Source organism: Salvelinus alpinus, chromosome 18 (genome assembly GCF_045679555.1).
Source record: "Salvelinus alpinus chromosome 18, SLU_Salpinus.1, whole genome shotgun sequence".
NCBI lineage: Eukaryota > Metazoa > Chordata > Actinopteri > Salmoniformes > Salmonidae > Salvelinus > Salvelinus alpinus.
This window is the reverse complement of record NC_092103.1, coordinates 2,751,072-2,823,160: the sequence shown is the minus strand read 5'-3', so window position 1 is coordinate 2,823,160 and position 72,089 is coordinate 2,751,072. Positions and strand designations below refer to the sequence as shown.

Below are 72,089 nucleotides of genomic sequence, written 5' to 3'. Positions count from 1 at the left end.
AGGTGGTTGGTTTTACTGAAACCTATTGATTGGGTCTTATTTGGAGAGATTTAAATGAGTCTCTGGTTTTTCCCAGGATGTGGACTGTGCTGGAGGTCCAAAATAGAACAATGTACTTGTATAAATTCTTATAGGGTTTTGGGCTAACAATGCTCAACAATGGTGACTGTTTTTCAGGACTCATTGGTTGGAGAGACTATCCTGATCACAGTTTAATTTTGTAACAACTGAGTGTTTATCTATGCCTGTGTGCGCATGCAGGCCTCGGCCCATCGATGCCTATTCCTTCTAAGTGTGTGATAGCATTTTTCTGCTTCCGTGTTTGTGTTTGTTTCTGTCTGAGTGGCTAGTGTTTGTGCATGTGTCTGTGTGTTTGTGTTGGGCTTTGAAGGATTCCTCCAGAGGACACATCGTAGTGAGACAGATTGTGCACACTGTAAACACAGGAGACAGGAGACACAGTGGAAATAAGGCCTATAACTCAGACCTCTTTGATGCTGATATGGAAATCCTTGTGATAGTGTAACTGCAGACATGGGTTCAACCTTCAATTTTTCAAATACTTAGAGCGTTTGCTTTAGACTGTCTAGAGTGTCAGCTGGGCGAGGCTTATAATGTTTGGTTATATTGCAAGAGGAAAGCCCAGTTTTTCTCAGTTTTACAATTCCTGACATTTAATCCCAGTAAAAAATCCCTGTTTTAGGTCAGTTAGGATCTCCACTTTATTTTAAGAATGTGAAATGTCAGTATAATAGTAGATGAATGTAGAATGATTTATTTCAGCTTTAATTTTTTTTGTCACATTCCCAGTGGGTCAGAAGTTTACATACACTCAATTAGTATTTGGTAGCATTGCCTTTAAATTGTTTTACTTGGGTCAAACTTTTTTTGACCCAAGTTTTGGGTAGCCTTCCACAAGCTTCCCACAATAAGTTGGGTGAATTTTGGCCCATTCCTCATGACAGAGCTGGTGTAACTGAGTCAGGTTTGTAGGCCCTCTTGCTCACACGCGCTTTTTCAGTTCTGCCCACACATTTTCTATAGGATTGAGGTCAGGGCTTTGTCATGGCCACTCCAATACCTTGACTTTGTTGTCCTTAAGCCATTTTGCCACAACTTTGGAAGTATGCTTGGGGTCATTGTCCATTTGGAAGACCCATTTGCGACCAAGCTTAACTTCCTGACTGATGTTTTGAGATGTTGCTTCAATATATCCACATAATTTTCCTGCCTCATGATGCCATCTATTTTGTGAAGTGCCTCCTGCAGCAAAGCACCCCCACAACATGATGCTGCCACCCCCGTGCTTCACGATTGGGATAGTGTTCTTCGGCTTGCAAGCCTCCCCCTTTTTCCTCCAAACATAGCGATGGTCATTATGGCCAAACAGTTCTAGATTTGTTTAATCAGATCAGAGGACATTTCTCCAAAAAGTACGATCTTTGTCCCCATGTGCAGTTGCAAACCATAGTCTGGCTTTTTTATGGCGGTTTTGGAGCAGTGGCTTCTTCCTTGCTGAGCGGCCTTTCAGATTATGTCGATACAGGACTCGTTTTACTGAGGATATAGATACTTTTGTACCTGTTTCCTCCAGCATCTTCACAAGGTCCTTTGCTGTTGCTCTGGGATTGATTTGCACTTTTTGCACCAAAGTACGTTCATCTCTAGGAGACAGAACGCGTCTCCTTCCTGAGCGGTATTACAGCTGTGTGGTCCCATGGTGTTTATACTTGCGTACTATTGTTTGTACAGATTAACGTGGTACCTCCAGGCATTTGGATATTACTCCCAAGGATGAACCAGACTTGTGGAGGTCTACACTTTTTTTCTGAGGTCTTGGCTGATTTATTTTGATTTTCCCATGATGTCAAGCAAAGAGGCACTGAGTTTGAAGGTAGGCCTTGAAATACATCCACAGGTACACCTCTAATTGACTCAAATTATGTCAATTAGCCTATCAGAAGCCATGACATAATTTTTTTGAATTTTCCAAGCTGTATAAATGCACAGTCAACTTAGTGTATGTAAACTTCTGACCCACTGGAATTGTGATACAGTGAATTATAAGTGAAATAATCTGTCTGTAAACAATTGTTGGAAAAATTACTTGTGTCATGCACAAAGTAGATGTCCTAACCAACTTGCCAAAACTATAGTTTGTCAACAACAAATGTGTGAAGTGGTTGAAAAAAGAGTTGCAATGACTCCAACCTAAGTGTATGTAAACTTCCGACTTCAACTGTATATAAAAGTATGTGGACACCCCTTCAAATTAGTCTATTTCAGCCACACCCGTTGATGACAGGTGAATTAAATCGAGCACACAGCCATGCAATCTGCATAGACAAACATTGGCAGTAGAATGGCCTTACTGAAGAGTTTAGTGACTTTCAATGTGGGACCGTCATAGGATGCCACCTTTCCAGCAAGTCACTTTGTCAAATGTCTCCCCTGCTTGAGCTGCCACGGTCAACTGTAAGTGCCGTTATTATGAAGTGGGAACGTCTATGAGCAACTACGGCTCAGCCGGGAAGTGGTAGGCCACACAAGTTTACAGAACGGGACCGCCGAGTGCTGAAGCGCGTAAAAATCATCTGTCCTCGGTTGTAACACTCACTACCGAGTTCCAAACTGCCTCTGAAAGCAACATCAGCAAAATTACTGTTCATCGGGAGCTTCATGAAATGGGTTTCCATGGTCGAGCAGCCACATACAAGCATACGATCACCATGCGCAATGCCAAGAGTTGCCTGGAGGGGTATAAAGCTTGCCGCCAATGGACTCTGGAGCAGTGGAAACGCGTTCTCTGGAGTAATGAATCACGCTTCACCGTCTGTCAGTCCAATGGACGAATCTGAGTTTGGCGGATGCCAGGAGAACGCTACCTGCCCCAATGCATAGTGCCAACTGTAAAGTTTGGTGGAGGAATAATAATAATCTGGGGCTGTTTCTCAGGGTTCGGGCTATGCCCCTTAGTTCCAATGAAGGGAAATCTTAACTCTACAGCATACAATGACAATCTAGATGACTCTGCGCTTCCAACTTTGTGGCAACAGTTTGGGGAAGGCCCTTTGCTGTTTCAGCATGACAATGACCCCGTGTACAAAGCGAGGTCCATACAGAAATGGTTTTGAGATCAGTGTGGAAAACCTTGACTGGCCTGCACAGAGCCCTGACCTCAACATCATCAAACACCTTTGGGATGAATTGGAACGCCGACTGCGAGCCATGCCTAATCGCCCAACATCAGTGCCCGACCTCACTAATGCTATTGTGGCTGAATGGAAGCAAGTCCCGGCCGCAATGTTCCAACATCTAGTGAAATACCTTCCCATAACAGCGGAGGCTGTTATAGCAGCAAAGTGGGGACCAACTCCATAATAATGCCCATTATTGTGGAATGCGATGTTTGACGAGCAGGAGTCCACATACGTTAGGTCATGTAATGTATTTAAGTGCCTTTGAACAGGGTATGGTAGTAGGTGCCAGGCGCACCTGTTTGAGTGTGTCAAGAACTGCAACATTTTCCCTTGTGTATCAAGAATGGTCCACCAACCAAAGGACATCCAGCCAACTTAACAAAACTGTAGGAAGCATTGGAGTGAACATGGGCCAGCATCCTTGTGGAATGCTTTCGACATCTTGGAGATTCCATTCCCCGACTAATTGAGGCTGTTCTGAGGGCAAAGGGGGGTGAAATTCAATATTAGGAAGGTGTTCCTAATTTTTTGTCCACTCAGTGTATAAAAACGATTCTAGCATATTACTAAATACCAACAATCTCCATAATTTCTTTCTTTGCCCTCCATATATTTCCACTTTTGCAAGTGAAATGCATTTTTGCAAGTCAGTGGACCTAGATCTGGCCATGTGTGATATCCATGTAGGTGTTCATTTAGCCTACATTGTAAGACCCAGAGAGCAGCACATGTCCACTGATGGGTGGTGCGGTTAAGCATGCCGCCATGGTCTGTCAGCTCACTAGCTAATGTAGGACAGAGAGTGAGAAAATAGCATCCTTGTTGTCAGCCCCTTAAACCAGTTGTCTTTGCAGCCACTTGAAGGAACATTACCATTAAAGTAGATTGAAGAGGTCGGAGCAAACTTGAGACCTGTTACAATGGGAAAAATAAATCTGAGCCGGAGAGACTGAGAAACAGCTTCTACCTGCAGATCATCAGACTGTTAAACAGTCACCACTAGCCGGCCTCCACCCCTGCACTGAACCTTAGCCACTGTTCTAGCCGGCCTCCACCCAGGACCCTGCACTGAACCTTAGTCACTGTTCTAGCCGGCCTCCACCCAGGACCCTGCACTGAACCTTAGTCACTGTTCTAGCCGGCCTCCACCCAGGACCCTGCACTGAACCTTAGTCACTGTTCTAGCCGGCCTCCACCCAGGACCCTGCACTGAACCTTAGTCACTGTTCTAGCAGGCCTCCACCCAGGACCCTGCACTGAACCTTAGTCACTGTTCTAGCCGGCCTCCACCCAGGACCCTGCACTGAACCTTAGTCACTGTTCTAGCCGGCCTCCACCCAGGACCCTGCACTGAACCTTAGTCACTGTTCTAGCCGGCCTCCACCCAGGACCCTGCACTGAACCTTAGTCACTGTTCTAGCCGGCCTCCACCCAGGACCCTGCACTGAACCTTAGTCACTGTTCTAGCCGACCTCCACCCAGGACCCTGCACTGAACCTTAGTCACTGTTCTAGCCGGCCTCCACCCAGGACCCTGCACTGAACCTTAGTCACTGTTCTAGCCGGCCTCCACCCAGGACCCTGCACTGAACCTTAGTCACTGTTCTAGCCGGCCTCCACCCAGGACCCTGCACTGAACCTTAGTCACTGTTCTAGCCGGCCTCCACCCAGGACCCTGCACTGAACCTTAGCCACTGTTCTAGCCGGCCTCCACCCAGGACCCTGCACTGAACCTTAGTCACTGTTCTAGCCGGCCTCCACCCAGGACCCTGCACTGAACCTTAGCCACTGTTCTAGCCGGCCTCCACCCAGTACTCTACCGTGCACCTTAGAGACTGCTGCCCTATGTACACAGAGTCATTGAACACTGGTCACCTTAATAATGTTTACATACTCTTTCACCCACTTTATATGTACAGTGCATTCGGAAAGTATTCAGACACCTTGACTTTTTCCACATTCTGTTATGTTACAACTTTATTCTAAAATTGATTAAATAAAACAAATCCATCAATCTACACACAATACCCCATAATGACAAAGCGAAAACAAGTTTTTAGAAATGTTTGTACATTTATAAAAAATATTAAACAGAAATGCCTTACTTACATAAGCATTCAGACCCTTTGCTATGAGACTCGATGGTGAATTAAATTGATTGGACATGATTTGGAAAGGCACACACCTGTCTATATAAAAGGTCACACCTTTATATAGACAAAAACCAAGCCATGAGGTCTAAGGAACTTTCCGTAGAGCTCCAAGACACGATTGTGTCGAGGTACAGATCTGGGGAAGTGTACCAAAACAATTCTGCCGCATTGAAGGTCCCCAAGAACACAGTGGCCTCCATCATTCTTAAATGGAAGACGTTTGGAACCACCAAGACTCTTCCTAGAGCTGGCCGCCCAGCCCAAACTGAGCAATCGGAGGAGAAGGACCATGGTCAAGGATGTGATCAAGAACCTGATGGTCACTCAGACAGAGCTCCAGAGTTCCTCTATGGTGATGGGAGAACATTCCAGAAGAACAACCACCTGTGCAGCGCTCCACCAATCAGGCCTTTTTGATAGAGTGGCCAGACGGAAGCCACTCCTCAGTGAAAGGCACATGACAGCCCGCTTGGAGTTTGCCAAAAGGCACCTAAAGGACTCAGACAATGAGAAACAAGATTCTCTGGTCCGATGAAACCAAGATTGAACTTGGATGAAACCTGGCACCATCCCTATGGTAAAGCATGGTGGTGGCATCATCATGCTGTGGGGATGTTTTTCAGCAGCAGGGACTAGGAACCCAGCTAGCAATGAGGAATCGGCGCAGAAGTGGCCCTCTTTTGGGGGGACGGAACTGATTGAATCCGCCCGGAATCAGGTGTCGGACTCGGCCCAGAATCAAAATGATTGACTGCACAGAATCAGCCCAAGTACATTGGCCCGTTTCCGTCTACCGGAATTTTACCAGAATCCACGCAGAAGTGGCCCGATGCAAACTTAAATAAATGTACACAAAATTACCCGATTTAGTCATTTTAAATATTACTATTATACATTTTATACATACAAATTATACCCATCCACAAAGTTTTAATGATGATCAATTGCCTTCAACAAAGTATCAAAACACCAAAATACTACTTAAACATGAAAGATTCATATAATTTTATTAATGAATTAAGATTTCTTTCTATTTAAGCTATGGTAGTCATTCAGTTTTCTCCATCACTCCTCCACGGTCTGGTCACTTCTCACTCGCTCTCTACTTTTTCTCCCTCCATCTCTGTCAGTGGCTAGCTGCATCCATCATTTTATTTATTTTTCTATCTTCACATCAGGAACTTCAGAATGGCTGCGATGCACAGCACCTTTGTAATATTAGATAGAGAGAAAATAGAACACTTATTGAAATATTGCCAGAAATGACTCATAGTTTATGCAACTCCCCTATCCCTACAACACTGTTCTATCAATGGCTTTTTGTAAAATATTTCGAGTTCATTATATTCTTCCTGCCTTAAACTATGTTGTAATAATGAACTTCCCAGCTGACAATGAAATTGACATGCTGGCCTGTTTTATTTAATGAATCACTTGATTCCTCTCTGCCCCATGCAATGGCCTTGAAAGCAAACTTACCGATAACAACACTTTTTAAGGCAAGAGGTTCAAAAGCCTGTTTCCCATTGGCCCCTCTCCAATTCATTTTCATGGCCAGGCCATTTGTAAGGAGTTTTGAGAGGATTCTCCACACATTCTCCTTGGTGTTCATCCCTCCAGACAGTCCCAAATATATGGTCTGAAAAACAAAAATGCATATATGATGAATATAATACTAATTTGAAGTAAGCTGGAATGGTACTCTTGGTCAGATTGTGGCTTGGTTGATTACTTTTCAGCTATACATGTAATGATAATGATATCTTGTCATACGAGGTTATTTTTTAAGTCTTGATCTGAAAGTTGACCCTCAACTCTCCTCATGTCTTCCAGCGAGGACATTGGAAGTCGAAGGTCTGTCAAATCTGGAACCTCATCCAGTGTTGATCTGTTCGCCTGAAGCTTTTGAAGCTGCAACACAATCAGCTTTTTCTGTTGCTCAATCATTTCTATGGAGGTTAAGATCTCGCGAAGAATTGCTACAAAAATACAAAACAGAACACAGTTGTGTTTTATCCCTCATATTCTTTCAGTAGTTAAAGTTATAAAGGATAATAAAGATAAATATATACAACATAATCAACGCAATCACATTATAGATCAGGGGTGGGCAACTTTGATGTTGATGGTGGCCACAATATGTACCTTACATGTAACACTTACGATCACACACTGGCTGCTGCTGTTGTTGAATGTTTGGCTCAAGCCTTGTTGGCCGATCAGAATTCCCAGGTGTCTCTCTTCTGTCCACTGGAGGTCTGATAACTGGTGCAGGTGGCAAACCCATAGAGGTGTTTGACTGGCCCTTGAGTGAAAACTTTTCCATTGGCTCCAGAGAGAGAATACAGTAGACGGCACGCGTCAAACGTTTGATTTATGACCCTATGTCCGGATGACGTGTGCATGCCCAAATATGGGCATCCGGTCAGGACATCCTGGCTGGAAGTTATCACGTGATTATGCCCATATAAGTGCATCCTGTTCCTGTTGTCATGTGTTAGAGTGTGTGTTAATTTATGCATATATTGCATCTATTCCTTTGAAGTTGTCATGATGATTGATGTGTAGGGACCTCGTTGAGGGGGGGATGTGTTTGAACATTTCAAAGAGGATGGCCCCACACCCCCTATTTTATTGCCCTTAGGGCTGTTGTCTATGAAGCAGGAATGTCCTGGGGGTATTGGGTTGGGGGAAGACACATTATAAATAAGAACCAGAACAACACAAGCGACCACGATAAACCACTAAAGAAATTAAACATGGATTTTGTGATCAGCAGTAAAGCAGCGATGACCGTAACAACGGAAGCAGGACCTCGGTTGAAACATAGAGAAAGGTCCGTGTATAAAGCAGCAATATACGATTGGCCAAAAATGCGGTTTCCAAATGTGTATAGAACCCAAATACCGCCTGCAACGGCGCTGAAAGATCAAGTGATGATGTCTAATGGACAGCAATGGGGTTATCAGTTTGATTACCAGGCCTGTAGAGTGAAGCTCTATACCGTAGCTGAAGGAGAAGAATATACAGACCAGACTTTAGGAGTGGACTACGGGCTTGAAGACTGGCAGGTTTTTCGCAAGGTGGTGTGTCCCGAACTGAGAGTTATCACAAAGGGGTATAGCGTGTTCACGGGCTACGAGACCCGTTGGGAAGGTGCCCCTGGCTCCTCAGGAAGAGTATTTCACACGGTGAAAATACAAAGAAAGAATGGACTTCCATGTGGATGCGTGGAGTTCTATATCAGCAACGAGGAAACCCACAACCAAAAGATTCGTGATGGTGGCCTGACTGGGGATTTTAGGTTGCGCATGCTTATTCCTTTTAAAAGTTGGGATCTAATGGAATTGAAAATGTTAGAGTTGTTGGATGCTCTTTTTGTACATAGCCAACAGCGGCAGAGCATTGTTCGGCTAAGGAAGTGCACAATACACTGCGCAAAAAAATAAAGGGAACACTAAAATAACACATCCTAGATCTGAATGAATGAAATATTCTTATTAAATACTTTTTTCTTTACATAGTTGAATGTGCTGACAACAAAATCACACAAAAATTATCAATGGAACGTGCCTGTATGACCTCCCTACAACGCCTGGGCATGCTCCTGATGAGGTGGCGGATGGTCTCCTGAGGGATCTCCTCCCAGACCTGGACTAAAGCATCCGCCAACTCCTGGACAGTCTGTGGTGCAACGTGGCGTTGGTGGATGGAGCGAGACATGATGTCCCAGATGTGCTCAATTGGATTCAGGTCTGGGGAACGGGCGGGCCAGTCCATAGCATCAATGCCTTCCTCTTGCAGGAACTGCTGACACACTCCAGCCACATGAGGTCTAGCATTGTCTTGCATTAGGAGGAACCCAGGTGCAACCGCACCAGCATATGGTCTCACAAGGGGTCTGAGGATCTCATCTCGGTACCTAATGGCAGTCAGGCTACCTCTGGCGAGCACATGGAGGGCTGTGCGGCCCCCCAAAGAAATGCCACCCCACACCATGACTGACCCACCGCCAAACCGGTCATGCTGGAGGATGTTGCAGGCAGCAGAACGTTCTCCACGGCGTCTCCAGACTCTGTCACATCTGTCACATGTGCTCAGTGTGAACCTGCTTTCATCTGTGAAGAGCACAGGGCGCCAGTGGCGAATTTGCCAATCTTGGTGTTCTCTGGCAAATGCCAAACGTCCTGCACGGTGTTGGGCTGTAAGCACAACCCCCACCTGTGGACGTCGAGCCCTCATACCACCCTCATGGAGTCTGTTTCTGACCGTTTGAGCAGACACATGCACATTTGTGGCCTGCTGGAGGTCATTTTGCAGGGCTCTGGCAGTGCTCCTCCTGCTCCTCCTTGCACAAAAGCGGAGGTAGCGGTCCTGCTGCTGGGTTGTTGCCCTCCTACAGCCTCCTCCACGTCTCCTGATGTACTGGCCTGTCTCCTGGTAGTGCCTCCATGCTCTGGACACTACGCTGACAGACACAGCAAACCTTCTTGCCACAGCTCGCATTGATGTGCCATCCTGGATGAGCTGCACTACCTGAGCCACTTGTGTGGGTTGTAGACTCCGTCTCATGCTACCACTAGAGTGAAAGCACTGCCAGCATTCAAAAGTGACCAAATCATCAGCCAGGAAGCAAAGGAACTGAGAAGTGGTCTGTGGTCACCACCTGCAGAACCACTCCTTTATTGGGGGTGTCTTGCTAATTGCCTATAATTTCCATCTGTTTTCTATTCCATTTGCACAAAAGCATGTGAAATTTATTGTCAATCAGTGTTGCTTCCTAAGTGGACAGTTTGATTTCACAGAAGTGTGATTGACTTGGAGTTACATTGTGTTGTTTAAGTGTTCCCTTTATTTTTTTGAGCAGTGTATATACGAATCCTGAGGATTATGATTCAAAGGAACCCCAAGAAGGGACATCCTCAGAAGGGTCAGCCCCCGAAGAAAACTAAGTACGTGGCTGCGTTAACCACGCCCTGATACCACGCCCCGATACCACGCCCTGATACCACGCCCTGATACCAAAGGACTGGTTCAATAATAAAAGGAGTGCCCATAAAGTCTCCGGTTCTTAATTTCAGCATATACCATGGATATTCATACAACATACCACGACTCCGATACGTCATGGGTGCCAGAACCTAAGGACTCTATGCCTCGAAGCCCACCATTCTACTCCCCCCTGGCAAGACCCCCGACACCACCTACATGTACACAGCCTGAGGATGTGTTTGATGGGGTGGTCAGTACTATTTTTGTGGACACCATCAAGGCCTCTGTAGCCACTTTTAGACATGGTGATTGGAGAGAATATAAGAGAAAATGCATAGGTTGTGAGATCAATCACCCCAGCCAGCGCCGTCATCTGTGTTTATACGAGCCCCCAAGATACTACTTCTTCAACCATTTTGAGGAGCTGGTGAAAAGACTGTGGTCCTGCAGGTTTATACCTTCGCTGGTCAGAGCCCTGGAGTCTATGGGTCTTGTGCCGTCTATTCCCAGAGTTTACGGGGTAACCGAGGCTTTCCTACATGAACTGAAGGAGGGGATCTACATCCACAAGAAACTCAAAGAAATCCGACACACCCTGGTGGACGACAACATATACAGGGAAGCTGTGGTGGCTGTGTCACGCCCTGACCTTAGTTATCTTTGTTTTCTTTATTATTTGGTTAGGTTAGGGTGTGACAAGGGTGGTTTGTTTAGTTTTTGTATTGTCTTGGGGTTTTTGTATGTCATGGGGTTTTTCTAGTCTAGGTACTTATATGTCTATGGTTGCCTAGATTGGTTCTCAATCAGAGGCAGCTGTTTATTGTTGTCTCTGATTGGGGACCATATTTAGGTAGCCATATTCCTTGGGTATTTTGTGGGTTGTATGTCTATGTGTAGTTGCCTGTCAGCACTCATTTTTGTATAGCTTCACGGTTCGTTTGCTATTTTGTTAGTTTGTTTAGTGTTTAGTGTTAACTTTCACTGCTATGCGGATGACACACAGCTGTACATTTCAATGAAACATGGTGAAGCCCCAAAATTGCCCTCGCTAGAAGCCTGTGTTTCAGACATAAGGAAGTGGATGGCTGAAAACGTTCTACTTTTAAACTCGGACAAAACAGAGATGCTTGTTCTAGGTCCCAAGAAACAAAGAGATATTCTGTTAAATCTGACAATTAATCTTGATGGTTGTAAAGTCGTCTCAAATAAAACTGTGAAGGACCTCGGCGTTACTCTGGACCCTGATCTCTCTTTTGACGAACATATCAAGACTGTTTCAAGGACAGCTTTTTTCCATCTACGTAACATTGCAAAAATCAGAAGTTTTCTGTCCTAAATGATGCAGAAAAATTAATCCATGCTTTTGTTACTTCTAGGTTAGACTACTGCAATGCTCTACTTTCCGGCTACCCGGATAAAGCACTAAATAAACTTCAGTTAGTGCTAAGTACGGCTGCTAGAATCCTGACTAGAACCAAGAAATTTGATCATATTACTCCAGTGCTAGCTTCCCTACACTGGCTTCCTGTTAAGGCAAGGGCTGATTTCAAGGTTTTACTGTTAACCTATAAAGCGTTACATGGGCTTGCTCCTACCTATCTTTCCGAGTTGGTTCTGCCGTACATACCTACAAGTACGCTACGGTCACAAGACGCAGGCCTCCTAATTGTCCCTAGAATTTCTAAGCAAACAGCTGGAGGCAGGGCTTTCTCCTATAGATCTCCATTTTTATGGAATAGTCTGCCTACCCATGTGAGAGACGCAGACTCGGTCTCAACCTTTAAGTCTTTACTGAAGACTTATCTCTACAGTAGGTCCTATGATTGAGTGTAGTCTGGCCCAGGAGTGTGAAGGTGAACGGAAAGGCTCTGGAGCAACGAACCGCCCTTGCTGTCTCTGCCTGGCCGGTTCCCCTCTCTCCACTGGGATTCTCTGCCTCTAACCCTATTACAGGGGCTGAGTCACTGGCTTACTGGTGCTCTTTCATGCCGTCCCTAGGAGGGGTGCGTCACTTGAGTGGTTTGAGTTACTGACGTGATCTTCCTGTCTGGGTTGCCCCCCCCCCCCTTGGTTTGTGCTGTGGTGGAGATCTTTGTGGGCTATACTCGGCCTTGTCTCAGGATGGTAAGTTGGTGGTTGAAGATATCCCTCTAGTGGTGTGGGGGCTGTGCTTTGGCAAAGTTGGTGGGGTTATATCCTTCCTGTTTGGCCCTGTCCGGGGGTATCATCGGATGGGGCCACAGTGTCTCCTGACCCCTCCTGTCTCAGCCTCCAGTATTTATGCTGCAGTAGTTTATGTGTCGGGGGGCTAGGTTATATCTGGAGTACTTCTCCTGTCTTATCCGGTGTCCTGTGTGAATTTAAGTATGCTCTCTCTAATTCTCTCCTTCTCTCTTTCTTTCTCTCTCTCGGAGGACCTGAGCCCTAGGACCATGCGTCAGGACTACCGGGCATGATGATGATGACTCCTTGCTGTCCCCAGTCCACCTGGCCTTGCTGCTCTTCCAGTTTCAACTGTTTTGCCTGCGGCTATGGAACCCTGACCTGTTCACCGGACGTGCTACCTGTCCCAGACCTGCTGTTTTCAACTCTCTAGAGACAGCAGGAGCGGTAGAGATACTCTCAATGATCGGCTATGAAAAGCCAACTGACACTTACTCCTGAGGTGCTGACTTGTTGCACCCTCGACAACTACTGTGATTATTATTATTTGACCATGCTGGTCATTTATGAACATTTGAACATCTTGGCCATGCTCTGTTATAATCTCCACCCGGCACAGCCAGAAGAGGACTGGCCACCCCTCATAGCCTGGTTCCTCTCTAGGTTTCTTCCTAGGTTTTTGCCTTTCTAGGGAGTTTTTCATAGCCACTGTGCTTCTACACCTGCATTGCTTGCTGTTTGGGGTTTTAGGCTGGGTTTCTGTACAGCACTTTGAGATATCAGCTGATGTAAGAAGGGCTATATATATATATTTGATTTGATTTGAACAACATTTCCTCAGCGGCCTTATTGGACATATAAAATGTCTGAGGAACTGCTCTTGTTGGATAGATGTCAGAAATCTTGACGTGTTTGCAGTACACCTTCGCCGGATGCTTGAAGTCACACTATACTCTGAATACTTCTCAGTCATTTCTGTCTGAATTTGAGGGCCGGAGCTCTAAAACACACATTGATGAACTGAATTACCAAAGGGCAGCAACTTGCATTAATATTAATTCTTAGGAACCGTAATCACCTTTGTTGGCTGAATAGCTGGCAGGATGCAGGAGGAAGAGCTGGGACTACTACTGGAGTTAACTGGCAGGCTAAAGAGACAGAGTAGAGATTTTTAGGTGTCAAAGTGAAGGCATTAACATTCAAAAACTTGTCATTTTCAGGGAATACTCACATTGATTGATTAATTAGAAGAGGTTGGTTAGCCGTTGCTGTAAGTTAACATCACAATCTGATTGCTGATTATGAAACTGGCAACTTAAGCGGCAGTAAAATAACTTACAGTTGAAGTCGGATGTTTACATACACCTTAGCCAAATACATTTAAACTCAGTTTTTCACAATTCCTGAAATTTAATCCTAGTAAAATATCCCTGTCTTATATCAGTTAGGATCACCACTTTATTTTAAGAAAGTGAAATGTCAGAATAATAGTAGAGAGAATGATTTATTTCAGCTTTTATTTCTTTCATCACATTCCCAGTGGGTCAGACGTTTACATATACTCAATTAGTATTTGGTAGCATTGCCTTTAAATTGTTTAACTTGGGTCAAACATTTTGGGCAGCCTTCCACAAGCTTCCCACAATAAGTTGGGTGAATATTGACCCATTCCTCCTGACAGAGCTGGTGTAACTGAGTCAGGTTTGTAGGCCTCCTTGCTCGCACACACTTTTTCAGTTCTGCCCACAAATTTTCTATAGGATTGAGGTCAGGGCTTTGTGATGGCCACTCCAATACCTTGACTTTGTTGTCCTTAAGCCATTTTGCCACAACTTTGGAAGTGTGCTTGGGGTCATTGTCCATTTGGAAGACCCATTTGCGACCAAGCTTTAACTTCCTGACTTCTTGAGATGTTGCTTCAATATATGCACATAATTTTCCTGCCTCATGATGCCATCTATTTTGTGAAGTGCACCAGTCCCTCCTGCAGCAAAGCACCCCCAGAACATGATGCTGCCACCCACGTGCTTCACGGTTGGGATGGTGTTCTTCGGCTTGCAAGCCACCCACTTTTTCCTCCAAACATAACAATGGTCATTATGGCCAAACAGTTCTATTGTTTCATCAGACCAGAGGACATTGCTCCAAAAAGTATGATCTTTATCCCCATGTGCAGTTGCAAACCGTAGTCTGGCTTTTTTATGGTGGTTTTTCTAGCAGTGGCTTCTTCCTTGCTGAGCGGCCTTTCAGGTTATGTTGATATTGGACTCGTTTTACTGTGGATATATGTCACGTTCGTTTGTAGAGACGGACCAAAACGCAGCGCGATATGAGTTCCACATACTTTATTATTAGGGAAACTTAACAAAACAAAAAACAATAAACGAACAAACCGTGACTACAGAGGTGCTATGTGCACTATCTCAAAACAATATCCCATAACACACAGGTGGAAAAATGCTACTTAAGTATGATCCCCAATTAAAGACAACGATAGCCAGCTGCCTCTAATTGGGAATCATACCAAAACACCAACATAGAAAAAACTAACTAGAACCCCACATAGAAAATATAAACTAGACTAAACCCCTAGTCACGCCCTGACCTACTCTACCATCGAAAATAAAGTATTTCTATGGTCAGGACGTGACAGTACCCTGCTCCCCCAAAGGTGCGGACTCCGACCGCAAAACCTGAAACAAAAAGGGAGGGTTAGGGGAGATGTCTAGTGTCAGTGGCGGCTCTGGTGTGGGGTGAAGTACCCACTCATCCCGCGGACCTGCCAGCATCGGGGGCAGCTCTGGTGCGGGACGAAGAACCCGCTCAGCTCTCGGTTCCACCATCTTTGGTGGTGGCTCTGGTGCAGGCCGAAGAACCCGCTCATCCCGCGGATCCAGCCATGGACCCAGGCTGAACACTGTACCTGGACTGGACCTCGGTGCAGAAGAAGGCTCCTGCCTTGGAGCTGGACTGGACGCCATGCTCAGAGTGGGCATCGGCGCAGGGGAAAGCTCCAGCCACGGAGCTGGAGGTTCCGGACCGTTGACCATCGCAGGAGGTTCCGGACCGTTGACGGTAGCAGGAGGTTCCGGACCCTGGACCTTCTCAGGAGGTTCCGGACCGTGGACCGTCTCAGGAGGTTCCGGACCGTGGACCGTCTCAGGAGGTTCCGGACCGTGGACCGTCTCAGGAGGTTCCGGACAGTGGACCGTCTCAGGAGGTTCCGGACAGTGGACCGTCTCAGGAGGTTCCGGACAGTGTGGGGACCGTCGCCTGAAGATCTGGACTGGGGAGGCGCACCGGAGGCCTAATGCGTGGGGCCGGCACAGGTGGCCCTGAACTGGTGACACGCACCTCAGGGCGAGTGCGAGGAGCAGGCACAGGACGTACCGGACTGGGAAGGCGCACTTGAGGGAGAGTGCGTGGAGCAGGCACAGGACGTACTGGGCTGTGGAGGCGTACTGGAGACCTGGTGCGTATAGCCGGCATCAATGCTACCGGAACTTTAACACACTTCGCATGGCAAGTGCGAGGAGCTGGCACAGGACGTACTGGGCTGTGAAGGCGCACTGGAGACCTGGTGCGTAGAGCTGGCACATATGGTGCCGGGCTGAGAAAGCACTTTTCAACGCGTCTGCACTGCAGCATACTCCTTTCCACAACCTCTCTCCAGTATCTCTCATTACCTTCCTCCATCGACTCCCACACAGGCTTTGGCTCAGTCCCCGTTTCCGCCGACCACCCTTTGTGCCCCCCCCCCCAAAAAAACATCTTGGGGTTGTCCTTGGGCTTTCTGTGGCCGCGAACCACGGTGTCATCGCTGTCCTACCTCCTCTCCCTGCGTCTGCTTCCACGGAAGGCTTTTCGTCTCCAGCCACAATTTCCTCCCAAGTCCAGAATGTCTTCTCCTCCTGGGCACGCTGCTTGGTCCTGTGGGAAATTCTGTCACGTTCGTTTGTAGAGACGGACCAAAACGCGGCGCGATATGAGTTCCACATACTTTATTATTAGGGAAACTTAACAAAACAAAACAATAAACGAACAAACCGTGACTACAGAGGTGCTATGTGCACTAACTCAAAACAATATCCCATAACACACAGGTGGAAAAATGCTACTTAAGTATGATCCCCAATTAGAGACAACGATAGCCAGCTGCCTTTAATTGGGAATCATACCAAAACACCAACATAGAAAAAACAAACTAGAACCCCACATAGAAAATATAAACTAGACTAAACCCCTAGTCACACCCTGACTTACTCTACCATAGAAAATAAAGGCTTTCTATGGTCAGGACGTGAAAATATATATACTTTTGTACCTGTTTCCTCAAACATCTTCACAAGGTCCTTTGCTGTTGTTCTGGGATTGATTTGCACTTTTCGCACCAAAGTACGTTCATCTCCAAGGAGACAGAAGGCATCTCCTTCCTGAGCGGTATGACGGCTGCGTGGTCCCATGATGTTTATACTTGCGTACTATTGTTTGTACAGATGAACGTGGTACCTTCAGTCGTTTGGAAATTGCTCCCAAGGATGAACCAGACTTGTGAAGGTCTACATTTTATTTTTCTGAGGTCTTGGCTGATTTATTTAGATTTTCCCATGATGTCAAGCAAAGAGTCACTCAGTTTGAAGGTAGGCCTTGAAAAACATCTACAGGTACACCTCCTATTGACTCAAATGATGTCAATTAGCTTGTCAGATGCTTCTAAAGCCATGATATAATTTTCTGGAATTTTCCAAACTGTTTAAAGGCACAGTCAATTTAGTGTATGTAAACTTCTGATACAGTGAATTATAAGTGAAATAATCTCTGTAAACAATTGTTGGAAAAATTACTTGTGTCATACACAAAGTAGATGTCCTAACCGACTTGCCAGAACTATAGTTTGTTAACAAGAAATTTGTGGAGTGGTTGAAAAATAAGTTGCAATGACTCCAACCTAAGTGTATGTAAACATTCGACTTCAACTGTATTATTACAAAAATTACTCAGTTACTTAATGTCCAAATTGGATAACAAATATTATTTACTGTTGAAGTTTAACGTTATATTGTAAACACAATCACAGAAACACATAACGTGAACGTACTCTGACTCCCCGATAATTTTACCAGACCATTTAGCAAACGATACCACAAACAAAATATAATAAATAGATTACCTTTAACGTTATAAATGTCACAAAATAACAATAATTAGCTGGCTAGCTATTTTGTTTCCATCTTAACAATAGGGGTATCTACCGTCTTGATGAGTTCTAGTGACAGTTTATGACAGTTGGAATACCAACTGCGCAAATGACTTTCAATGCTGAAATCTAAAAGTAGTTTGTCTTCCGTATCAATTCTATTTGAACTACCATTTTATGGAAAAATACCTCAATAATGAAATGTTAATCATAAATTGTAATCATCTGTCAGAGAGTAGCCACAATCGGCCCGAGCCACAAGTAATATATTTGGGCCAGATAACTCACACCAGAATCGGCCCGAGCTCAATCCCCGCATCCTAGCCATAAGTAATACTGCCAAAGGCGGGCCAGACTCAGACCACATGACGTTGGCCGAGTCTGGCTCTCAGCCGAGTGCCCCGACTTCTCAACCGGAATCGGCCCAGATCCCCTGTGCTAGCTGGGAAACTAGTCAGAATCGAGGGAAAGATGAACAGGGCAAAGTACAGAGAGATCCTTGATGAAAATCTGCTCCAGAGCGCTCAGAACCTCAGACTGGGGCGAAGGTTCACCTTCCAAAAGTACAGCAAATCTACAGTAAGCACACAGCCAAGACAATGCAGGAGTGGTTTCGGGACAAGTCTCTGAATGTCCTTGAGTGGCCCAGCCAGAGCCCGATCAAACATCTCTGAAGAGACCTGAAAATATCTGTGCAGCGAAGCTCCCCATCCAACTTGACAGAGCTTGAGAGGATCTGCAGAGAAGAATGGGAGGAACAGGTGTGCCAATGTTGTAGCGTCATACCCAAGAAGACTCGAGGCTGTAATCATTGCTTCAACAAAGTACTGAGTATAGAGTCTGAATACTTATGTAAATGTAATATTTCTTATTTTTTCTAAATATACATTTGCAAACCTTTCTAAAAACCTGTTTTGCTTTGTCATTATGGGCTATTGTGTGTATATTGATGAGTAAAAAAAACGAGTTAATCAATTTCAGAATAAGGCTGTAACGTAATAAAATGTGAAAAAGTAATGTGGTCTGAATACTTTCCAAAAGCACTGTATATGCTGTATTCTAGTCATGGCTCATCCTATATAACTACTGCTGTACACACTGTTCATACTGTCTATACATTTATATATATATATATATATATATATATATATATATATATATATATATATATATATATATTTATATTCTGGTCTCTGACATTTTTCTGGATTATGTGTGTATAGTTTGTTTTGTATTATTGCTAGGTATTACTGCACTGTTGGAGCAAGAAAGACAAGCATTTCGCTGCTCCTGCAATAACATTATGCAAATCTGTGTACGCGACCAAATGTTGATTTGATTAGATTTAAGGAGTCCCAGGAATAATGATATAATTAAACACAGGCTTGTATCAAACACAAGAGAGTGTGAGATGACAACAAAGAGATACAACGAGAAGTAACCCACTCAGTGGGAGTTAACATGGATTTCTTCAGTTATCATGGCAGAGCTACAGGCTTTTGACCAGAGAGCTGATCCTAGTAGCTGGAAGTTTTATAGTTTGCTGCTCTCTACTGGGCAAAAACGATACTAGCTCTGCTGGATTGACTTGCTACAGTACTAAGGCCAAGTTGTCAGCTCTGAGGCCTTAAGATTAATTCCCCACCATTTATACTAGCATTACATTATGATTTTTCACTGTCAAGCCATTGACATGCTTTCATAGGTTTGATGTAATAATTTCAATATTACAGCCGATGATTTAGGAAATCATAGTTGACAATCAGCACTGTGCTGTGATTTGGAATGAGCAATTCAAAGCATGTCAGCCGTAGTAATCTGCCATGACCATATGGAAACGTGACTTGTGTGTGTTGATACAGTCCTATTTCAGAACATGACATACTTGGGTTTCTGGATTTTACTTACAGGATTTGAACAACCCTAGTCTACGGTAGATAACATGACAGAAGTATGAAGTTCTTACCTCAAAATGATTCTGGAGGTTCTGGAAGTGATGCCTTCTTAGACAGAGATACTCCTGTGATGTACACTTCACATCCTGGAAAAAGACAAGACATGCAGAACCATTTCAGACACTGTTTTGATTGCCTATGTACTGTATGATATTTTATATTACCGTATGTTATTGACCCTAACTGTCATTGGCTATTGAAGCCAATACATGCATGGCTGCATTTACATTTCCCCCCCATTGTAGTACATGTATTAGCCAAAACATGACACCCACCCTGTATTCAAGAGCATGTTGTGTCTCAACTGATTCCGGGCACAACACAAAAACCTTCCATGATGTAAAATAGGGTCTACGCGGTTTTGGATAATAGATGTTAAAGGGGCAATCTGCTGTTGCTACATCCATTTGTGGACTAATACATTTATCATATGTACCCATTGATTCTTGAATAATATAACTTATAAATGTCTCGTGAGCTTAGTTCAACTGCCTAGTCGTACAGGACCCAAGCTTGTTTTACTCCAATGTTTGTAAACAAAGTAAATGTATACAAACACTATATAGCCTCAAAACATGGTTTCAACTATAATTTTGAGATGGTCAAACCATAGTTTACAAGTTTTTAGATAATTGCCATTAAAGGTAAAAAAATATATATATAATTTTTATAAAAATATATTTTTCCAGAAATTCTAAAATTGTTTGACTAGCTAAGTGTTGCACATTAGTAGGGCTAACTAGCCAATACAGTAGCAGAAGGAGAGATATTTTTCTAGTTAGGACCCACCTGGGTCTGAGCATGGTTGCCAGTATCTTCTATCTTGTCATGCTACATAGGACAGAGCGTAAGTACCGATGCCGGAAATGAGAAGCAGGTATGGGGAGTCAACATTTAATAAAAAACAGACATGAAACAAGACAGGCACAGCGTCACCACATATAGTGGAGGTAATAACAGGTGATTGAGTCCAATAATACACTGATGCGCCTGACGAGGAAAAGCAGGTGTGCGTAATGCTGGGGAGCGCCAGGGAAGGGGAGTAGGCATGACACAGAGGTATGTTTAACCCTAACCTTAAACCGACACGGTTCTTATACTATAAAGCTACAAACATTTAAATATATTTTGTTCTTGAAGAAAAGTTTAAGATTTCAAGTCAATTTTCTTCTAATGTTCTTTTCAGCATAATGTCGCTGCAGGTCTAATTTTCAGTCAATCACCTGCATTCTTATGCCACACATATCACATTATGCAAACCATTTGGAACATTGAGATATTGTAGAAATGTCCTTTTATCCCATAAATTGTTGCAATTTGACCCAATCTACCCGTACAATGCAGACTTGATTGTTGAATTATGGGGAAGTAGACCTGATCGCAGTGAGGTAATCAAGTCCCTAAACCTCAAATTCAACTAAGTCCCTAGTGTTTGAGTCCCGAGTCCTATAGATAGAGTACCAAGTTGAGTCGTGAGTCCCTTGAAAGGCTAACGATGTGGTTCAACAATCTTTGAAGCTACATTTCATAATGTTGAAAGCTAGCTGACTTACAGTGATGCACATTAGTAGGGCTAACTACAGTAGCTACTGTTTAGCAAGGGAGAGATTTTCTGATAAAATCACTACTGGTTGAGTTCGAGTGACAACTGGTCGAGTCCGAATCGAGTCACGGAAAAACTGAATTAGATCTGAGTGAAATCTGATTCCTGGAGTGTATTCATTAGACCAAGACCGTAGCAAACTGTTAAAAACAATTGCAAAGAGGTTTGCAACGGAAACCGGTTACTACAAAAATTGTTTATATTGGACAAATGCAGGTAGGTCCCTCCCCGTTTCATTCCGTTTGCTTCTGCTGGCTTCCGTTTGGTTCCTAGTGAATACACCCCTGTGGCGCGTTCAGTATGGTTCAATGTTTGCTATGTTGTGTGTCGGTTTGTATTGAACAACACAAATTCCCCAAAATGGTTTGCACTGTTATACAACAGCTTTTGAAGTGTGTTTGCTCCCTGTGGGTGTGGTGAGGTATGGCCTGATCAATATGGGTGTGACCATTTGAAATCGCAAAACTAGTGAGGCACATCATACACAATCTGGGTTATCATTATCACGCCGTTCTTCAACTAGTCATTCAGTACGGTCTCTGTTGAATTGAACAGGTATTGAACGCACCCCAGGGGTTTACTTAATATAAGGAAGTTGAAATGATTTATACTTTTACTTTTGATACTTAAGTGGTTAAAGCGTTGGGCCAGTAACTTGAAGTTTACTGGATCGAATCCCCGAGCTGACAAGGTAAAAATCTGTCGTTCTGCCCCTGAGCAAGGCAGTTAACCCACTGTTTCCCGGGCGCCGAAGATGTGGATGTCGATTAAGGCAGCCCCCCGCACCTCTAAGATTTAGAGGGGTTGGGTTAAATGCGGAAGACACATTTCAGTTGAATACGTTCATTTGGACAACTGACTAGGTGTAACAGGGTTGGTTATGTTTCCACTTGCCTCTAAAGAAAGGTGTATTTAATGTTCAAGCATTCCTATTGGTTGGTTCAACTCTGATGACAATAAGGCGTGTTGTGATTGGCCCCGCTTGCAGATAGGGGGAGATCACGAACGTTAGGTCTTCCCAGTATGAAAATGTGATGCAAGGGCTAGGTCACGTTCTGAATATTGTTTTATATTTTATATTTTACAATGTGTACAAGTTTGCTGTACATTACTGATTTATATATGTGTGGGTATATGGTACCTGTTAGGGATTGGGGGGCTTTCTGGGATGTGCTTTGGCATATGATTGCTGTAAATAAGTGTGTTAGCTAGCATACACCGATGTAATGGTCACATAAGCCCACTGCTAACACAGTTGTCTTCATGCCACAGATTATGCCATCGACAGCCATCAATATCGTTAAGACCTGCACAACTAACGTGCTGTTTCCCATTTAACAACAGCAACAGAAATAAATGATGCTCAACTGGCAACACTGGCTGATGTGATTTATTTGGACAAATACAATGCAAGGAGAGTACGATTTACATCTGTTACATAGGTATCCCCCTTTCCCTTAAGTATCAAAAGTAAATGGAATTGCTAAAATGTACTTAAGTATATTTAAAACCAAATACTTTTAGACTTTTACTCAAGTAGTATTTTACTGGGTGACTTTCACTTTTACATGAGTCATTTTCTGTTAAAGTATCTTTACTTTTACTCAAGAATGACCAACTGTTCCGGATGACTGTGCGATCACGCTCTCCGCAGCCGATGTAAGACCTTTAAACAGGTCAACATTCACAAGGCCACAGGGCCAGTCGGAATACCAGGACGTGTACTCCGAGCACGCACTGACCAGCTGGCAAGTGTCTTCACTGACATTTTCAACCTCTCCCTGTCTGAGTATGTAATACCAACATGTTTCAAGCAGACCACCATAGTCCCTGTGCCCAAGAACACTAAGGTAACCTGTCTAAATTATTATCGACCCGCAGCACTCACGTCTGTAGCCATGAAATGCTTTGAAAGACTGGTCATGGCTCACATCAACAACACTATCCCAGAAACCCTAGACCCACTCCAATTTGCATACCACGACAATCCCTATTGCACTCCACACTGCCTTTTCACACCTGGACAAAAGGAACACGTACATTATGTGGGTATGCTATTCAATGACTACAGCTCAGCGTTCAACACCATAGTGCCCTCAAAGCTCATCACTAAGCTAAGGACCCTGGGACTAAACACCTCCCTCTGCAACTGGATCCTGGACTTCCTGACGGTCCGCCCCCAGGTGGTAAGGGTAGGTAACAACACATCCGCCAAACTGGTCCTCAACACGGGATCCCCTCAGGGGTGTGTGCTCAGTCCCCTCCTGTACTCCCTGTTCACTCATGACTGCACGGCTATGCATGACTCCAACACCATCATTACGTTTGCTGATGACACAGCAGTGGTAGGCCTGGTCACCGACAACGATGAGACAGCCTATAGGGAGGAGGTCAGAGACCTGGCCGTGTGGCGTAAGGACAACCTCTCCCTCAACGTGATCAAGACAAAGGAGATGATTGTGGACTACAGGAAAAGGAGGACTGAGCACGCCCCCATTCTCATCAACGGGCTGTTGTGGAGCAGGTTGAGAGCTTCAAGTACAGTTTTGAAGAGGGCACGACAAAACCTATTCCCCCTCAGCAGACTGAAAAGATTTGTCATGGGTCCTCAGATCCTCAAAAGGTTTTACAGCTGCAACATCGACAGCATCCTGACGGGTTGCATCACTGCCTGAAATGGCAACTGCTAGGCCTCCGACCGCAAGGCACTGCAGAGGGTAGTGCGTATGGCCCAGTACATCACCGAAGCCAAGCTTCCTGCCATCCAGGACCTCTATACTAGGCGGTGTCAGAGGAAGGCCCTAACAATTGTCAGACTCCAGCCACCCTAGTCATTAGACTGTTCTCTTTGCTAACGCACGGCAAACGGTACCGGAGCGCCAAGTCTAGGTCCAAGAGGCTTCTAAACAGCATCTACCCCAAGCCATAAGACTCCTGAACAGCTAATAAAATGGCTACCGAGACTATTTGCACCCCCCACCCTTCTACGCTGCTGCTAGTCTGTTATTATCTATGCATAGTCACTTCAATAACTCTACCTACATGTACTTATTACCTCGACATCGGTGCCCCCGCACATTGACTCTGTACATGGCACCCCCTGTATATAGCCCATATTTTAGGTATTTTCTTAAGCTGCATTGTTGGTTAAGGGCTTGTAAGTAAGCATTTCACTGTAAGGTCTACACCTGTTGTATTCGGCGCATGTGACAAATAACATTTTATTTTGATTTGAGTACTTCTTCCACCACTGATACTTTTGAAGTTGATGATTTCTCATGGACCTAACTATAAACTCATTTATATAATTTAATTCTAAATGCCTACTGCTTGAAATAAAACTGCATTTTAGCTATAAGAATGTTTGTTTGCAGGAAAAGGATTGTCCTGACTTTCAAGAATGTCTGAATTGTTTCACCTTGCTTTTCTGGTTGGCTGGCAAGTTTCACCATCCGATTATTTCAGATCTATAGGAGTGCAAGTCTTACCATGGAACAGACCTTGGTGATATGTTGGCACGTGAGATTTATTAGCATATGGCAAATATTTGTAAATTATTGCATTCTATCCATGCTGGCTTTCATGGCTACCTGAGACATGAAACAAATGCGTGGGAGGCCTTACATGTTGTTGACAATTTATTAATGTGTAATTTGTCTAAATGAGTAATGGAAACGCTTCAACCACTGTAACGATCGTCTGTGTGGACCAAAGCGCAGCGTGGTAAGTGTTCATGCTTTTATTTCAACTGAACACCAATAACAAAAATAAAACACAAAACAGTCCTGTCAGGTGCAGAAACACAAAACAGAAAATAACTACCCACAAAAACCATGTGGGAAAAAGCTACCTAAGTATGGTTCTCAATCAGAGACAACGATAGACAGCTGCCTCTGATTGAGAACCACACCCGGCCAAACAACAAAGAAATACAAAACATAGAAAAAGGAACATAGAATGCCCACCCAAATCACACCCTGACCAAACCAAAATAGAGACATAAAAGGCTCTCTGCGGTCAGGGCGTGACAACCACTACGTCCTCCATTTGACAACAAATTTTCATGCAAATATAAAACAAATCTGTATATAGAATATGTGCGCATTTTCCCATCAGTGGAAAATGTACATGTACTGAATAAAAATCAAAAGTTCAATGTATTTCCATTGCATTTTCAACCCTACCGATTTACTTTTGTCACACAAACTGGTGCATTAAATAGCAAATGTTCCTACTCTGGTCTTGGCCCATGTGTTCTAGCCAACAGCTCAAAGAAGTGCAGGTAGACTAGTCTACATGATGAGACTCTTATGGATGAGAGCAATGATATTTTTAGTTGTCAAACGGCAGTCAAGCATCAACCATCATGCCACCAGAATAAAACCCTCAATATTTATTGGAAAGGAGCATCAAGATCACCGTGCACTTTCACAAACCTGTGAAGTTCATAACTTATTTCATCTGTTGCCCAATAAACTGAATGGTTTCCCGAGCCGTAGTAGGAGGACTACACACACCATGTTATCTCGTGGCTCCCAATTTTACTTTGATATGATGGTTGTTATATCAATATTATATCATTTTTCGCATAATTAATTTTACAGGCACAAAAGGATCCTGCCATGTCAAACAAACAAATGATCTGACTGCATTTATAACATCACAACTGTCATGTATTATTTATATGGTATGACTTGACTTGCATTAATAAAACTGGATGGAAACGTGGTTACTGTAGGTTGTGAAAAATTGTTTTCTGTCCATCTGTTTTTATTGATACAAGATAGTTAAATGGAAAGGCCCCCTAGCAGACAATTGTCTCATCTATTTTCTATACAAACTTTCTGTTGACAAAAACAATCACTGGGCAACTTATATATATTTTTTTACCTTTATTTAACCAGGTAGGCCAGTTGAACAAGTTCTCATTTACTACTGCGACCTGGGCAAGATAAAGTAAAGCAGTGCGACAAAAACAACACAGAGTTACACATAAACAAACGTACAGTTAATAACGGAATAGATTTTTTTTAATGGAAACATAGCTAGTGTTAGGGAGGAGATGGGGCTTCTGCGGTGACACTATTACCGCCACACCGGCGGTCACTAGATAAAAAAAAAAAAATGGAAACATAGCTATAGGCTATGCAATTGCGCAAGAAAAGAGAGTGATGACCTCTACTAAAAAGAGGAGCCTCCCATCAGCTTTCTATAGGCTAGGCCTACTAGGGGGGGCGATCCCATAGAGTTATAAAATGCTAAAATTAAGCTAATTAATGTAAATGCTGATTTGTTTGTCCTATAATTGTAAAGAGTGGTTCTTCATATTTCCAGGTCAAAGATGGTGACAGGCAATCAGAAGTAAGTTTGAGAGCTCAATATAAGTTTTTTGGATGATGCCAACCTGTTGATTGACCGGGTGGAATTGAAATGTTGGTATGTTCCATAGAAAATTATAGAGGCCTCTAGTGGCCAAAAGGCTGTATTAGCATGGGCAGTGCAATTGAGGGCTTCCACCATTTTAACTCAGTCAACTGGGTGGGACTTCCTACTTCATTGGCTGATCCCTCCTGGTGACCCTGTTGGAGTCTTGTCAAACCGGGTGGGAGGGATCAGCCAATCATTTAAAATGCTGTCACAGATGCTATAATGGCACAGATACAAAGATGAGTCCTCTAGCTCTAGGGTATGTTCCATTCTGAAATGCATTATTGGTAAAAGGTCTTCAAATAATTCGAACCCCTCATTTATCTGGGGTGTAACTATTACTCCAGACTAGTGTTTCTATTGAACAGGTTCAGCAAACAGGGAGGGACCTTTTATCAACAGTTTGGAGTAATGATTACACCCCTGTAGTGGCCAGACAGGGAAGGTTGGGTTGTTCCTGCTGCTGCAATTATTAAGGCAATGGTTGCGTTCCCCTGCTCAGATGTTGCATGCATCAACCAATGGTTGCATGCCACTTCATCGACTGTGTCATCAACTGACTGATCGATACGATGTGGTTAGCTGCTACCTAAAATACCTTCCAGGCGTTGTAAGATGTAGCAGGCATCAGCAACGCCTGTGCAGAGGAACGCTCCACTTGGCATTACTGAGGCCTTGCTAAGTTAGTTCAGCGCTTGGATATGAAGCGAAATCAGTGCCAACATAAATTGAATTTAGTCATTTTGAATTTGTTATGCGCAAATTGAATCATTAAGTTAATACATTTAACTTGTATTTCATGATTTGAAACTTAACTGAATGAATATTGCATTCAGTTTTAACAAGTAATTTCAAGTTAATTGAATATTCAAATTCAATTAAATGTATTTACTCAGTTTCAATATGGTCGATATTGCATTAATTCCAGGGTTTGAATGCAATATGCCCAGGGTGTTGCCTATGGTTTTGAATCTGAATTTAGAGAAGTGAATTTGAAAACAATCTGAAAGCATGCATATTGAAAATTATGGAATTCAAATACAATTTCTGTTGACACTGAAATCACTCCATACTCTGACTTATTGAATTCAATTAGTGTTGATTTATAGATTTATTGGTTTCAGTTTATTTGTCATATTTATTGTAAATATTGTACTGTAAGTACTGTTGGCGCAGGCATAGAACTTTTAGGCCCAACGCTTTTAGGCCTATTTTATTCTTCACTGTGCAAATAAAAGCCCTCAGAGGTAGAGGAAAAAGTGAGGGATAGGGAGAGAGGGAATGGGAAGAGACGGAAACAGATAAGAGGATCAGTTGATCACACGATGGTGAAATCAAGTTTTTAACAATGCTGTGGTATAAAACAATGTGCATTAGTAATAATAACAATAATAGGCCTAGATAGTGCCATAATAGGCTATACGTTTTTTGTGTGTGTAAAGGGTAGGCCTATTGTTAAATTGGGTCTTATTTCAGTTACTTCCTGAAGTATGCAGCGAATTCCGGCTAGGCATGACTAGGCTGGTATATTACAAAGCCCTATGAGCATGACATCCTGGCATTTAAAGCACACAATATTTTGCAGTACAGCCTAGGCCTACTATCCTTGTACATTCCTGTGTGGCTTAGTTGGAGGGATGTAATTACCAGTTGGGGCGTTCGAGTGGATTTTTCAGTCATATGTTACAAATACCACCTCCCCACTTGATTATGAATGCAGGGTCAGCATACTCTTTGAATTGGAAATCTTCTAAAGTGTTGGCCAACCAAGAAGTCAGCAATTCTCATCTAGTTTCATTAGCCTAGCAAGCTAATAGTGGTTTTTTTCAACAGCAGTCTGAAAAAATACATCACTACACAGATACATACACACACGTGTGTATGTATGTTTGAATTATATATATATTTATTTCAGACATAGCAAACTTTATTGAATAAAAAAATGGCGTGAGTGACAAAATATACAACATAATATCCTCATCTGTTTTATGGATTTATAGACTACCATTTGGAAATACATGGACAAAGGGTGCAGTTCACAGAGTATTTAGAATGTTCAACATCATTTGTAATCATGAGTGTCATGAAGCTGTTACTTGTTTCAACTCCAATACAACTTTCACATTATTAGATGCAGAAATGTTATTCTGCATGTGATTTCTAGTCTCTAATTCCCTGCGCAACTTTACGGTCGTTCGACCTTTTTTCGCTCTGCCCAGAATCATTTTGATATAACTAGCAGGCGTAGCAATTTCGGAATCTGTCCTTGTATGATGGCGGACGACGAAAATTTCCACTGGAGAAACCGCAACGCATAGCCTACCCTGAATACTGCAAAAGCTGAGCCTGGGCGGACTAGCCTGCACCTTCGTCAACACAATCATACACTCGGGTTCATGCCGGAAGATGTCAAGGGAGCAATATCGAAAATAAAGCAGTTTTAGTTTAGATAATTTGAGAATTAATAACTAATTTTTTATTTCAAAGCGCTAGTTGTGCAGTCACCTTTGGTGTCCGAGGAGGATTTTGGAGCTCGAGCTATCCTACTCGCATGTGCTGCATCATTTTGGGAGGTAACGTCAAACCATTCTTAATCGTTTTTTCTGATTTAGAAATCCAAAATTTGTCAATTTTATACAGGCCGCGGTGGCTGATAGTTTTCTCGACTCTCTTCATAATTAGTGAGGGTGTGTGTTTTCACCATTGGTTTTCACGCTAATGCATGTTTGGTGAGCTTTATTAACAGCAAGGGTGCTGGCTTTAGTTTCTGTCGCAAATAATCTGTTGATTTTAGACAGAGATTTCGAAGAAAGTTTTCGAGTAAACTCAGTTGTCTACACTGGCTAATTAACCCAGTGATACTTTGTAAAACGTAGCTTTAAAAGCGCGTGGGAAATGAGCAGTGGTGGTTAAATGAAGGACGAAGAACAATCTGAAAACACAACCTTGCAGCCATGTTTTGGGAATTTTGCTTAAAATTTCTCTCACATTCTATAATCGCATCATTTGAGTCGTCAGTGTTTGTTTTAAAGCAAAGGTAGGCTATTTGGTTCCGTTTCAATCGGTCGATATGAAGAATTTTCCCATTTCGAATATAATTTCTACTTCTGTTTTCAAAATGGTTGTAGGATTTAAATTCATTTCATTTTGAAATTGGCGCCACCTGTTGGCGGTTATTTTGTGAAATTAAGAAATTCCAATTAATTTGACTTGTTTAAGCATTTTATTCGAACCTTTTAGTTTGTGACTTTTTTTTTTGTCGAACGTGTTTTTAAATGTAAGTAGGCTACATTGGTAGCCAATGTTAATGTCCCATGACTGTTAGTTATGGAGCCTTTAGAGGATAATTAGTAGATTGCACGAGCAGCTCTGTTTGAGTGCATGAAAAACGATTAAATTGATACCAGTTGCAAAATTACCTCCGTTTAGAAACAGATTAGTAATATCATTATGCGCTTTTTGATGTTGAATATGAGCAACGATAGGAGTAGGCTACAGTTTGAATCAGGGTGTGTCAACTCTTTTTAATGTCTTATCTCAGTTTGTTTAATAGTAACAATATGTTCTTAATTCAAATACTCTAATTAGCAGGCTCCTACTTAAAATAATCAATTATATATTCATTATATTACAGTGAAACTGTTTGACCCAATCATAACCCAAGATCTAGGCTGTATTAATCCATTGTTGATGTTTTTGTCATTTGACAACATGTAGGCTATAGCTTCAAAATCAGTTTAGAACTAATCCTTGTTTCCACAGCTTAGATGCATTTGAGGGGTTACATTTACCCAGTCCCACACAGCTTTACCAAACAGTGGCAGGCAGGGCCTGGCTGTTGAAATGGTAGATTTAAGCAAAAAGCCCCAAGGAGGTGTGGTATATGGCCAATATTCCACAGCTAAGGGCTGTTCTTACGCACAAAGCAATTCGGAGTGCCTGGACACAGCCCTTAGCCGTGGTATATTGGCCACATATCCCAACCCCCTGGGGTGCCTAAACTGGTTACCAACATAATTAGAGCAGTAAAAATAATTGTTTTGTCATACTGTGGTATACGGTCTGATATACCATGGCTGTCAGCCAATCAGCATTCAGGGCTCGAACCACCCAGTTTATAATATGGCTTTGATACTACTAACATCCTCTCTGATGTTGCTGGTAACTGTGAAGAGGTGTTTAGTAGGCTACCAAATAAAGTAACAATCAGCCTAATCTGTCGGCTTGTTGTGCATTTCCATAATATTAAAGAAATGATGATGGTGTATGACATATCTAAGCCCTTAGATGTACATTAGAAGAGAGGGTAAAGAGATGGAGAACACCACTGTACATTCAAGTAAGAGATTCTGCATGTCACCCATTCTAAGATTCTTCTATAAGAATTCCCTTTGCAATAAACAATAGAAATGCAGTGTTTGAAAGGTCAAGGTTGGTCATCTTCAATTCGTTTTTTTGTGTATTTTGAGAAATGATGGAGCGAATTCATGGCCTGCTCAAATGGTGAAACATGGTAAACAAGGAATGCACCAGACTTGTTATGCGTCTAAACTTAGGGGGGAAGAAAACCCTGACCAAACAAAAGGGAAGAGTACACGAAAGAGGACAAATGGAGAGGAGGACAGAGGTGACACATTTTAAGAAAAGGAAAAACAATCAATACCAATCTCTGCTTTTTACAATCTTGTAGACGCGAAACAATTTTCTGTCTTGCATGGTTTGTCATTGTAAGTAGATCTGGCCGAGCCATTTTACTTTGTTAATTTTGAAGCTGACCTTCAGAACTGTAGTATGAATTTGAAGTGTTGGTGGAATTTATTTGGTGTGTATGCTAAATTGGAACCCTGACCTTTTCCCTCCACATTCAGTGTAATCAAATGCAGGCTATGAATTACATTAGGAAATTCCATGTTTTTAATAGAAGAGCATGAATGTATGAATGGCAGAATGTTGTTGTTTATTATTAAATGTCAGAGCAGCCAAGTTATAAAATGCATTTAGGATTTGTTTTGGAGGAAGGTTGCATTGAAGTGAAAGGCGCATATAGTACCAGTCTCAGAAGTTTGGACACACCTACTCATTCAAGGGTTTTTCTTAATTTTTACTATTTTCTACATTGCAGAATAATGGTGAAGACCTCAAAACTATGAAATAACACATGAAATCATGTAGTAACCAAAAAGGTGTTAAACAAATCAAATATATTTGAGATTCTTCAAAGTAGCAATCCCTTTACCTTGATGACTGCTTTGCACACTCTTGGCATTCTCTCATCCAGCTTCACCTGAAATGCTTTTCCAACAGTCTTGAAGGAGTTCCCACATGCGGAGCACTTGTTGGCTGCTTTTCCTTCACTCTGCGGTCTAACTCATCCCGAACCATCTCAATTGTGTTGAGGTCAGTGATTGTGGAGGCCATGTCATCTGATGCAGCACTCCATCACTCTCCTTCTTGGTCAAATAGCCCTTACACAGCCTGGAGGTGTGTTGGGTCATTGTCCTGTTGAAAAACACATGATAGTCCCACTAAGCTCAAACCAGATGGAATGGTGTATCGCTGTGGTAGCCATGCTGGTTAAGTGTGCCTTGAATTCTAAATAAATCACGACAGTGTCACCAGTAAAGCACCATCACTCCACCTCCATGCTTCACGGTGAGAACCACACATGTGGAGATCATCTGTTCACTTACTGTGTCTCACAAAGACAGGACGGTTGGAACCAAAAATCTCAAATTTGGACTCATCAGACCAAAGGACAGATTTCCACTAGTCTAATGTCCATTGCATGTGTTTCTTGGCCCAAGCAAGTCTCTTCTTATTGGTGTCCTTTAGTAGTGGTTTCTTTGGAACCATTTGACCATGAATGCCTGATTTGATGCAGTCTGCTCTGAGCAGTTGCTGTTGAGATGTGTCTGTTACTTGAACTCTGAAGCATTTATTTGGGCTGCAATTTCTGAGGCTGGTAACTAATGAACTTATCCTCTGCAGCAGAGGTAACTCTGGGGCTGCGGTCCAATCACTTAAGACACACCCTTGTCCACTTACCCTCACCTTATGCCCTTGGGGAATCCCTGTCGCAATCTTGGAGGGTGGTCCAAATGATTAGCCAAGCAATGGAAATTTGCAGTGTATGCCCTTCAGCCCTCGTTTTTAGTCGGCTTTGCGAGTGTACAATTATGTTCACTCCGGGGCCTGAAACTCCCCATAATTCAGTTTGTGACGATTGTATATCCGCTAAGAAAAGTCAGCGAAAACTTAAACAACATCAATGGAGAAGTCAACATACACGTGTAAGTAAAAAATTCGAATAAGTTAAATTGTGCTACTAATGCACATCACGGCACAAACACGTCTCGTAAATATGTTTTTGTTTGGTCTTTTGGAAATTGTAGAAATAAAAAAATTTCCTTCAGAAGTTCCAGCTAGGCAGGCTAATGTTAGTTAGCAAATTCATTTGCTAGCTATCATACAGTAGGTGTATATTTACTATAAGTAGACATGCATTCATAATTGACTGTAGTGCATATAAAGCACCCACAAGCTACCGGTACCTGAAAAAACAATCATCGCGGGATGGACGAGTGACGAATTACCGGCAAAGGGTGGTCCATTTAAAAAGAAATAATTCCTTCCTTCCCTCTTCCCTTGCCCTACAAGTGTATACTCGTCAGACGTCATGATACGTCAATAGAAGTGTCCCCTTAATTTGAGGGGATAGGGTGTGTCTTAAGTGTTTTGACCGCAACCTGGGTCTTCTTTTCCTGTGGCGGTCCTCATGAGAGCCAGTTTCATCATGGCGCTTGATGGTTTTTGCGACTGCACTTTTCTTTTTTTTTCGGTTTGCCTGACCATGTCTTAAAGTAATGATGGACTGTCGTTTCTCTTTGCTTATTTGAGCTGTTCTTGCCATAATATGGACTTGGTATTTTACCAAATAGGGCTATCTTCTGTATACCCCCCTACCTTGTCACAACACAACTGATTGGCTCAAATGCATTAAGAAGGAAAGAAATTCCACAAACTAACATTTTAACAAGGCACACCTGTTCATTGAAATGCATTCCAGGTGACTACCTCATGAAGCCGGTTGAGAGAATGCCAAGTGTGTGCAAAGCTGTCAAGGCAGAGGGTGGCTACTTTTGAAGAATATAAAATATATTTTGATTTAACACTTTTTTGGGGGGGTTACTACATGATTCCATATGTTTCGTAGTTTTGATATCTTCGCTATTTTACAATGTAGAAGATAGTAAAAAATAAAGAAACCCTGGTGTTCTAACTTTTGTGTGTGAATTCATAGTAGTTTGAAACTTTCTCAGACCTAAACACTCTACCCACCCAGGTCACACTGGCTTGCGGGACTCTGCAAGACGGGAGACCGAAGACTAAGCAGGACAGGGCTGTTTGCACCTTCAGGCACTGATCACCAAGAGGTAAGATGTCCTGGTCTGCTTGTGAACCCAAAAATATCTGCCACCCCAATTAAAACAAAACTCAATAGGTCTGGAAAGAAAGATGGACAACGAGATAGTAAACCATCTTGTCAGTTCATAATAATCCTAGACCATATATCACTAGCCAGGACTTGGTGTCATTTATTTCTATTGTCTAGTGTGCAGTCACAAACATTATGTAGGCATACCTGTCGTTCAGTAGACCTTGTTGGAATGCAGATAGATGTAATCCTTCTGATGTTCTTGCTGAGAGCTGCAAAAGTTAAGCAATTGTAGTTGATAGTGTTTATTTTTGGGGCTTCCGTCCCAATCTGCTAAATGTATCAACATTTACCTTCCTTATATAAGCATCGTTGTCCTGATAAATCTCTGAAAATGATACCACTCAAATTAGGGCCAGCAGGATGGTATTTCAGGTTTGGACGGCTACATGAAGAGCTTTTGGCATTTGGGGGAATATGTACATTCTGTGCGTATTTCCTTCCCCTTCTCTACTTAAAATGGACCTTATTGGTTTCATGAATAATGCACAGGGACGTTCAATTGCTGCAGCAAAGATGATTTAAGGGCCGTCTTTGTGGTTATATGCACATAGGGTGTTTTTGTCAGTTTTCTAAGTGTTTCAGAGCTCAGTTTGCCTTTTCAAAAAATATACATTTTTACAAAGGAAAATCTAATTTCTGTGAAAAGGGGGGGGATTCTCTTGCTCTAATGAATCCATAAATCACAAAGGAGCAGGTTTACCAGACCTGCCCAGACTGCACTGCAATTTAGATTTTCACTAAAATAAAAAAAATCTGCCAGTGTGCAAGGGCTTAGCGGCAGACCGGATGCTGCCCTGAATTTCAAATTTTAGGGCTGCTCTTTCAGGATACATTTTTTGTATAATTCAAGGCCACTTTTCAATATCTAGTTATTAAATTTTAATTCACAGCATTAACATATACATTGAAAAGGTTTTATGGGGTTTTGGACTGCATGCGGATGTAATTTCAAGAGTTGACACAGTTCTGTTTCTATACCATTCCGTCTAATAGAAGGAAATGTAGAAAAGGGGGGGAATATTCTCCCATTTCTCTGCATTATTGCTTTTTTGAAATCGTTGGTTCGAAGCAATTTTGAGAGACATTACACAGAGGAGGCTAGAAAAATGTGCTTCTGATTTTAAGGAGAGGGGGGAAAGCAGTCAGGCTGAAAGGATTTGTTCATCCCTGTGGCAGATAATATTCTACTCTGATACTCCCCTCTGCATAGCAGGAATATAGCAAACCAATGTATTGATCTAATTTACATAAGTATTCACACCCCTTTGCTATGACACTCCAAATTGAGGTCCGGTGCATCCAATTTCCCTTCATCATCCTTTTAGATGTCTCTGCACTCTTGATTGGAGTCTACCTGTGGCCAATTAAATTGTTTTGACATGATTTAGAAAGGACACACCTGTCTATATAAGTTCCAAAGTTGACAGTGCATGTCAGAGCAAAAACTGTACCATGAAGTCCAAGGAACTGCCCATAGATCTGAGAATTGTGATGAGGCATATATCTGGGTAAGGGTATAAAACAACTTCTAGAGTGTTGAAAGTTTCCAAGAGCACAGTTGTCTCAGTCAGTGGGAAATGGAAAAAATTATGGAACTACTCAGACTCTGCCTAGAGCTGGCCATTTGACTAAACTGGGCAAGAAGGACCTTGGTCAGGGAGGTGACCAAGAACCCAATGACCACTGACAGAATTGGAGTTCCTTGGCTGAGATGGGAGAACCTGCCAGGAGGACCACAGTCTCTACAGCACCTAACCAATCTGGGTTGTACAGGCGAGACGGAAGCCACTCCTGAGAAAAAGGCACATGAGAGCACGTCTGGAGTTTGCAAAAAGGCATGTGAAAGACTTTGAGATCATAAGGCATAAGATTCTGTGGTCTGATGAGACAAACATGTCAATGGCCTGAATGCAAAGTGCTATGTCTGGAGAACCAGGCACTGCTCATCACCCGCCTAACACCATCCTTACTGTGAAGCATGGTGCTGGCAGCATCATGCTATGGGAATACTTTTCAGCGGCAGGGACTGGGAGTCTGGTAAGACTAGAGGGAACAATGAATGGACCAAATACAGGCAAATCCTTGCCGAGAACTTGCTTCAGAGTGCAAACGACCTTAAACCCCCCCCCCCCCCCCAGTCTATGCTCCAACAGGAAAATGACCCTAAGTATACAGCCAAAGCAACGCTGGAATGGCTTTAGAACAAGAATGCGAAAGTCCTTGAGTGGCCCAGCCAAAGCCCAGACTTGAATCCCATTAGAAAATCTGTGCAAAGACTTGAAGATTGCTGTTCACCGCCGCTCCCCATTTAACTTCACAGAGCTTGGGAAAATCTGCAAGGAACAATGGGAGAAAATCCCCAAATCCAGATGTGCAAAGCTTAAACAGACATACCCAAGACGACTCAAAGCTATAGATCACCACCAAAGGTGCTTTACAAAGTATTGACTTGGGGGTGTGAATAGTTCTGTTTCATTTTCAATAAATGTTTTCAAATTTGTCATTATGGGGCATTGTGTGTAGATGGGTAAGAAAAAACATCTATCTAATCCATTTTGAATTCAGGCCTCAACAACAAAATATGGAATAAGTTAAGGGTTATGAATACTTTCTGAAGGCACTAATTTGTTCTGGTATTAGCCCATGTACTTTCCACATATTGCCTAGTATTTTTAAAGTATCTTGTACTGTAGTACTGTTTAAAGAAATATTAATTCATTTATTTCCCCTCCAATGTTGACCTTTCCGACATCGCTAGCATTGAGACTGATTCGCTTAGGGCTGTAGTTCAGCACAATATGTTTAATATCCATGCAATGACATTAACTGAACCTCTGCCCTCAATCTTAAGGAAAGCAGTCTATTCAAATGGTTTCGTTTCAAGCTAAACTATTTTCATAACATGCAGTCTCACATACACACAGTGCCTATTGCCCCCCAAAAACCTTCAGCTTGTATTAATGCTGCTTTTATCCAAGGAATTTCAGTTTGTAATAAAATGTTCATATGACTATTGTATTAGCGCTGGGAATTGCCAGGGGCCTCAAATGTTTATTTCTTTTGTCAATACATTTTCAGAAGGATCTGGACATTTTTCCTATCAGCCATGAAATAGGAACATTTTAACCATGACATTCATTTTAACGTTTTATTACATAGGAATATCATTGGCGTTTTGTGTCAAAACAAGGTTGAAAAACATTGATGGGGATTTTTTTTATAGATACAACAGAAATAATTTATGATCACTGAAAGATGGTGGTTTCACATTTTCAATTCAATAAAAGACACAGCAAGCCATTTTGTTTGCAGGGTATCCATTCTATATACATGAAAGTTATACTCAATGGAAACGTTCTATGGGTGCCAAAACAATTCATCGAAATTCTGAGATTCCTGACAGAATTTGACCTAGTTAGAAGCCCAAAGCAAGCATTTGTTCAATAATTTGAATAGGTAAATTCTTTAGTTTTCATTTGATTTCCTTTTTTCTCTCAGGGTGAATTCTCCATTTTAGCAAAACCTTATGCAATGGGCTGTACAAAGGCATGAGAAATGTGCTCAATACCTGACCTTTTGGCCATTGATTTTTCATCCATTTCAACCAAATTGGGGGGGGGGATCAATACTGCCTTGCCTTCCCTTCCCAGAATTCATTTGTCAATGTCCATGAATGCTATTTCCAGGCTGTGTTCAGTGTTGTGCTTACCGACACCATGTTGGAGTTAGCTTCAATTCTGTTTCACAGCAGTAGATTATTTGGACACATTCTGTGGTATGTTTTTGTTCCTGATATTGAATCTTGGAAAGGATATTGTCAAATTCCATGATGTGAATAGCAAGAGGTCTAAATCCACCATTTTGAATGAAGAGGAAAAAATGTAATGTGACTATCATGCCTCTGTAGTTATGTGATGGAATTATTTAAACGGTGATGAAATGGAATAACCAAATTAGGCCTACATGAGGCCTATAAATTAGGTTATTTCTCATTTATATATGCAGGTGAAAATAACTATCATTGTATGGCTTATGAGAGAAATTCCCTGAAACGGCACAATGTTTTCTAAAATGTGGTTTGTTTGCTTTCCACCATGAGATTTCACAAGCTTGATTAGATTTATTACATGGTGGTTCCAGCACAGAAGCAAACACAAATAGACTGGGCTAACTCACAATTGCATAGCAGCCGACCAAGCAGCACAGCATTAATGCCTACGTGTGCTAAAAGGAATTTTGTCGAGAAATTAATCACATTCTGCCATTAGGGTATGAAATCCAATCATGTCCAGCTCTGAGAGGGATTTCACTTTTCTGCTTTTTCCTCTCAGCTGATATTCCCCTCCATGTAGCTTCCTGCCCCCCACCTGTTCCTGATGGGGCTGTTTTGTTAAAAAAAAAACTCTTGTCATAATTTCCAACACAACATGGCGCATGGCCGTGACATGGCTGCTGCTGAAATGAACACTCAGCCGTTCCCTTCGCTTCCCAAATTAGCTTTTATGGCCTCCAATCTGCCCAGGCTTGTTGAATTGGCCTCTTTTGAGGGAGATTAGAATTTTCAATATTTACATTGTCGGCTAGCTATATTTCTTTGCATGCATCATTTTATCAAGTAGGCTAATAGATGTCTGAGGTGGTTAGTCGTTTTGCATTTATTCTAATGCTATATGAGGTTAGTATAGCATCAGCCCCTTAAAGTGTTGCACCTATGATGATATGAAAAACATGGAGGTTCTGCCATTGTTCATTTCTCTACCAGATTAGGAACGTTTTCTCTACCACGACAAACCAATGTAGGCTAGATAGCAGAAATGGGGCATGAAACAATGGAGCAGGTGGGAACACCTTTTTTATTTTTTTATTAATATTTAACAAAGTTGGAGTAACTGGGAATTGTTTAATGTTTTAATGACTAGCCTACTTACAATGAGCTTCTTCCCTCCTATCACACATCATTCTATTGAACCAATACCCTTTTACGATATTGCCAGCTTTCTAAGTAACTCCTGACTAACTCATTGCCATCCAGAAATAGTTCCTCCACAGCTTAGGAATCTAAAAGTTCTGCACTATTCATATTTAGGGTGACAAACAGAAACATAGCAATCCTGTATTTCTGGGGACAACAACTGTCCATGTAACTATGATCTGTTTTAATCATTACTGACAATGTCAATCAGTTATCCCTTCCAAGAAAAGGTGTTGCCCATGAAAGGTAATTTCTCTTTACAACAAAAATCTGTCATCCTGGTTATAACTCTGTTTTGCTTGGTTGCATTTTACTTTATTTGAGCCCCCTCATTATAGTCCTAGTGTACAATGGTACTTACTGTAGAAGGCTGGGTAATTTGGATTTTTCTGGAATTAGAACACCTGGGTGCTGTGGATTTATTGTCATCAAAGGTCACCCATACAAAATAAGCACTGCACTGTAGGGCAAATAATGGGTAATAATGCATATCTCCCATCTATTCCCCTCCTATTTTGGACAAACTCCATTTGTCACGAGTAGAGAAATGGTATTGAAATATTGTTTGTTTTTTACATTTATTCAACTAGGCAATGTCCTAAATAATGTCCTTATGGAGACAATTTATAGACCCATTAAATTTCACTTTCTCTCATTGGTATGCCGGACTACCTCTAACTATTTGATGTACCTTGGTCAGGCATATGGCAGTCTGAGTGTCAAGTGCCTTTTGCTTTCTTGATGTTATCCCTTGCTGTATTTGAACTGCACCCGTTTCAAAGGAAGGCTGCTGTTTCTTGAGAGTTGTATTAGTAATTCTGACTTGTTTTGTTTCTTCCTCCATCTCCTACCTTTTGCCTGGCTGTCTGTTGCACTCACTCACAGTCCCAGGAGCACTGGCCCTGAGCAGTCAGTCATGAGTGCTCAGGAGGTGCCCACCAATCCTGGACAGGAGCAGGTTGACGCAGGGGGTGGAGTCCCAGATGGCCCCTCCCCTACCACCACCTCCGCCACCCTTGCTGTCCCGGTCACGATAAAGAAGGAGCCTGACATGCAGGGAGCCAGTAACGGGAAAGCTGTGCCAGCCGAGATCTGCGTGGTCCTCGGAGGAGGAGGAACAGCAGCAGCAGGAGGAGGAGGAAGGTCGCGCAATGACCAGACCCAGGGTACGACCCCCCCCCACGTAACCTCCCACTCCACACGCAATGGGCATGTTCATTTTGCATCGCCATCTGTGCTCCAGGTTGTTGGGGTTTGCACATTTTAGACCATGATGGAAAAACGGGTGATGCAAATCGAACATATCCACTCTCTCCATCATGCACCTGTCGCTTTAACTTCTCCCTCTGTATCTGTCTTATTCCAAACCTGTGCACCTGCACCTGGCCATGCAAATGTCCTCATCTCAGCTGCTTCCTTTTTACCTAGTCCCAACATCTGGGTTCGTTACACAAAACTGTTTTGCACCTGTGAGCAGCTACCTCACCCTTTTCACAGCCTGCCCTCATTCACACTGGCCTCCTGACATTGAACAATAACTATCTCAGCTGGTATTTACTGCGAAATTACATGCTAGGAAACCGGTACATTTCTGTACCTATTTAGAAGAAAAGGTAATCATTAGGATATTATGTCGTAACTGTCTGACCATGTAATGTATTGATAAATACATGTGAATCAGGACTGGTCACCTATTTTACAGTCTTAAATGATTGCACAAGGTTTGTCTTAGTTAAGTCTCATGTTACACACCAATGATATCGATGCAGTTTACTCTTGTAGCTTTTGCAGCGCTCTCTATTTTGCTTTTCCTCTCTCATACAGGCTCCTACGTTTGCGGGATTTGTGGGAAGAAATACAAGTACTACAACTGCTTTCAAACACATGTCCGTGCACACAGAGGTAAGGAAGGCCTACCCTGAAACACTAAGGCTTTGTGTGACGACATCGGAATTGTTTGATACGCTACATGATCAAAGGTATGCGGACACCTGCTCGTTGTACATCTCATTCTAAAAGCATGGGCATTAATATGGAGTTGGTCCCCCCCTTGGCTACTATAACAGCCTCCACTCTTCTGGGAAGGCTTTCCACCTGATGTTGGAACATTGCTGCAGGGACTTGCTTTCCTTCAGCCACAAGAGCATTGGTGAGGTCAGGCACTGATGTTGGGCGATTAGGCCTGGCTCGGAGTTGGCATTCCAATTCATCCCAAAGGGGTTCGATGAGGTTGAGGTCAGGGCTCTGTGCTGGGCAGTCAAGTTCTTCCACATCAATCTCAACAAAACATTTCTGTATGGCTCTTGCTTTGTGCACAGGGGCATTGTCATGCTGAAACAAGAAAGGGCCTGTGATTTTCAAAACCTCCAACGAGTTTCTAGCCAGATGGAGGGTTTTTTCTTGCTCCCCACGTCACCGTGAATATCAGTGTTTGAAAATTTGTTTTAACTTTTGATGTCATTGGGTAGAACCATTTTACTTTTATATTTTGTTCTACAAAACATAGAAATGTGGAGATTTCACATATTTCGTCACTGGTATGGTGAATTTGAGGTTGAAAATTGGTGTAGTTGCCCTCTAACTTCTCAGCTGCATTCATCTGCTAATACTTTTCAAGTAGTCACTACTTTCCTTTCTGACATCCATTATCTTTCATGTGATCAATGCCAAATGTTGTGTGTGTGAGATCTGAGTGAGTCAAGCTGTTAAGCGTTGGCGCCACGCCAACAGCAGATCTCTTATGCATGTGCCTGTCTATCTCCCCCCTCCCCGCAGAGTCCGACAGCATGCCAGGAGAGGGGGCACCACCAACTCCCAACAGTGAGTACACGGATGTGTATGCACACTAGGGTTGTGAACGTTTAAATGAAATTGAATAGTTAACGTTAAGAAAAAATCCCTAGCCAAAAAACCATGTCGTCCCCCCACAAAATGTTAATCACAGTGCAGTTATCAAAAAGGTACACCATCCTCACAAATGGGAAAAAATAACAAGTAGGCCTACCTAGTAGGCTTGGGCGGTATACCGAGATATTTGGAAATAGCCATGGGTATGTTTTTCTACACCGTTAAAACAATTTCTTCAAAGTTTTTCAGTACATTTTAATATTTTTAGCTAATTTAAGTTAATACCTGCAGTCAACTTGTACATACACTATGAGAAAGTAGATTGCGTTCATCTAACCCCCAAAAAAGGGTGCGTTTTTCATTTTACCTGTCACATTATTTTACATTATGAAGCTTACTGTAGTTCCCCAAAACAGTTGAGCCAGTCACGTGTGTGTTTGTAAATAGCACAATGGGAGAAAGCAGGAGCAGGTGTGTCCAGCTGTGTAGTGTTTCTATTTTAATTTTTTTAATATCTATATTTTTTATTAATAGAGTGATCAGGGATGTGCAACTATAGTTTTTCTTCAAAGAAAATACATTGGTGCAACACATTCGGCAAAAAATAGCATCATTTTCATCCGATGACAATAAAGTGCAACGCTATTTGGCTGGCAGCCACACGTAAATTCTTAATGAATTAGCAAGGTCTTGTTTATCATAGAAAGAATGTAGCCAGCTACATTTCCTTAAAGTTAATCTTGCATTTTACCGGCGAAAAGTAGGCTGGTTAAACCTAGAAAAGTAGCTACACATCAGTCAGTGCTGTCTGCTGATAGAATGCGCATTCGTGAGTTTAGAAGTGCAACTGAAGCATGAATTGAGTCTGATTCCGAGTAGAAATTACAATAAGAAGCATTTTACATCTGCTTTTACAAAACGCAGCAAGATATTTCTTGGTTGGTCTTTTTTCTTTTCTTTTTTGTTTTTGTGAAAAATGCAAAATTCTGCATTAACACCACCCCTAAGTTTAACTTGCTAGTTAATTATCTGAGTAAGTGGCTGAAATAATGTGATTGTGCATCATATTGTCTTAGCTTTCTGCTGTGTTTTAGAAGTCAAAGCCCTTTAGATGAGTTATTTGTACAGCTGCCTCTCTTGATTTTCTTTTCCTCTCTGTTCTCAACCCCCTCAGTCTGCTCCTCCCCCCTCTTCTCAGAACAGGCAGGCCCATTGCCTGAGCACAGCATTCCCTAAACATTTTGGTTTTTGCCCTTGCACTACACAAGTGATTTTTAAATAATCAACTAATCAGCAAGCTGATTATTTGAATCAGTTGTGTAGTGCTAGGACAAAAACGGTCCCCAGGACCGAGTTCGGGAAACGCTGTCCTAGCGATTCCAGACTCCACACAGACACGGCATGTAGCCTACACATGCTGCTCCAGAGACAGTACTGTTCTTCCTTCAGACAAGCATGTGTCTAAACTTTGTTCATTTGCATAACGCCTCGTTCACGTTCGCTTGCAAATGTCCGAACTCACCAAAAATGACATTTGGTAGCTCATGTATGTATGTAAACTCAGCAAAAAAAAGAAACGTCACTTTTTCCAGGACCCTATCTTTCAAAGATAATTCGTAAAAATCCAAATCACTTCACAGATCTTCATTGTAAAGGGTTTAAGCACTGTTTCCCATGCTTGTTCAATGAACATGCACCCGTGGAATGGTCATTAAGACACTAACAGCTTACAGACTGTAGGCAATTAAGGTCACAGTTATGAAAACTTAGGAAACTAAAGAGGCCTTTCTACTGACTCTGAAAAATACCAAAAGAAAGATGCCCAGGGTCCCTGCTCATTTGCGTGAATGTGCCTTAGGCATACTGCAAGGAGGCATGAGGACTACAGATGTGGCCAGGGCAATAAATTGCAATGTCTGTACTGTGAGATACCTAAGACAGCGCTACAGGGAGAACGGACGGACAGCTGATCGTCCTCGCAGTGGAAGACCACGTGTAACAACACCTGCACAGGATCGGTACATCTGATCATCACACCTGCGGGACAGATACAGGATGGCCAACTGTCCGAGATACACCAGGAACGCACAATCCCTCCATCAGTGCTCAGACTGTCCACAGTAGGCTGAGAGATGCTGGACTGAGGGCTTGTAGGCCTGTTGTCTGGTGAGGACCTTCCTTACATCACCGGCAACAACGTTGCCTATGGGCACAAACCCACCGTCGCTGGACCAGACAGGACTGGAAAAAAGTGCTCTTCACTGATGAGTCGTGGTTTTGTCTCACCAGGGGTGATGGTCGGATTCACGTTTATCGTTGAAGGAATGAGCTTTACTCCGATGCCTGTACTCTGGAGCATTATCGATTTGGAGGTGGAGGGTCCGTCATGGTCTGGCGTGGTGTGTCACAGCATCATCGGACTGAACTTGTTGTCATTGCAGGCAATCTCAACTCTGTGCGTTACAGGGAAGACATCCTCCCTCATGTGGTACCCTTCCTGCAGGCTCATCCTGACATGACCCTCCAGCATGACAATGCCATCACGCACAGAACGAGCAGTATGGCTGATTTCCTGCAAGACAGCAAAGTCGGAGTTCTGCCATGGCCAGCGAAGAGCCGGGATCTCAATCCCATTGAGCACGTCTGGGACCTGTTGGATCAGAGGGTGAGGGCTAGGGCCATTTCCCCCCAGAAATGTCCGGGAACTTGCAGGTGCCTTGGTGGAAGAGTGGAGTAACATCTCCCAGCAAGAACTGGGAAATTTGGTGCAGTTCATGAGGAAGAGATTCACTGCAGTACTTAATGCAGCTGGTGGCCACACCAGATACTGACTGTTACTTTTGATTTTGACCCCCCCCCCCTCTTGTTCAGAGACGCATTATTCCATTTCTGTTAGTCACATGTCTGTGGAATTTGTTCAATTTGTCTCAGTTGTTGACTCTTATGTTCATACAAATATTTACACATGTTAAGTTTGCTGAAAATTAACGCAGTTGACAGTGAGAGGACGTTTTTTTTTGTTGCTGAGTTTATGTATGCATATACATGTGTGTGTATGTATAACTTCATGAGCTGTAGTATCGGTCTTTTCAATTTCTTTGTTTTCGTTTGCGCTTGTTAGAATATTTAGCTAGCAGCCTCTATTGAAATTTGCTCTTACTTGGTAGCTAATTTTGGTAGCATTCTGGTAATAGACGCCCAATGTTTATTTTTTTCCTTTTGGTGCCCCTTTGTATACTAAGCCGGTAATTATGTATATCCCGGTATGCGAGAAGGACAGTATGATGAATTGAAAATCTGCAAAACGCCCAGCCTTACTACCTAACGCAACAATTGCTGTAAGGTTAGTAAGAGGGGATATGCATCTTTAAAATTATATAAGCACATTGTCATTAACAGTTGGAAAAAAGTGTTAATTACAGAAATGATTATAGTTGAATGCAGCCACTGTCATTGGCCTACTTGAGTTGCGAGGTAATTTGCTAATTGAAGGACTGCAAGTGCCATTTGAGCCGCGACTCACTACTGAAACAGGTGTGTCTTTCTCATCAAAAACACTGCTCCTGTTTCAACACTGTGTTATTCCCTTTTTATAATGGGAGTTGAGACATACAGTTTAACAGCATTAGAAAGCTAAAATCCTTCCATTTTTAACCAGTAGATACCCGCATTTGGCATATATTTGCCTTGTATTTGATTTGTGAGCTTCTACTTGGTGGACAGGCTTTTGTTAAACATGAAACAAAGTATGTCTCTAGACTGAAATCTGTCGTGATTTGGCAAGGAATGTAGCGGTCGGATCGAAATTGAATGAGACTCGTAAGTGTTGGAAAAGAGAATGTAGGGAGAAGAGCTGTGATCACTTGGCTAGGTTTCTTTTTTGTTGTTGTGAGTTGCTAATGCACATAAAAAATGGAAGGGACACTAAAGTCAACGTGAATTAAGGGTCCTCCTCATGTGAAGGCGCATGGTGAAAGCATGGTCAGCTCGTGGCAGTGATTACTCATTCCTGTCTCCATCGGCCCCCCTTCACATTAGATTCATCAGACAAAGTTCTATTGACCGTTGACATCTAGTGGAAGCTGTAGGAAGTGAAAACTCATCAATATCTCGTTGTAATTTCAATGAGAGCTTGGTTGAAAAACTGCCACCTCAGAAACAATTCAAACAGGAAGTGGAACTTCTCAGGTTTTTGCCTGCCATATGAGTTCTGTTATACTCACAGACATAATTCAAACAGTTTTAGAAACGTCAGAGTGTTTTCTATCCAATACGAATAATACTATGCATATATTAGCAACTGGGACTCAGGAGCAGGCCGTTTACTATGGGCACCTCTGTGCACCTTTCATCCAAGCTACTCAATACTGCCCCTGCAGCCATAAGAAGTTAAGCCTTACTGACAAAGTATGACTGACAACTTCATTGTCCCTTACACTTCAGCTCCACTATAAGTGTTGTGTTGCTTTGCCATCAGCATTGTCAATCGTCGTAGGGGTGTTGAGGGTGTTGCAGCACCCCCTGAAAATCAACAAAATTGAAAAATGGATTTATGCATATCGGGTCCGGGTGAAAAAGCACCAGGTCCATTTCGGGAAGGCCTTTACTGTTTGCACCTTCATCCTCTGATTTACACCAGAGATCTATATACACTGCTCAAAAAAATAAAGGGAACACTTAAACAACACAATGTAACTCCAAGTCAATCACACTTCTGTGAAATCAAACTGTCCACTTAGGAAGCAACACTGATTGACAATACATTTCACATGTTGTTGTGCAAATGGAATAGACAACAGGTGGAAATTATAGGCAATTAGCAAGACACCCCCAATAAAGGAGTGGTTCTGCAGGTGGTGACCACAGACCACTTCTCAGTTCCTATGCTTCCTGGCTGATGTTTTGGTCACTTTTGAATGCTGGCGGTGCTTTCACTCTAGTGGTAGCATGAGACGGAGTCTACAACCCACACAAGTGGCTCAGGTAGTGCAGCTCATCCAGGATGGCACATCAATGCGAGCTGTGGCAAGAAGGTTTGCTGTGTCTGTCAGCGTAGTGTCCAGAGCATGGAGGCGCTACCAGGAGACAGGCCAGTACATCAGGAGACGTGGAGGAGGCCGTAGGAGGGCAACAACACAGCAGCAGGACCGCTACCTCCGCCTTTGTGCAAGGAGGAGCACTGCCAGAGCCCTGCAAAATGACCTCCAGCAGGCCACAAATGTGCATGTGTCTGCTCAAACGGTCAGAAACAGACTCCATGAGGGTGGTATGAGGGCCCGACGTCCACAGGTGGGGGTTGTGCTTACAGCCCAACACCGTGCAGGACGTTTGGCATTTGCCAGAGAACACCAAGATTGGCAAATCCGCCACTGGCGCCCTGTGCTCTTCACAGATGAAAGCAGGTTCACACTGAGCACATGAGCACATGTGACAGACGTGACAGAGTCTGGAGACACCGTGGAGAACGTTCTGCTGCCTGCAACATCCTCCAGCATGACCGGTTTGGCGGTGAGTCAGGCATGGTGTGGGATGGCATTTCTTTGGGGGGCCGCACAGCCCTCCATGTGCTCGCCAGAGGTAGCCTGACTGCCATTAGGTACCGAGATGAGATACTCAGACCCCTTGTGAGACCATATGCTGGTGCGGTTGGCCCTGGGTTCCTCCTAATGCAAGACAATGCTAGACCTCATGTGGCTGGAGTGTGTCAGCAGTTCCTGCAAGAGGAAGGCATTGATGCTATGGACTGGCCCGCCCGTTCCCCAGACCTGAATCCAATTGAGCACATCTGGGACATCATGTCTCGCTCCATCCACCAACGCCACGTTGCACCACAGACTGTCCAGGAGTTGGCGGATGCTTTAGTCCAGGTCTGGGAGGAGATCCCTCAGGAGACCATCCGCCACCTCATCAGGAGCATGCCCAGGCGTTGTAGGGAGGTCATACAGGCTCGTGGAGGCCACACACACTACTGAGCCTCATTTTGACTTGTTTTAAGGACATTACATCAAAGTTGGATCAGCCTGTAGTGTGGTTTTCCACTTTAATTTTGAGTGTGACTCCAAATCCAGACCTCCATGGGTTGATAAATTTGATTTCCATTGATAATTTTTGTGTGATTTTGTTGTCAGCACATTCAACTATGTAAAGAAAAAAGTATTTAATAAGAATATTTCATTCATTCAGATCTAGGATGTGTTATTTTAGTGTTCCCTTTATTTTTTTGAGCAGTGTATAATGATGAGATGCTCATGTCTCCGCCCTAACAATGGGAGTCATTGTCCCAAAGGTGGGAAGGCAGGCGACAAGCTTACGTCCAAAATAAACGCATTGGGCTTGTTTTGGACAGATTTTGGCGAGAGTGAAACCTCTTCCTCACACACACACAACAAGCCCCTTCCACTCACAACAAAGTTGAGAGATCACTTCTTCACCTCTGACAAGCTGTTTCAGCTCACTATTAGAGGTTTGGTCCAACTGAATGGGTCACATGGACACAAACACAGAGACATTATTTTACTGTAATAGAGAAGTTACCTTTTCAAACCATACCCTTTTTATTGGGTCGCAACTCCTTAAATTGCTCGCAGAGCAGACACTACTAAAACAGTATCAATGAACATTGATTCTGGAAAATCAATGCTCAGTTTGTCTGGTGCCCATTGCTGTACCGCTAGCAGCATTTTAGTAAAGGATTCTTATATTAGCTGTCTAGTCTGTTTTTATAAATGAGCAATAAGCATAAAACACTTTATAAGGAGTTGGCAACTCATTCTCATTCTGAGAAATAAGGTAGCTAAGCCACTTGATTTCAACATCTGAACAAAGTGGACAGGCCAGCATGCAGTTCAAACAGTTGGAGACGGACAGAAGTGTGTGCAAATAGATCCAAGTTGGCTAAACTTGAAATATAAAGGTTAGCTGGCTACTCACTAGCTCGTGGGCTTGTGCTTGAAAGATTGTTTGAGACCTGTGCTCATTTTTAATAAGGCCTTCTATAAAAAGTTAGTCATTATTAGTGAATGTGCACTATGCATGTTTCTGGTTGAATTTGTAACAAAAGGTCATTTTCGTAGACCGACTTGAAAGGCAGATCAGTGATTATTGCAAAAAAACAGGTTAACCTACTGTATTATGATAAAAAATATATTATGAGTGGGTCTTATGGTTGTGGAAGGCTTATATTTACCCTATATAATGTCACAAGCCCTGAATTCAATAGATTATTCCTGACTGTTTTGAAATGCAGTGTATTTGACCTTTTAATTGTACAGTGAAGCTTATTTAGAGAACATTACAAAAAAAATCAACATATGTATTGTGAATCGCCCATAAGTTTTTGGGGGGGGGGGGTGAAAAAATATGATTTTTAGGCCATATCATCCAGCCCTATCCACAACACCATCTTAATAATTTTTCTAATAAGACATAGGGCTGGGAATTGCAAGAGACCTCCTGATACAACATTATCACAATATTTTGGTGCCGATACATACAGAATGGCAATACCTATCATATCACAATTTATCAGGTACAAGAGAGAGCAATAATACATGCTGGGAGTCATGGAAATAAAAGTGCTGAAAGCATTTTGTCTCGCCATATATTTTTTTTAAAGAAGATTGAGTGAGTCTAAGCTATAAAATGAGAAATACCAAAGTCTTAGTGCAGGTACAGCCAACTAGTGTTAACTACCTGGCAATTTAAACATTTTTGAGAATCTGTACTTTGAGTCATGGACTCTATGTTGTCAAAATACTGCAATACTCAACTGTGTTGATTCCATCCCTAGTAAGAGAATAGGTCACATCTAAAAACAATAATTCATATTCTTCCTGTACAACATGCCAACACTACACACAAGCAAAGTCGATGGACCCATAACACAGCAAACCATCCACTGGTTTTTATACCTTATTGAATGATATGAAACAAATCGGTGCTGTGCGCTAGGCTATGACCAGTGGGATGTGATGTCATTGAATGCCAGTGTGCCACAGACCAGACAATGCGATCTCTGTGTATCCGAATGCAGATAGCTTCCGCTACTCCTGTGACATCTGCGGGAAGAAGTACAAATACTACAGCTGCTTCCAGGAGCACCGCGACCTGCACGCTGTGGACGGTAACTGACTACCTACCCTCTTCTCATTTACTCTCCATTATTGCATTCCTACTAGGCCTTTTCTATTCTTTGTCTGTTTGGATTCGAATGGTAGCTTGTTCTGCCTTAGACCTGGCACTGCAGTCGGCGTTCCAATTAATCCCAAAGGTGTTCGATGGGGTTGAGGTCAGCTCTTTGGAGGCCAGTCATGTTCTTCCACACCGATATCGACAAACCATTACTGTATGGACCTCGCTTTGTAAATGCATTCTCATGCTGAAACAGGAAAGAGCCTTCCACAAAGTTGGAAGCACAGAATCGTCTCGAATGTCATTGTATGCTGAACCGTTAAGATGTTCCTTCAATGGAACTAAGGTATGGGGGGAAAAGCAGCCCCAGACCATTATTACTCCATCACTAAACTTTACAGTTGGCACTATGTGTTGGGGTAGGTAGCGTTCTCCTGGCATCTGCCAAACCCAGATTTGTCCGTCGGACTGCCAGATGGTGAAGCGTGATTCGTCAATCCAGAGAACGCGTTTCCACTGCCCCAGAGTCCCATGGCGGAAAGCTTTACACCACTACAGCCGACGCTTGTTATGGTGATCTTAGGCTTGTGTGCGGCTGCTTGTCCATGGAAACCCATTTCATGAAGGTCCTGACGAACAGTTCTTGTGCTGACATTGCTTCCAGAGGCCGTTTGTAACTCTGTCGTGAGTGTTGCAGCTTTTTTTTTGTCTTTTACCTTTATTTCACTAAGAACAAATTATTATTTACATTGACAGCCTACTGGGGAACAGTGGGTTAACTGCCTTGTTCAGGGGCAGAACGACTGATTTTTCCTTGTCAGCTTGGGGATTCGATCCAGCAACCTTTCGGTTACTGGCCCAATGCTCTAACCACTAGGCTACCTGTCGCCACTTACAGTTGACCGGGGCAGCTCTAGCGGGGCAGAAATTTGACAACCCGACTTGTTGGAAAAGTGGCATCCTATGTAGGTGCCATGTTGAAAGTGACTGAGCTCTTCAGTAAGGCCATTCTACTGCCAATGTTTGTCTATGGAGATTGCATGGCTGTGCTCGATTTTATACACCTGTCTGCAACGGGTGTTGCTGAAAAAGCCAAATACACTAGTTTGAAGGTTTTCCAGACCCTAGTGGATTGGCTGTTAATACCTAGCACTGCCTAGCCTGCTTCCTAGCACCTACCTGATGGCGAAGCTAACGTGGCTATCCAAATTATCATGTTGTGGAAATGTACTGTATACCATACGCGCGCGTCCGCAAATTGATTTTGTCCCCCCACACCAAACACAATCGCAACACGCAGGTTGAAATAGCAAAATAAACTCTGAACGAATTATATTCATTTGGAGACAGGTTGAAAAGCATTGAACTTTTATGGCAATTTAGCTAGCTAATTTGCAGTTGCTAGCTAATTTGTCCTATTTAGCTAGCTAGCATTGTTGTTGCTAGCTAATTTGTCCTGGGATATAAACATTGAGTTATTTTACCTGAAATGCACAAGGTCCTCTACTCCGACAGTTAATCCACACATAAAACGGTCAGCCGAATCGTTTCTAGTCATCGCTCCTCCTTCCAGGCTTTTTCTTCTTTGGACTTTATATGACGATTGGCAACTTTCATAATAAGGTGCATTACCACAACCGACCTCAAGTTCATCTATCAATCACCCACGTGGGTTTAACCAATGAGGAGATGGCACGTGGGTATATGCTTCCAAAAGCCAATAAGGAGTGGGAGAGGCAGGACTTGCATCGCGTTCTGCATCACAAATTACTTCTATTTTTGCGCCTGGCAACGCTGACGCTTGTTGGCGCCATGATTGAATAACATGTATGTGTACATTTATTTTGTAACGCTCGCGCATGCGATGTGGTCAGCATGTAAGCATAAGTATCATTGTTGCCCTAAAAAACAGATTTCATTAACTTCCACTATCATGGTTACTGCTGCTTTAAATAAAGTAACCTCTGTCAATTAACTTGACCTCTTTCTCTCCATATATCTTTGTCGCCCCCCCCTTTCACCCCAGACCCTTACGAGCAGGTTGTTCTAGGACCTGTGGAAGACGTCAAGGAGGAGGAGCCAGTGGAACCCTTTCAGAAAGTAGGACCAAGTAAGGCTGCACTGTATGCTGGTCTACTGTTGCTTGGCAGATTAGGGGTTTGCGATTAGGCACATCAGACTTTGCTTTATATACACTACTATTCAACAGTTTGGGGTCACTTAGAAATGTCCTTGTTTTCCATGAAAACATACATGAAATGAGTTGCAAAATGAATAGGAAATATAGTCAAGACGTTGACAAGGTTATAAATAATGATTTTTAATTGAAATGTGAATTGTGTCATTAAAGAATCGTTAATTTGCAGCAATTACAGACATGTAAACCTTTGGCATTCTAATCTGAAGAGATTTCACCCCATGCTTCATGAAGCACCTCTCACAAGTTGGATTGGCTTGATGGGCACTTACGTACCATACGGTCAAGCTGCTCCCACAACAGCTCAATAGGGTTGAGATCCGGTGACTGTGCTGGCCACTCCATTATAGACAGAATAGCAGCTGACTGCTTCTTTCCTAAATAGTTCTTGCATAGTTTAGAGCTGTGCTTTGGGTCATTGTCCTGTTGTAGGAGGAAATTGGCTGCAATTAAGTGCTGTCCACTTGGTATGGCGTGATAGCCTTCCTTCTTCAAGATCCCTTTTACCCTGAACAAATCTCCCATTTTACCACCACCAAAGCATCCCCAGACTATCACATTGCCTCCACCATGCTTGACAGATGGTGTCAAGCGCTCCTTCAGCATCTTCATTACTTTCTGCGTATCACGAATGTTCTTCTTTGTGATCCAAACACCTCAAACTTAGATTTGTCTGTCCATAACACTTTTTTCCAATGTCCAGTGTCTGTGTCCTTTTTGCCCATCTTAATCTTTTCTTATTATTGGCCATTCTGAGATATGGCTTTTTCTTAGCAACTCTGCCTAGAAGTCCAGCATCCCGGAGTCGCCTCTTCACTGTTGACATTGAGACTGGTGTTTTGCGGATACTATTTAATGAAGCTGCCAGTTGAGGACTTGTGAGGCGTCTGTTTCTCAAACTAGACACTCTAATGTACTTGTCTTCTTGCTCAGTTGTGCACCGGGGCTTCCCACTCTCTATTCTGGTTAGAGCCAGTTTGCGCTGTTCTGTGAAGGGAGTAGTACACAGCGTTGTACGAGCTCTTCAGTTTCTTGGCAATTTCTCACATGGAATAGCTTTCATTTTTCAGAACAAGAATAGACTGACGAGTTTCAGAAGAAAAGTATTTTTTCTGGACATTTTGAGCCTGTAATCGAACCCACAAATGCTGATGCTCCAGATACTCAACTAGTTTAAAGAAGGTCAGTTTTATTGCTTCTTTAATCAGAACAACAGTTTTCAGCTGTGCTAAAATAATTGCAAAAGGGTTTTCTAATGATCAATTAGCCTTTTTAAAAATGATAAACTTGGATTAGCTAACACAACGTGCCATTAGGACACAGGAGTGATGGTTGCTGATAATGGGCCTATGTACGCCTATAGATATTCCCCAAAAAATCTGTAGTTTCCAGCTACAATAGTCATTTACAACATTAACAATGTCTACACTGTATTTCTGATCAATTTGATGCTATTTTAATGGGCAAAAAAATTTGCTTTTCAAAAACAAGGACATTTCTAGGTGACCCCAAACTTTGAAAGGTTGTGTGTGAGATATATAACACACACACACACACAGTGGTTCTTCCTATAAAAGTTGGCGTACTGCTTGCAGGCTGCTGCAAAATTCTATGGCATGTTATTTAAGTGTCAGCCATTGTTGCCATTAATGGTAGTTAGTGCTAGTTTGCCCACCAGAGGGCATCTTTGAGACGCTAAGTTATTGAAATGACTTGGAGTTGGTGGCCTAAGAGTCAAAGGGAGCCTTGAATAGCACAGACAATATGGGATAGATTTTTTGATTTGATAATTTGATGAATATTATGGTTTTTCTATTCCAAGAAAAACAAATGCATTTCTTACTGTAGCTGTTTTAGCGTAACTTATTTGCAGCAAGGCCTACTTAAATATACAGTAAATCAATCATTCATTTGTGCATGTCATGACACAGCAGTCATTCATGTCTTTAAATACAGTCAAGCATTTTAGTTATAAAACTAAATAACAAAGGGAGCCTTGATTTTAATTTTACAATCACAGCTAAAGTGATTTAATTAAGGGTTTCAGTTAGGGAAATATGGTGCTGTACAACGTGACCGGTCGGAGTAGGCCTAGGCTTTTAAGTGACTGCGAGTGAAGCGCAAAATAATCTGTACATTTCCACATAAAAATCAGATTTTTAAAGACCAGTCCCCATGCTCTGTCATTCAGTGATTTATTCCCATAGTAATTTGTTTTGGAACCATCCAGATGTGGTTAATACTGTACATTTAAAGTCTCTAAACTCGGCAAGAGTCTATTGTCCTGCTGAGAGCTCACAGGTGTGCCTGGAATGGATTGTGACTCAATTTTGTTCCTCGCCCATCGTGTAATTCTCCGCCTGGCTCTCCGCCTATGCCACCTGGCTCTCCGCCAATGCATCAGCTGTAGCCCATATCGCTACCCTCAGAGAATTTCTCTTTTTTGTAGCTTAAATCATTTGATTAATATTATGGTGTTTTTATTCCATGAAAAAAACTTTCTTATTGTAGTCGATGTAGGCCTAAGTGTTTCCGTTAGGAAAATATGGCGCTATTCAGTGACATTTATTCCCTATTGTCCTGCTGATAGTTGAAATAAACATCTGCATTTTGAAAGAGTATTTTTATCATTTTGTTAACAAAAGCATGAAGATGTTGATGAACAAATACAGTACAGTATATGCTTTATCCAACATTTTGTGGTTGCATGAGGTTTGGCTTTAGAAATGTAAAACTTTACAGTACTTAATACATTTCAAGTTGGGGATTTTTTTTTCTCACACCTAGCTGAGCTATTAGACTATCCTTTTGTAAAATGATGAAGTCTATTGTCCTGCTAATAGCCCATCATGGAATCATTGTTTGCGGAATTCACAGCCTGCTACGCTTGTGAAAAACAAAATGCCTCCAGCTGTCCATCACTACTGTAAATAAAAACACAGCATCTACAGTGGTACAAATATATAATGGGATTTGATAAAAAGGTTAACGCACATCATTTTCAATTTTATACTAACAAGTGGTTGCCATGGTGAATAATCCAATAATAATTGGTATGACACAGTTCTCGGAACTCATTATGAGGCGGCTTCTAAATGAAAATACTTGCAGATCAATAAAATGTCCCTGTAGATCTAATTAAATTGAGGATTGGAGGTTTCTAAATGAATATCTAAGATATTTTTTCATTAGGGCAAATCTGGTATGTGATATTGAGTTAGATATTCTCTAAGGTTTTACATTTCTAAGGGGCTTTTTATATAATTATAATGCAAGAATAATAATAATAATAATCATCATAATAATAATCCCAGAACTCATTAAGTGGCTACTATCTTCAATATAATCAATAATTCAGAAGGTTAAACCCATAGGTTTTAGGCCTGCAGTAGGTTATAATAATCCCTGCCTTCTGGGAATGTTAAATCCAAAAGTTATGGGTGGAGTTAGAATTTTGGCTGTCAGAAGTATTAAAATCAAACAATGTCAGCCTTTTTAAATGCTCTATTATCCAAATGTTTTTAAAGTGGGTGTGGGTGACGGAGAGAAACAAAATGGTGCAGTTTGAGGCCATGAGGTGGAGAGTGATGCGGGTGCTTGATATAAAATCAGTACAAAAAAAATAAGGAAAAATAAAGCTTGCAACACGCATCTGATTATTCATAATGAATAGGATTTATTTTGTTTACATTCTTCATTGTAACCACAATGTCACAAATAATTGAACACACACATGAGCAGATTACACACATGAGCAGATTAATAATAAATGTTTTGACGAAATTAAAGACTATCAGAAAGAATGTTGGTACTTATGTATTTTGATCCAAAGCCATGAATGAGTGAGTCACTCACTGACAAATCCTCGCTGGACTTTCATTCCATTTCTTCATCACATCAGCAAAGAAGGACTCTGTTTCAGAAACTCCCTTTATATACAGGGGCTGTCACTCGTTCACACTGGTAAATAAAGCCAGGTTGTTATTTATAATGACTTATTTCTGTTTTTAGAGAAAGAGAAACCAAAACCTTTATTTTTATTTTTTGAAAATCAAGGGTTTTTCTTAATTTTTACTGTTTTCTACATTGTAGAGTAATAGTGAAGACATCAACTGTGAAATAACACATATGGAATCATGTAGTAACCAAAAAAGTGTTAAACAAATTCTAGATTCTTTGAAGTAGCCACCCTTTGCTTTGACAATAGCTTTGCACACTCTTGGCATTCTCTCATCCAGCTTCACCTGGAATGATTTTCCAACAGTCTTGAAGGAGTTCCCACATATGCTGAGCACTTGTTTGCTGTTTTTCCTTCACTTTGCGATCCAACTCATCCCAAACCATCACAATTGGTTTGTGATTATGGAGGCCAGGTCATCTGATGCAGCACTCCATAACTCTCCTTCTTGGTCATATAGCCCTTACACAGCCTGGAGGTGTGTTGGGTCATAGTCCTTTTTGAAAACAAATGATCGTCCCGCTAAGTGCAAACCACATGGGATGGTGTATTGCTGCAGAATGCTTTGGTAGGCATGTTGGTTAAATGTGCCTTGAATTGTAAATAAATCAGTGTCACCAGCAAAGCACCATCACACCACCACCTCCATGCTTCACGGTGGGTACCACACATGTGGAGATCATCCGTTCACCTACTCTGCGTCTAACAAAGACACGGCTGTTGGAACCAAAAATCTCAAATTTGGACTCATCAGACCAAAGGACAGATTTCCACCGGTTTAATGTCCATTGCTCGTGTTTCTTGGCCCAAGCATGTCTCTTCTTCGTGTCCTTTTTATTAGTGGTTTCTTTGCAGCAATTCGACCATGAAGGCCTGATCCACGCCGTCTCCTCTGAACAGTTAATGTGTCTGTTACTTGAATTCTGACACATTTATTTGGGCTGCGCTTTTAGGCTGGTACCTCTAATGAACTTATCCTCTGCAGCAAAGGTAATGCTGGGTCTTCCTTTCCTGTGGCGGTCCTCATGATAGCCAGTTTCATCATAGGCGCTTGATGGTTTTTGCGACTGCACTTGAAGAAACTTTCAAAGTTCTTAATTTTCCGGATTGACTGACCTTCATGTCTTAAAGTAATGATGGACTGTCGTTTTTGTCTTTCCTTATTTGAGCTGTTCTTGCCATAATATGGACTTGGTCTTTTACCAAATAGGGTTATCTTCTGTATACCACCCATACCATGTCACAACACAACTGATTGGCTCAAACGCATTTAGAAGGAAAGAAATTCCACAAATGTACTTTTAACAAGGCACACCTGTTAATTGAAATGCATTCCAGGTGACTACCTCATGAAACTGGTTGAGAGAATGCCAAGAGTGAGCCTAGCTCTCATCAAGGCAAAAAGTGGCTACTTTGAAGAATCTCAAATATAAAATATATTTTGATTTAACACTTTATTTTTGGTTACTACATGACTCCATGTGTTAATTCATAGTTTTGATGTCTTCACTATTCTACAATGTAGAATTTTTTTGTATTTGTTATGAAATCCTTTAATGAGTAGGTGTCAACTTTTGACTGGTACTGTATATTTTATTTATATTCAAAGTTGTTTTTTTATATATATATCTGAAATCCTACTTTGCAATGTGTTATTAAGGCAATGTTTTTAGTTTTGTCCTCATTTAAATCTTTACCTCATACCTGCAATGTATTTTGCTCTCAGGATGGATACATATAATTTATGACAGTAATAACATATTATTTAGATGTCTATCAATGTCCCAACTATTGAAAATTAAGGAAACCATTTCAGTGAACCACCAAGGATGCTACTCTTATCATTGCAGAATGTGATTTTATATATTTATCGCATGCAAATGTGATATTTTATGTATCCACTTTTTCTCATTGTCCCCCACAGAAACGGGAAGCTACGAGTGTGAGTTCTGTGGGAAGCAGTACAAGTACTTCAACCCATACCAGGAGCATGTGGCTCTTCACCAACCAATGAGTAAGTAATCTCACAGGTGTACAGAAGGGACTAGTCGTCTGTTGTAGTCTATAACCTCCCTCTCTTACCTATCAAACTCACCGGTGTCCTCAAATCACTTGTGTTATCATTGGTTCATGTAAAGTAAAATAATGAACCACTATTTATTTGATGATAATGACAGAACTCTCTTCCCACAGATTTCTCCTTTGATAATATGAAGTCGCCTCGATCACGTGGAAGTGTGGATGGAAACATGGACGTTAGCAAATACAGTGCCACTAAATTAGAAACAGGTATGGAGAACTGACCTGGGATCTGTGCTTAAGCAGCTCTCTCACAACTGAGACTTTTGCAATCACTGCGCGTGAACGAATACAGTATAATGTATACCACTTAAAGATGTAAACTTTTAGACCATCAAATAGACTTGCAAATTTACCCAAATCGTGGGTAGGTTCAATCAAACCCCACAAACCGTTAGCTGTAACATCATTTGACATCACTGTAAACCCGCGGAACTATTCCCCTCACCCCCACCTATTGGTAGCTGGGTAAAAAAAAAAGCAGACATTCAATATTTCTTTAAGCATGGAGAAGGTATTAATACTTTCTGAAGGCACTGTATCTAAACTTGTAGTATTCATGGTCAAATTACCGGGGCCCACATTGATTTTATTAGCCACTCTCACTGTGATGTCTTATATAAAAATGTCAAACATTTCTCTTTGCCCCATGGCAGAATGAGTAGAATTGCATGAAATTAGTTGTACAATTGCAAAATCCTCTCCGCCCCATAGCAAAATGTGTAGAATGGCAGCGAACTTGCATTTAAACTAACCAACATTTTCGCTTTTTTCTCTCCTCTGTTAAGAGGGGGGGGCGCTAAAATGATTTGGTGGGTTGGGTGGGGCACTGCTGCCCCTCATGAGAAGTTTACATTTATTGTAGTCCCCATCCCTGCCATAAACCAAGGCTACAATCTCCTGCCAAAGATGATTTGGCTCTGCTTTGTCTGCTGTGATCCGAAACGCTGCCTTCGCACCTCTTATCTATCATATCGCTCACCTGATCAGTTCCTATCTCTCTCCACTGAGCAGTTTGTCTATGGAGAGCTATTTAAAGCTTGGCAGTCTCTCCTAGCGCACAAATATGGGTCAAAAGAGAGAGTGGGGAGGCGTACTCGGACCCATATTTAAACGCTATGGGTGAATATTAATTTTAATTTAAAAAATTGTGAAGAAAACGGAGTGAATCATACCAAGGACATGAATTCAATGCACAGAGTATAGTGGTCGTTTCGCTATGGATTAGTATTGTGTAGGCTTCGGAAATCATCTATTGCGTCAATATCCCCTACTATTGTATGATATGTATCCACCTGCTTTTCACCCATGTGTTGTCAGTTACTCAAAAAATACAGTAGGTCTGCACCTACTGCACCTTTGTGTATGTGGACTAACTGGTTCTACGCACCAGGTAGGAAACGTTTCGGGAGCGCGCCATGGTTTTCCTTTTTCCTTGTCAGTTCAAACATTGTTTATCTTTCACAGACAGTTCCTTTAGTCGGAAAATGGAGCGCAAAACCCAGTCCAGCCTGGTGGACACCAACAGTTCCCAGAACTCAAGCGGTAAGCACTGAGGCACTTCTCATAAGCTGTGTGCCTATGTGTTTTATGAATATCTTTCTGCACAGATGTGTTCTTACTGAGACCTGGGTAGAACACTGCGGTAGATGGAGAGTGAATCAGACAGGAGTGTGAGTGTTGGTTTAGTGTCCAAGCATATAACCACATTCAAATTGAGGCCTGATTCTCTACCCCTCTCCCTGAAGTACACACTAATTTTCTCCACCTTGTGGATAAAAAAATAATTGATTGGCTTAGAAATATGGGGTAACATTCTCTAGCCAATGCATACATCAATTGAATGCTTTTAACTCCACAAGGGGAGGAGAACAAGTGCACACTCTGAAATTGGTGACAAGTAGGGAATCCTATCTAAAAAATCCATGCAGTGTCTGTGATGTCACTTTCTCACGCTCTCCCTCAGGTACTCCAAGCCCCCTGGTGGCCGGTTCGTTCCCTGCATCACAGAGTGAGTCCACCTCTCTCGCTGCCTGCCTGAAAACACAAATGTGACCATTTCACCCTCTCCGTGTTTATTTTGACCATAATGAGATGCAGCTACTGCCACTGATATTTTCTTACTCGTCATTTCTTATCAGTCTCCCTGTTAATTTGGGCTTGTCACACTTGCACCTCCATTTCGTCAATGTTTGTGACCCTGTAGTAGTTGATGTGAAGGTTTGGATTTGGGCAGGTTACTCCATGGTGAATTGGAAGAGACTAGGTTGGCATAACTGTTTTTTTAGTGTTGTCGTGGCAGCAGATGACTTATACTTTACTTCAGCTGGCCATAATGCTTCTGCGCCCTTCAGCAATAACCTGTTACTGTTGACAACAAGCCAGTTGGGAAATGTCATGAAAAAGGTATTCAATTAAGCAAGCAATCAAATTATGTTTATTTATTTACTTCTTTTTGCAAATGCATTAGTCACAAAGTGCTTCACAACAATCCGGGCCTACAGCCCCCAAAACCCCAAAGACAAGGCGACAGTGGCAGAGACCAAGTCTCTAGGTAGGAAGACTCAATCACTCTTCAATGGCATAGATAGATGATATTAAGTAGGTTTAACATGTGTTTTATATGTGTTAAAATTAAACATCTTGTCACAGTGGCCTAGATCTTGGACCACTCAGGGGATAGACTGGGCAGGTCCACAGTGGATGTGCTCTTGTTACAATACGGGAACCCTTTTTTCTGGGCCTTGTGTTTCTAGAACCCTACACATGTGGCGCCTGTGGCATCCCGTTCCAGTTCTACAACAACCTGCTGGAGCACATGCAGTCCCACGCTGGTGAGTTACCTGCACCTCGAGGGATAGATACAGCACCAGACTGGCTGTACCCCAAGTGTAACACTAACGTGTAACACTATCAGTCAAATCGGTTGGAGAGGGGCTTTCAGCAGAAGTGGAAATGTACTGTTGTAATGGCTGAATACTTCAGATACTGTCTACTGTATTTCCAACTATTGGAATTGTTTATTCCTTTGCACAAAGCTCAGCCAAATTAGGTGGCCGAAATAGCTGCTGTACAGCACTCCAAGCTAAAACATACAAATTCCTAGGAGAGAGAAGGGATATTTTCATCTACACTTTGATTTTTGCATTTTTTTATTTCATTTTTTTGCATATTAAATTGAGTATGCTCTTTGTGTTACAACCATTTCACCCCTGCTGTTTTATAATGTGTAGCCACTATTAGAGGCTAGTGGTTGTTTCCTAACCCTATGTAACTATCTGTTAACTTTTGAGCTAGTAGCCAATAGCCAACCCTCTGGTTATTAGCTTCTAGCTAAATCCATTGTAGCTCGTTGCTAGCTGGCCCATTAACAATTAGTTAACCCTTTAGCCAACCTCATGTTATTATTAGCAATTAACCAACTTGTAGCTAGTAGCTGTTGACCTTCTCTATCACAGAATGCTAACCCTCTATCCCCCCAGCGGATAATGAGAACCACACCAAAGGGGGGTCTCCAAAGACATCACCGGGCCCAGCCTCACAGGACCAACTGTGGAGGTCCCCCCAGCCCCAGCATCAGGCCCAAGCTCAAATAGTTCAAGTCCAGATACAGGCTCAGCCCCAGCCTACACAGAGAAACCACTACACTAACCGTGAGTAGGCTACTATTCATCACTGTCATAGTCATGCTGCTTATGAATGAACACACTTAGGCCACACTGCCTATGAATACACACACTCAAACCCGTTCTCCTCTACCTAATTTTCCATCTATTTTTCTATTTCTCCTTTCACTCTCTCCTCCTCTCTCACTGCTTCTCTCCTATGCCTCTCTCTATCCACAGAAAACAGTGGTGGACTACCGGAGAAGGAAAGGCAGCAGGTGGCCGAGCGTCTCCTCAGGGTAATGTGTACAGACCTGGGCGTGCTCAACATGCTCAACAGTAAGGACTTCCTGAAGCTGGCCCAGACTCTGGTGGACACGGGCGCCCGCCACGGTGCCTACTCCACCCGCGAAGCCCTGGGCAACATGAGCTCACTGGCCCTGCGCCAGCTTCCCCGCATGTACAACCAGATCAAGGTGAAGGTGACCTGCGCCCTGGGCTCCAACACCTCACTGGGCATCGCCGTCACCTGCCACTCCCAGACAGTGGGGCCTGACGCCTGCCTAGTGCTGACAGCCTACCAGGTGGAGGGGTCCAGGCTCAAGCGCTATGTTCTAGGTGTCAAGGAGGCAGACCTGAGGGAGGGACCCGAGCAGGTACACCAGTGGACCCAGAACGTGCTGTCGGAGTTCGTCATGTCGGACATCCGCACGGTGTACGTGACTGAGCCGAGGGTGTCTGGGGTGGGGGGCTCGCCGCTGGGTGGAGGCTGGCGGGGGAGGGTGTGTCTGCGATGCGCCGGGTGCTCGCTGGGTGTAGTGGTCCAGGCGGTGCTGGGGAAGCGCAGCCTGCAGGCGCGGGGGCTCCACGAATTGACTGAGCTGCTGGCTGCCTGCCGTGACATTGCTGCCTCCACCAGCCTCTCGTTACGTGACGACTCCACCAGTGCCACCATGGATGAGGGCACGTCTAACCCCTCCGCTCCCCCCAGGCCTAGCCCCACCCCTCCCTGCTGGGACCGCACGGCTGAGGCCCTGCTTCAGGTGCATGCCCACTTTGAGCAGATATGTGAGGCATATGGGAGGAGTAAGGCCACAGCTTCCACGCTGCAGGGCCTCAACAAACACCTGCTGGGAACGCTGGCCTGCCTGCTGGCCCCTCTACGCCTTGCCGCCCTGGAGCTCAGCAGTCAGAGGAGGCCCACCCTGCAGCAGGTGCTACCTGTGTACCTGCGACTGGAGAAACTGTTCACCTCCAAGGCTGGGGAGGTGGGGACCGCCAGCAAGCTCTGCCACTACTTCCTGGAAGCCCTGAAGGAGAACTTTAAGGTGGAGAAAGCCCACCAGGTAGCCATGGTCCTGGATCCTCAGCTGAAGCTGCGTCCCGTCCCAGCCTACCAGCATGAGGAGATCATCGCCCGCGCCTGTGAGATGGCCACAGACCCCCACGATGGGGGGCAAGCCACCGGCGGGGGGTCCGGAGGTGAGGATGTGGATGGACCCTCAACACCCAAACGGCTTCGAGTGAACGTCCCCGGCAGCGGAGTGAACGCCAGAGGGGTAGTAGCCGTGTCATCGGAGGCATCGTCAGATGAAAGCCAGACCCAGGTGAGACAGGAGGTTTTCCAGTATCTGGCTGAACCGCTCCTCCAGGGCACCACCCCAGACCTCTTCCACTACTGGAGCACCGCGGTGGGTGACCGCTTCCCCAGACTGGCACGCCTAGCACTGTGGCTGCTGGCCGTGCCTGCCGTGGGCATCCGCAGCGAGTGTGTGAGCGTGTGTGAGCAGAGCCTGGCCATGAAGAGGAGACAGCAGGTCACCACTGAGGAGATGAACAAACTCATCTTCCTGCGCTCCAACATGGCCTGAACGTTAGTCTGACCACCAACGCTGACCTAACCATGACCTCTCCACCAATGACTACAGACCATCTACATAGGGATAGGGGAACCCTGAGGGGCCATACTCGTGAACTTTTGCTTAGACCCAAGGTTTATACCTGTAGTCTAAAATGGCTAGCTGCTAGCGTTTCTCATAGGCCAACCTGACACAATTAGCTATGATGCTGAGCACATCATTAAGTCCTGAAAAAGATTCTGTATCGGCCAATTCAAATCATTGACATAGTTGGATGTGATCCAGCACATTTTCACGAAAGCGTCCTTACCAGAAGTCCACCGGCAAGTTAGTAACTAGCTAGTTCAGTGTAGAGCGTCTAGTTCCTGACAATTGTCACAACTTGCGGCGTAGGTTCGAGTCCCCCATGGGATGTTTCATTTGATCAAACACCTGGACTGGTTGGATACTGTTCAAGAAGGTGAGGAATAGGGGGATCTTCTCAAGATGCTGATCTGGTTAGTGCCAAATGCAACAACCAAGAATTATCAGCAGTTGAATTTGCTTAAAATTCCTAGGATAAATGTCAAGGATTGTAAGGGTGTTGCATATGGTGCTAGCTAGTAACCTCTATTATTCGTTGAGCCTTAAAGATCTCTCTCTTTCGCTGATTCACTTCTAGCCTAGTCTCGTCCACCAGCCGGCTCTGCTTCTGTCGAACAGTCTGGTTTCACAGCACCTCAGAATGAGACTTGACTGGAAGTCTATGGCAGGAGTGGATGAAACAAGCACTGGTTTTAATTGACTGGTCTCTTTCCATCACCATCTAACCATTTAGATCCTCCTCCCTACATAGTGGACTTCAAAGCATGAGCAGCGCAACTAATTTAAACAAGGAAGTAAGTTCAGAAAATCTGAAAGTATGCATCTTATAAATGGTTTTCACATATCAAAGTTATATGCCGAACTCCGAATCAACTGGTTTTCCCAAAAGTAATATGGTCAATGTGATAACATTTTATTTGGATATTTTTCAATGTCCCATGTAATACAGCTGTAGCGGCTCACTCGCTCTACATCGACATATAATTAATTTTGCAGACATTCTTATCCACAGCGACTTACAGTACTGGGTGCATACATTTGTATATATTTTTGTTCATACTGGTCCCCCGTGGGACTCGAACCCCCAGTCCTGGCATTGCAAGTGCCATGCTCTACCAACCGAGCTACACGGGACCACAGGACCTCTCTCCTCGATTTTAACCACACACTTTTCAAGTCCCACTTTATTGCACTGTGTTACCAGGCGAGGTTACTTCTGACCTTAGACGTCATAGTCAACATCATGCCTTCACATGATCAAATTGCCTTCTTTTCACAGTTTCATCCATGGCTTAAAGTTGTCTGACTTTAGTAAGTACTTGAAGGACTAAGCTAGGCATACATTAGACAACGATACAAATCTTTACGTCGTTGGCGCACTCACATTATGCAATTGTCTGCATAATCTTGTCACCCTGATGTCTGCGACAGGTGTGCTCACATTACACCAGTTTGCTCACATTGCGACATGTCTAGACCCCTCCCTGTCCTGCTATTTCCAGATGTGTCATGGCCACCTCCTACTATGTGGCTGTAGCTGAGCAACGGAGGACAAGTTGCAAGTCACATCGTAGCACCCCCCTCACTACGCAAGATACGACTGAAAGTTTTGAGCAGAAAAATAATTGGGACCTAGACTGCGGATCAGGACAGTGTAAAACCCACAATCGCACTTATTTCACCCAATCACATTATGCGACCTACGACATCTTGGTTGGAGTTTACAACATCACGATTTACCTGCGATTGTAGTGGATCCCAATTGTGGCAAAATCTCAGTTTATAATCGTATGATGTATGGTCAGCTTAAGGCGTGGCCTTCGGTGGTTGTGTATGGCCTGGCTTCAGATTCGTTCTGGACAATGTTGCGATTAGACTCCACTGAGTGACTACTGAATGACTTGACAGTTTGGGTGGGTATGTTTGGGAGCTCGTTGGCGTGATTGCCCCAGGCTTGTTAGTGGCATCTTTCTACTTTTTCATTGTGGTGTCTTTCAGTCTGGTCCTCAATTGTCCTTAGCCATGTTGTTTTTAGACCGTCTTCCGCTACACCAAGCATGTGTCTTTATGTACTATGTCAGTTTCTCATATTTATTAGTCTTTCTTAGACTTCATTTGTTGTTTGTACTTTTTACATCAAAGATAGACCCATGTGTTAATTTATCCAAAAGCAAATAGTCCAAAGAAACTTACTGGTGTGGCTGTTATGGTTTCATGCTTTTAATTAATGCACTGGATTTGTTTATGATTTCGATTGAAGGATTAAATGTTTTGGCAATGTATGTTCATCCTTCCCCGCACTTGAATTTTGTCTGTACTCCGTTCAGAGACACTTTCTAATTTAGGAGTTGAGTGTGTGAAATCGTTGTTGCCTTTGTACAAACTTGCACAAATTAGTTGCAATGTGCATAACATCTCAAATGGCTTGACCAATACTACACTGCTCAAAAAAATAAAGGGAACACTTAAACAACACAATGTAACTCCAAGTCAATCACACTTCTGTGAAATCAAACTGTCCACTTAGGAAGCAACACTGATTGACAATCAATTTCACATGCTGTTGTGCAAATGGAATAGACAACAGGTGGAAATTATAGGCAATTAGCAAGACACCCCCAATAAAGGAGTGGTTCTGCAGGTGGTGACCACAGACCACTTCTCAGTTCCTATGCTTCCTGGCTGATGTTTTGGTCACTTTTGAATGCTGGCGGTGCTTTCACTCTAGTGGTAGCATGAGACGGAGTCTACAACCCACACAAGTGGCTCAGGTAGTGCAGCTCATCCAGGATGGCACATCAATGCGAGCTGTGGCAAGAAGGTTTGCTGTGTCTGTCAGTGTAGTGTCCAGAGCATGGAGGCGCTACCAGGAGACAGGCCAGTACATCAGGAGACGTGGAGGAGGCCGTAGGAGGGCAACAACCCAGCAGCAGGACCGCTACCTCCGCCTTTGTGCAAGGAGGAGCAGGAGGAGCACTGCCAGAGCCCTGCAAAATGACCTCCAGCAGGCCACAAATGTGCATGTGTCTGCTCAAACGGTCAGAAACAGACTCCATGAGGGTGGTATGAGGGCCCGATGTCCACAGGTGGGGGTTGTGCTTACAGCCCAACACCGTGCAGGACGTTTGGCATTTGCCAGAGAACACCAAGATTGGCAAATTTGCCACTGGCGCCCTGTGCTCTTCACAGATGAAAGCAGGTTCACACTGAGCACATGTGACAGACGTGACAGAGTCTGGAGACGCCGTGGAGAACGTTCTGCTGCCTGCAATATCCTCCAGCATGACCAGTTTGGCGGTGGGTCAGTCATGGTGTAGGGTGGCATTTCTTTGGGGGGGGGGCGCACAGCCCTCCATGTGCTCGCCAGAGGTAGCCTGACTGCCATTAGGTACCGAGATGAGATCCTCAGACCCCTTGTGAGACCATATGCTGGTGCGGTTGCACCTGGGTTCCTCCTAATGCAAGACAATGCTAGACCTCATGTGGCTGGAGTGTGTCAGCAGTTCCTGCAAGAGGAAGGCATTGATGCTATGGACTGGCCCGCCCGTTCCCCAGACCTGAATCCAATTGAGCACATCTGGGACATCATGTCTCGCTCCATCCACCAACGCCACGTTGCACCACAGACTGTCCAGGAGTTGGCGGATGCTTTAGTCCAGGTCTGGGAGGAGATCCCTCAGGAGACCATCCGCCACCTCATCAGGAGCATGCCCAGGCGTTGTAGGGAGGTCATACAGGCACGTGGAGGCCACACACACTACTGAGCCTCATTTTGACTTGTTTTAAGGACATTACATCAAAGTTGGATCGGCCTGTAGTGTGGTTTTCCACTTTAATTTTGAGTGTGACACCAAATCCAGACCTCCATGGGTTGATAAATTTGATTTCCATTGATAATTTGTGTGATTTTGTTGTCAGCACATTCAACTATGTAAAGAAACAAGTATTTAATAAGAATATTTCATTCATTCAGATCTAGGATGTGTTATTTTAGTGTTCCCTTTATTTTTTTGAGCAGTGTATATTGGAAGTGAGTGTCACACACCAAGGTACATCTTTATAACCTTCCCATTCAGTATAGATAGTTCAGACTTAACTTTCCTCTGTCCAAAGCAATGGTGTGCTTTTTTACCTCAAGTTCTATGACTGAAGGACATGCAGTAAAGGCTCTGGTCTGTCCGACATGCTTTTTGGATCTGTCCAATATGATCAAATAGTAAGTGTAGCATATAGATAATGGAACTGAAATTGATGTTTTAGTTTAAGTGGTCTTTTTTTTTAGCAACCGTAGTGAAAGGATTTTACCTGTAGATCTTAAATTAGGATTTCAAGCAAAAAATTATCCTGAACATACAGTCAGTCATTGATGTCGGTATCTCCAATACTACTACTACGATTGCCTCATACGCTTTCTTTGGTAAGATTAGAATTATTACAAGATATGCATGTAATTAATATTAGAGTACTGATCTATTCTATCATATAAGCCAGTGTGTTTCTTCTAAGACGGAACAGTTTCAGGGGGTTAGAAGTTGCTCCTAGGCACAGATCTAAGATCTGCTTAACCTCCCCAAATCCTAGCTTTAAACATTAGGGGCAAAGGCACAAAACTGACTTTAGCTCAGTCTAGGGGCAACTTTGTCGTACTCCTTTCAGGGGTGGCAGTATGTAAATACAAGAGAACTGCTGTTTTATTCCACTAGAGGGAGCAAGTGTTGCAGAAATGGGGAGCACCGTTGATAACACCATACCTCTTTTTATAAACTAGCATTTCAAAGGTTTTGATACACACAACTCAAGCTAAATACTGTTATAGAGAGTTAAATTCAAACTTAAAAGAATTAAAAAATTGCTGCTAACCTATGGCTTCACAGAAACACAGGTCGCAATCTTTTTCCATTCGGTGTGTTGAAAGAAGATGCAAATGTTAACTGTAAATACAAAATGGCTAACATGAATAGTCTTTCCCTCATGTTCAGAATTTTTAATGCTCAATTGGAATTGAGAATAGTCTATGTTGTGTTATTTTATGGAGAATTGTCATTCTTTGTTCTTTTTATACTCTGCTGGGCTGCAAAAAAATATATTTCAAGTTTCTTATTTTGATTCCATAATTTGTCATTTTATTACGCTTTGGCAAAAAGTTTTGTTCCGTTTTTGTGGATTTGAGTTGTCTTATCGGTAGGCTTAATTTATACTTTTGTAGTGACACTATTTTTATACTACTGATAGGATCAAGAGTCTTTTGTCAGACGTGACAGCGCTGTACAATGTTCTGAAATACATTACCCACTGTAGTATGTGCTGTGTGAATAAACTGGCTGAAATGAACATCAGCCTCTGGCTGTGCTCTTATGTGCAGTGTCCATGCATTGAGTGGAGTGTGTGTGTGTGTGTAAGACAGAAAGGGCTCTTAACATATAGACCAAGTTAGTTAGCCCCTCCATTCAGATATGAACATGATGAGAGACTGGTGGCTGCTTTTCAGTGGCATAGAAAGAGAGGGCTCCCACATGGAGAGGGAGAGCAAGGCCTTACACAGTGGCTGAGTGAGAGACTGAGAGGGCGAATCGGCCTTACATAAAGGCAGAGTGAGAGAGACTCACATGCAAGGAGAAAGAGAGCGAGGCCTTACAGAGAGGCTGGTTGGTTGGAGGTGCGTGCGAGGGTTCCCCGGGGGCCACTGGTGAGAGGGGGAGTGTGTGTCTCGGCCTGCTGTCTTTCTTCCTCCCTTCGCACCCGGGTCACTGAGCCCCTGAGGCACTGCAGACTGCAGCCATGCAGAAACACCCGTGCTGGTTTCCAAGGTTACTTCCACCACAAGCCTACCCGCGAAAGCTAATTCACAGCACATGCGCCCATCTTTGTCTCCCCTTCTACCTCCCCGCCCCACTGCTGAAGGTGAGTTTTTCCACATAGTTTAACCACAGTTGGATGTTTGCTTAAAGCACAAGTGTTGGGGAAACTCATTTTAAGTCATTTAGAAAGAAAAGGGGTGGAGAGAAAAAACTACCCACCACTCAGACAATTATGTGCTAGTTAGAGAAGTTGTTGCAGATTGGCTCTTTCTAGGGGTAGTATCCAAATACAGGTAACTGCCAAAATAAAGGAACACCATTCTTCCACGAGAAGTTCAATAATTGTGTGTTTTTTTGTTGATAGTGGTGGAATGCTCTGTCTTGGGTGCCGCTCCAGAATCTCCCATAAGTGTTCAATTGGATTAAACTTTTTTTATACCATGATGGGATGTTTTAATCACTTAATTAACTCAGGAACCACACCTGTGTGGAAACTGCAGCTTTCAATATACTTATGTATCCCTCATTCAAGTGTTAACTTTTATTTAGGCAGTTACCTGTATGTTGTGCACATACAATGTGCTTTCACATTCATTTTAGCACCTCTATAACCTGTAGCTTTATAACTAATTTAACCGGACTAGTGCTTCATTACATTGGCAGGCAGGGGTTAGTTTTCCAGGACTCTGGGATTGAGGGGTTCCCCTGTTTACTCCCTGTGCCAGCAGGTGGCAGTACCAGGCTTTAGCTCGACTTAGCTCAAGCCATTCTTCAGGGGTGAACTGGGAACACGTTGATAGATAGCCCAACTCCAGGTAACCTCTGGCTTTGCTGTGCTGTGTGTTATGGGGCAGGAAAAGGCTCATGGATCCCCCTCAGACATGATGTCAGGACTGGAAGCGGGAGGCAGATTTATTGAACAGGTAAACTGCTGCCAAGAGCGGAGGGCCATCCAATCATAGTTGTTTTGGCTTTGTTTTGCAGCCCCTGTCCAGCGTGTGTGTTTTTATTTTATATTCCATATACATGGAGACAGGAGTGAAAGCCGATAGCCAGGATGAGGGAAGTGTGACGGGTATAGGCACTCCTGTGTTAACCTCTAGTTAAATGTAAGATTACTTTCTTTTTCAGCCAGTAGTAGTTTGATGAATGAGAACTGATTTATTATTGCACCCGCTACCGTGCAAAGTCTAAGTAAGCAGCCCACACACTGGTTTAATCTGATGACTCTCTGGGCATTATGCCATGTCTTCTACAATACACAACACTACTAGCCCTTCACACTCACTCTCCACCATGGCTGTGCCTCAATAGTATCATGTTCGCTTATTCATCTGCGCTAACTTACTAACACTAGCGTGTGCCCCATTGTCATTTTCTAATAAAGTGTTAGCCAGATCCTGCATCTCCAGTCGAAGGAGAGGAGAGGCACTTTGGCTCACTCCAGGTCACATCCCAAGTGGACTTCTTGACTGTTACCCAAGCAGAGAGAGAACCACAGCTTCAGCTTGTGCTCTGTACATGCATCTCATACCATGTGCCTGACAATGACAAGGGTGCTGGCATCTCCACCGGTGCCCACCTGTCCCTAGCTGTCTGTTCAGTGAGCGCAGGGAGACCGAGGAGGACACAAGAACCAAAATATATAGAACTCCTCCTGTCCCTGACCGTGGCAGCAATGCTGTAGTTCTTCTTCACAGGTGCTGACTTTATCCGCGGTGACATGAATGTACAGAAGTGCCAGGGCGCATACACCCCACTGCTGTCAGGTGTCTCCCCTGTTAACACTCCACCTATCCCCCCCGACCTCACAGGCACCCAATGTACCTTCCTGCCTGCTTGCCTGCCTGCATCTCCCTCCCAGCACTCCAACACGCACACAGAAACACACACACACCGTGGCCTGGATCCAACTAGATTTTTGCAGACGATACAGTAAGCCAGAAAGATTGTCAATGTCCTTTCTGAAGACACATACAGGCTTTATACTCTTGGGTTACACAGTCCTTCTACGAAAAATGACAGAAGATGCAGTGTGTCACGCAGTCTTGTCCTATAAGGACACCGCATTCAGGTAACACTGTCATGTTTGCAATAGACACTGCCTCTAATAGACACATTATGCAGGTGTATCTACCAACACTAATAGCTACTGTCTAGAGAGGAAGCACACAGGTCTATCGCTGTCCAGTGATGAAATACACAGGTGCTACTTTCCTCCATCCAACCCACCCTCCAAAATACAGCATGCCGGTGTTAATATTTCATAGTAAGGAGGTGAGTGGAAGGTGTGAAAGGATGATGAAGTGCACTTGGCTTGAGGCTGATGACCGTGGTCAGTGTTTGAAGTGAGGTCAAGGTTGAAATGTCTAA

At 43.1% G+C, this 72,089-nt stretch overlaps 1 protein-coding gene and 1 long non-coding RNA gene across 5 annotated transcripts; one reads left to right on the top strand and one right to left on the bottom strand.

Moving 5' to 3' along the window:
• Positions 1-6,342: 6,342 nt before the first annotated feature.
• On the bottom strand, positions 6,343-6,991 carry LOC139544622 (uncharacterized). Its single transcript, XR_011668901.1, has 2 exons — positions 6,832-6,991; positions 6,343-6,560 (listed from the first exon to the last, which is right to left on the bottom strand). It is a non-coding gene; the product is annotated as an uncharacterized lncRNA (long non-coding RNA).
• A 21,805-nt stretch (positions 6,992-28,796) lies between these two features.
• On the top strand, positions 28,797-69,249 carry LOC139543514 (zinc finger protein 618-like). 4 transcript variants are annotated; one of them, XM_071349650.1, is made up of 15 exons: positions 28,799-29,262; positions 34,032-34,122; positions 40,045-40,325; positions 40,984-41,061; positions 41,935-41,979; positions 50,039-50,128; positions 52,163-52,246; positions 58,216-58,305; positions 58,485-58,580; positions 59,838-59,915; positions 60,337-60,381; positions 60,841-60,924; positions 61,127-61,204; positions 61,853-62,023; positions 62,216-69,249. In XM_071349650.1, exons 3-15 carry the CDS (start codon positions 40,076-40,078, stop codon positions 63,844-63,846), a joined length of 2,820 nt encoding a protein of 939 aa, XP_071205751.1. In that variant the 5' UTR covers positions 28,799-29,262; positions 34,032-34,122; positions 40,045-40,075; the 3' UTR covers positions 63,847-69,249. The 4 variants fall into 4 exon arrangements, with proteins under 4 accessions (XP_071205753.1, XP_071205752.1, XP_071205754.1 ...); XM_071349652.1 differs by lacking the exon at positions 50,039-50,128 and having other exon boundaries at positions 28,797-29,262; XM_071349651.1 differs by lacking the exon at positions 60,841-60,924 and having other exon boundaries at positions 28,797-29,262.
• Positions 69,250-72,089: the final 2,840 nt, after the last annotated feature.

What these genes read in the sequence shown, in the direction of transcription:
- LOC139543514 (XM_071349650.1), top strand. Translation starts at nt 40,076, where the DNA reads ATGAGTGCTCAGGAGGTGCCCACCAATCCTGGACAGGAGCAGGTTGAC. An exon ending in ACATGTCCGTGCACACAGAG is followed by an intron (nt 41,062 to 41,934) that starts GTAAGGAAGGCC and finishes CCCTCCCCGCAG; the next exon opens with AGTCCGACAGCATGCCAGGA. An exon ending in GGCACCACCAACTCCCAACA is followed by an intron (nt 41,980 to 50,038) that starts GTGAGTACACGG and finishes ATCCGAATGCAG; the next exon opens with ATAGCTTCCGCTACTCCTGT.